At 38.7% G+C, this 72,089-nt stretch overlaps 2 protein-coding genes, 1 long non-coding RNA gene and 1 pseudogene across 6 annotated transcripts in view; 2 read left to right on the top strand and 2 right to left on the bottom strand.

Annotated features, from left to right (window-relative positions):
* Nucleotides 1–9,871, top strand: part of LOC143856697 (uncharacterized) — a 16,533-nt gene extending 6,662 nt beyond the window's left edge. For all 3 annotated transcript variants that reach the window (XM_077366964.1, XM_077366966.1, XM_077366965.1), the window contains 2 exons: nt 1,685–1,941; nt 9,059–9,871. In XM_077366964.1, coding sequence (XP_077223079.1) covers nt 1,685–1,941; nt 9,059–9,511 — 710 coding nt within the window. In that variant the 3' untranslated portion in view covers nt 9,512–9,871. The remainder of the gene's footprint in view (nt 1–1,684; nt 1,942–9,058) is intronic.
* Nucleotides 9,872–20,486: 10,615 nt separating this feature from the next.
* LOC143856303 (RING-H2 finger protein ATL43 pseudogene) lies at nt 20,487–22,312 on the top strand (annotated as a pseudogene).
* Nucleotides 22,313–31,893: 9,581 nt separating this feature from the next.
* On the bottom strand, nt 31,894–57,110 carry LOC143856509 (protein OSB2, chloroplastic-like). 2 transcript variants are annotated; one of them, XR_013238247.1, is made up of 8 exons: nt 56,576–57,110; nt 55,644–55,782; nt 45,335–45,431; nt 38,648–38,751; nt 38,407–38,563; nt 32,603–32,670; nt 32,293–32,494; nt 31,894–32,181 (listed from the first exon to the last, which is right to left on the bottom strand). XR_013238247.1 is itself a non-coding variant. In XM_077366749.1 (7 exons), the coding sequence occupies exons 1-7, from the start codon at nt 56,938–56,940 to the stop codon at nt 32,363–32,365; spliced, it is 1,062 nt and encodes a 353-aa protein (XP_077222864.1). In that variant the 5' UTR covers nt 56,941–57,110; the 3' UTR covers nt 31,894–32,362. The 2 variants fall into 2 exon arrangements, 1 of the variants encoding a protein (XP_077222864.1); XM_077366749.1 differs by having other exon boundaries at nt 31,894–32,494.
* Nucleotides 57,111–64,871: 7,761 nt separating this feature from the next.
* On the bottom strand, nt 64,872–68,885 carry LOC143856299 (uncharacterized). Its single transcript, XR_013238152.1, has 2 exons — nt 67,976–68,885; nt 64,872–65,185 (listed from the first exon to the last, which is right to left on the bottom strand). It is a non-coding gene; the product is annotated as an uncharacterized LOC143856299 (long non-coding RNA).
* Nucleotides 68,886–72,089: the final 3,204 nt, after the last annotated feature.

Raw genomic sequence — 72,089 nt, 5'->3', positions numbered from 1 at the left:
GAGAAGACAACAAAGAACTAAATGACAACACTCCCCCTCAAGTTGAAACCGAAGGCCTTCAACTTAAAACGAAAAGAACTCTCAAAGTACCCCACCTCTCTCGGACATTTCATCGAACACTTGGGGTGCACCTTGGAGATGAGAAGAAAGGCCATAGAAGCCAAAAAAATAGAAAAGAGAAAATAAATGGGTTTTGAATGGAGATTTGCGAGTGGGGGAGAACCCAAAAATGGGTTTGGAAGGAAAATATGGGATTCACGGCAAGCCATTTTTTTTCTTTTGTCTTGGATTTACAGCAAGGAAAGCTCCTGAGAGAGAGAGAGAGAGAGAGAGAGAGAGAGAGAGATTGTGCTGAAATTTTCCAAAATAGAAGATGTTACGGCACGCTAAAAAAACGAGAAAGAGAGAGAATCTTGGACATATATTAGGGTTTGGCTAGAGAGAAAAAAAGGATTTTCGCATGCAATAGAGAGGGAAAATCTAGGGTGATATGCGAGTGTGGGAGATCAAGGGCCAACGAGAGAGAGAGAGAGAGAGAGAGAGAGAGAGAAAGAGAGAGAGAGAGAGAGAGAGAGAGAGAGAGAGAGAGAGAGAGAGAGAGAGAGAGAGATGGCATGAGGTATGAAGACTTCTTCTTCTTTCCACCTTCCTTAGGATCTTTGCTATGATACGAGTTTAGAAATGGAGTTAGGGCTTAGAAGAGGAAGAATAAGAGGAGTAGAGAAGATGGGAAGTCTCCACTGGGGAGCTCCTCATGTAAATGATGTAAATATAAGCCCAAATAGGGCAACATGTGTACAATGACTGTAATACCCTCTATCCTACAAGTAATGACTAAACTACCCTTATACATTATTCAACCAACAATGAAATTGCTGTAAAAATCTTATAATTTCGGCTTAAATTTAAATAAATTTTTGTTTCTATTTTAAATTTCGGTCCCGGCCGAAAAGTGAAATTTAGGTATTTCGTCCGAAATTTAAAACCATGGTTCAAATTTGCGGACTTGGAATGCATAAGCATCATTTGAATCTATATTATGCTCACTCTGGCCTATATTCATGATGGGAAAAGAAAAGAGAAGGCTTTATAGTTCTCTCACTCTCCAGATATGAGTAAGATAAAAAAAAAATGTTCCTCCAGCAAAGATTAGCTAAGAAAAGAGAACGCAAAAATAGCATTGCGAACATGAATATATTTGTGTTTATGGTATGAATATAATTGCTTTTTGATCTTTTTGGTTGGAGAATTTGTTTCTCTGGGATTGTTGAGTATGAGTAGTTGAAGATTTGTCACCATGTATGCTTATTGTATTTGGTGAGACGACTGTCATTGATTTCCCAGCTCTTACCTGATTATTTTTTTACCATTCAAAAAAAAAAAAAAAAACTAGTTTGTTTTAATCTGATCAATTCTTATTTATTACACGCCTACCAAATTCATTCTTCATCATTATTTTTTAATTAATACAAGTTAATGTTGATCATTGACCATGTAGGAATCAGATAAAAGGTAAACCCAATATCCAGTGGCATAAAAATGCACTTTTAGTGTGTATTTTTTAATTGGTATTACTATTTTCTATTGTGACCAAATTGGAGCATTTTATTGCTATATTGTTTTCAGATTAAATTTCTCTGAACTTGCATCAAATTTCCTTATAAGTGTCATTTATTTCCGGTAGAAAACAGAGAAATGGGGCTCCTTTCCATATTGTTGAAATGGAATGAACTTGATCCTCCTTCGAGAGCAGAGCAGCTGAGAAATGACAGAGTATGCAGGCTCTACCAGCACAATAGAAATCCTTTCATTGATCATCCTGAATATGCCAATCTCATATGGAAACATTTTAGTCCAAGAAGTTCAATTGTATATGGTCCCTCCTTAAAGGCATGGATAAATGAATTTCATTATAACAACAAAGGAGAAGACAAGAATGAGGTGCGTATTTCTTGACCATTGAAATTCTCATATGCCCCATAACTTGTTTGAACATTGTCAAAAATCATCTTACTTCTAAATGAATCATGATGAACATCATGGTACTCAATACTTTCTTATTGAATCTCTCAAGAATATTATCCTTGATTAATCCAATTTGGAAGCTGACAAAGTGCCATGAGGCTGATTGATTAGGAATTCTTTTGACCATTAGGTAGTCTAATCTCTTAGAAGACTCAAGTTTTTCGTGGAATGTTAGAAATGCTGTTAACTGGAGGCATGGGTGGAAAGGGGGCATCTCTTTGTCTAATGAAGTGTTCCATGGAATAATTCTTCCACAAAAAAATTTTCCCTAGATCCAAAAATCTGCCATCCTTTCGCCACACTATCTAAATCTGAACCGTTATATAATGTGAGATGTAAATTGGCAAAACACTTTACCTTACCTTTTACTTGAGTGGCATTTTTTTTTTTGAATAGTATTGTTACTTTTAAACCATTTGAGTTAGTACACTATGGTCTATGAAACACGGATACAGTTACAGGGTGCGGGTACGAAATGATACTGGTATGTGGATACGTGATTTAAAAAAAAAAAAAAAAAAAGGATACGGGTACGTTGGGGGTATGGTAAATATAATATATATTTTATAGTTATTATATATTTATAAAATTAAAAAATTCAATATTTTGTTAAAGAATTCAAACAATTTAATTGGAGAACAATCAAATAATATTAACATCGCCAAAATCTAATATTACTTCTAACTTGAGGGCCCAAACACATGGGTCCCACATTTTTTGTGGTGATCCAAACCATTCATTTGCAAGGCCCCATCATAGATAGGGTGTGTACCAAAAATCAGCTCCATTGGATCATCCTAACCCCTCCAAAAGCGAAGGGCAAAAATGGGTAGATTTGTGGCAAACGGTGTCTGTCTATTTTGCCCTCCACTTTTGGATGGGTTAGGATGATCCTATGGAGCTGATTTTTTGTACACACCCTATCTATGTAAGGGCCTTTCAAATGAATGCTTCGGATCATCCTAACAATGTGGGCCCACATGTGTTTGGGCCATCAAGCTCATATATGCTTTATGAGCTTCAAGCTCACAATCATATTCCTCATATATATATATATATATATAGTTAAGTGAAGCTACACATACGTGTAGCTAACTTAGTTACACCAACGGCTTAAAATACAGTGGGCCCACATTGTTTGGGTGATCCAAACCATTCATTTGATAGACCCTCACATTGATAGGGTGTGCCCAAAAAATCAGCTCCATAGGATCATCTCCACCCTTCAAACTGTGGAGGCAAAAATGGACAGATTTGTGAAGGTTTTTACGCGTCCATTTTTGCCTCCACAAATCGTAGGGTTGGGATGATCCTATAGAACTGATTTTTTGGGCACACCCTATCTATATGAGAGCCCATCAAATGAATGGTTTGCATCACCCAAACATTGTGGGGCCCACTATATTTTAAGCCGTTGGTGTAGCTAAGTTAGCTACACGTATGTGTAGCTACACTTTTCTCATATATATATATATATATATATATATATATATATATATATATATATATATATATATATATATATAGAGGAAAGTGAAGCTACACCGCCCGTGTAGCTAACTTAGCTACACCGCCGGCTTAAAATACAATGGGCCCACATTGTTTTGGTGATCCAAACCATTCATTTGATAGGCCCTCACATAGATAGGGTGTCCACCAAAAATCAGCTCCATAGGATCATCCCAACCCTTCAAACTGTGGAGGCAAAAATGGACAAATTTGTGAAGGTTTTTACACATTCATTTTTGCCTCCACAAATCGTAGGGTTGGGATAATCCTATGGAGCTGATTTTTGGTGGACACCCTCTCTATGTGAGGGCCAATCAAATGAATGGTTTGGATCACCAAAACAATGTGGGCCCATTGTATTTTAAGCCGGCAGTGTAGCTAAGTTAGCTACACGGGCGGTGTAGCTTCACTTTCCTCATATATATATATATATATATATATATATATATATATATATATTTATTTATTTATTTTATTTTATTTTTTATTTTTTATTTTTGATATATTCATCCCCGCCCCCCCTTTTTGTTAATTGGGACAGCCCCTCTATTATAAATCTGTAATTTCCGATTTAATTCGAACCGGGTGTGCACCCAAGCGCACCCGATACATACTGGATTTTCGTTTTGTTTGTTGTTTGGGTGCGTACCCGGTATGCACCCAAAGAGTACCCAAGCACACCCGCTGCACTCGATACGGGTGCATGGGCCTCCGGAGAGTGCCTGTGCTTCTTAGATTATGGTAGTTGGGGACCTACCCTTTTGTTGAAAGGTGGTAGGTACTCTCTATTATTTTACTTTCATAGATGACTTTACTCGTTAGTAGTTACCATGGTTTTAAATTTCGACCGAATACCAAAATTTCAGTCTGAAATTTTGGATTTTGGTCAAGACCGAAACCGAAATTCCCGAAATTTGGTACAATAGAAATTTTGGAATGGAAATTTTGGAAATTTCTGCCGAAATTTCATTAAAATATTTTTATTATTTTACAGAATTTCGGTAATTTCGGCCTAAAAAATGAAATTTCGTAACTTTTTACCGCATTTCCGCCGAAATTTCGGTTTCATCCAAGGGCGAAATTTGTACCGAAACCGAAATTTAAATCCATGGTCGTTACACAAATATTTTTTTTTAAATGTTTGAGATCTAAATTGCTGAATATATTTACTACTTTTTGTTCATTGAATTCAAAAACAATTCTTCTCTAGTATTAAAATTCTTCCTTCTAATTTAAGAGGAGAGTATATATCTTACTCGGAGCCTTCCAGAATTTCCCATTGTTGTAAGGCATTGTGCTCCAAAGATCTTGTCCTCACACCACTGTGCAAATTCTATTGACAGAACGTAAACATAAACACCTTTTTTATTCCCCACATATTTTGGAAGATGATGTAAATCAGGTCAGTATATTTTATTAACTATATGGAATGGCTTCTCAATATTTGCAGGGATGTCACCTGCTGAACAATCTATTTGCATTGGTCCCAGTTATTCTCATATACATGTCTTTGGCTGCACTTCATTCTTCTGAAATATGAATGGGATAAATTCCCTCATGCTGCTTTTTGTGTTTTTATTGACTTTGTTGAGAACAAAAAAATGTTGAAATAATTTTAAAAAAAATAAAGATACCAATGTCATGATTCTTCCAAACATTGATTTCGAATTTCTAGACTTGTCATCTTTTGTTAGTCTTTTCCCCCTTTTTTTTCCTTACACCTCGACCCACTAGCTAGTCAAGTGAGTAATCATCTTCTCCTTTGACTTCTCTTCCCAATCATGTTGATGTTTTTTTTTTTAAATGATAACCTAATTATTAAAAGGGGAGAAAAATTACAAATTTACATCGATGCACAAAATGTACCCTATATACAACTCACTCATATACACCTCGGATTTAGCAAGTTATCGATCAAGTGTATTCTACTCCTGTTCCTTGCAGGGATTTTTCTTGTGAGGATTCTAACGAGCTTATGAACTAGTGCATGGCCTACATTTATGCTCTGGTGATACTAACCAGAGGCCACTGCTAATCCTCCTAGTCTTACATACCCACAGCATCGGTACATAGATTCTCTTGCCATTTTGTTCCAACATTTTGTTTGTTCCTCTTCATTGAACCTTTCTTGCTTCTTTTCATTCCCATCTTAAGCAGAGCTCTTCAGGGAGGTAGTTGAGATTGTTTGTTGGCAGCATGGTACCTGGAACCTTTTTCCTCTTCCCGAGGGTAACATAGCTATAGGGTGTCATTGGATGTCTGGAAATCCGTTTTGATGGAACAATCAGGAGATATAAATCCCTTTTAATTGATAAAGTCTATTCGTAGAAGTATGGTATTTATTATGTTGAAACGTGTACCATGGTTGCCAGGATGGCTACTGTGACACACTAACTATGGTTGCTGCAATTGGATAGTGATCACATTTTTAGCTTCCTGTCATTAGTTCATGACATTTAATTTATAAAGGTCTTTATTGAACATCTAGTTTCACAACTTTCTAAGGCTCTATGAGAAGTTAAATATTGTGGTTTTTGAAGCTGGATTTTCATGAAGTGATCTTGATGGACCAATGTTTGTTTCTTCTCCTTGCATGGTAACGTGATTTTGTTGCTTTGTGTTCTATAATATGATGAGTATATGAGATGATTCAATTGTCATTTCTTTCATGAAAAACATTTAGATTAACTTTGGGAAATGCTCTCTCTCTCTCTCTCTCTCTCTCTCTCTCTCTCTCTCTCTCTCTCTCTCTCTCTCTCTCTCTCTCAAACGGGTAAAATCCCCCCTGTAACGGTTTCTGTGAGAATGGTTCACTGCATGAGGATAAATTCACACCCTTTAACGTTTTTCTTTGCCTTTAGAACTTAATGGATAACATTAAGGGATTTTATCCGTCAGAAGGGGGGAAAATATCATTCCCCTTGAATTTTTGGGATGGACTTGATTCATTGCAAGTACTTTCTTGGTATTGAGGTTGCTTATTCTCCCTGAGATTATTCCCTCTCTCAATTGACGTATGCTCCTACTAACCTCTCTAATGTGAGAATGGCTGATACTTACATGTTGTTGGTTGGGACTTGGGAGTTTGATCTATCTTACTCTCTGGACTCTTGACATGTTTCATCTGATTCGTATTGTTAGTCAGTTCATGCCTATGTCAATCATTGTTCATTTGAAGTTGTTCATCGAATTATTTAGTATATTTGGGGTACCATCTTGGGTGCCTTCATCCCTTCGTCAATCCTTCCCTAGCTGTGAGCATATTGTGATGCAAATTGGGCTGGAGCTCCGACAGATTGATGCTCTTCCACTGGTTATTGTATTTTCGTAGGTGATGTTCCTATTTTACAACATTGAAATTAAAAAGGACACGGCTGCTCGGTCTTGGAAGGAGGCTGAGTATAGAGCGATGGCAGACTACCTGTAAGATAATTTGTCTTCATTAGTTTCTTGCGGATGATCTTGATCTGCAAGAACCAACTCCTCTCATAAGACAAAAAGAAGCCCTTTCCAAAATGCTAGAAATCCCTTATCTTATGACTGCGCGAAGCACTTAGAGGTTGAATACGATATTATCAGAAAACATAACCTAAATAGGAACTTCTCACATTTTCACAAAGTCTTGGACATTTGTATGACATAAGGTTTTTGTTAGTAGACTCAAGATGTTCTATCCGTTATGAGTTTGAGTATTACTGTCGAGGGCAGTTTAGCATTTAGTCATTTATTATTTTAATATTCTTTCTCAAATTTGTACTAGAAAACCTTTTGAATTCTTTAAATTTTTACTTTTTACATCAAGAGCGCTTCTCCTCTCCTTATTCTACTCTAGATCTTCTCACAAGCATCAGCAGCATATAAAACGAAGCTCTTTCCTTCCCACCTCTTAAAAGGGCGTGCAATCCACTTACTAACCGACTCAAGTGTAGCGGATGTTTTCCTTCTAATATCCGCGCATCACCAAGCACTTTCCCCTACTCATAACAAGTTGCTAGTTCCACAGTGTAATCACTAATTGACTAAAACCTCGAGATAATTTGGCTTCATTAGTTGCTGGCGGATCTTCTTGATATGCAAGAACCAACTCCTCTTCTATGAAAAAAGAGGCACTTTCCAAATTACTAGAAATCCTAAATCTCAAGAGTGCGTGAAGCACATGGAGGTTGAATGCGATATTATCAGAAAACATAACCTAAATAGGAACTTCTCACAAAGTCTTAGATGTCACGCCCTAACCCCACTATGTAAATATTGTCCGGTTTTGGGTTTTCCCACCCTCGGTTTTATTTTCCAGCAACACTAATCGTGCCTGACCCACTCCGCGGAGCCCGTCCCTTGGAGATGCTGAAAACGCGTCCACACAAGGAGAGGGAAAATCCACATATATAGTCCATGAACTTTCTCTCCCTTTCCAATGTGGAATCTTACAATCCACCCCCCTTAGGGCCTAGCGTCCTCGCTAGCACACCGTACTACTGGAGGTACGGTTTTGATACCATTCTATCACGCACATATTGTCCGGTTCTGGGCCACCCCTCCCCGGTTTTGTTTTCCAGCAGCACTAACCGTGCCCGACCCACTCCTCGGGGCCTGCCCCTTGGAGATGCTGAAAACACTTCTACATAGGTAGCGGGAGAATCCACATATATAGCCCTCACGCCCCGACCCCATTGTGTAAATATTGTCCAGTTCTAGGTTTTCCCACCCTTCCCCGGTTTTGTTTTCTAGCAGCACTAACTTTGCCCGACGCACTCCATGGGGCCCGCCCCTTGGAGATGCTGAAAACACTTCTACACAGGAAGCGGGAGAATCCACATATATAGCCCTGGAACTTTCTCTCCCTTTCCGATGTGGGATCTTGCATTGGACATTTGCATGACATTAGGTTTTTGTTAGCAGACGCAAGATGTTCTATCCATTATGAGTTTGAGTATTAGTCGTATGGAATAAAATTCGTTCCCTTTGAAAAAAAAAAAAGAGTTTGAGTATTACTGTCGAGCGTGGTTTAGCATTTAGTCATTTATAATCATTAAAAAAAGCATATAGTCATTTTAATACTCTTTCTCAAATTTGTACTAGAAAACCTTTTGAATTCTTTTAATTTTTACTTTTTTCATCAAGAGCTCTTCTCCTCTCCTTCATTCTACTCGTGTTCTCCTCACAAGCATCAGCAGCATATAAAATATTTCCGTTGATGAAATGAGCTCTGAACAAGTGTTTAAAGCTCTTTACGGAAGGGGGCGATATGATCTCAATTGCACATAGATGGAAGCTCAATCACAACAAGCTGACTGCAACCTAATAAAGTGAATTTGTAATAGTCAGTTATACACTACTTTGGTTCACTATGTACAGTTTTAGCTTAAGATTAACAATAAATAACACCTCTCTTTCAAGCTTGGGAGGGTCTCAGCCTCGCCAGATCATCAGTTATCCTCTATGAATAAGAATTCATGTTTCTTTCTAACTTTTCTGTGATTCCTTTGAATGTTAAAAATCTTGATTCATATCTCTTTTTTTGCAGTTTGTTGAAATTGTGTTCAGATCATCAAGAGATGTAGCTGGGCTTGAACTTGTACTGTACAATGGAGCCAATGGGAAAATGTACATGTCATTACCGCTGGCAGACAACAGGGTTTTTACTGTAACAAATGGTGGTTCTGGGTTCTTGATTTATACAGCATTCCTGCCTCTTCAAAATGGTCCTGGCGACGCTATTGCATTGGTTTCAGGCACAACTGTTGATCATCGTATACTAGTCCAGTTTCTTTCTTATGAGGGCATTGTGAAAGCCATTGATGGACCGGCCAAAGGTGCTGAATCTGTGGATATCAAGGTGAGAGAGACAGAGGGATCATCTGATCACGGTTCTGTGGGATTGACAGGAAGGAAAATTGGAGAGTTTAAATGGAGAAATTTCATAGATGGAGCATCCCCTGGTAAACCAAACATAGGACAGAGATTATCGGATTCATAATCCATGAGATCGAAAATCAATCTGTCATAATGCTCGAATTTAAATGATCTGATATTTTGGGGCTCAATGTGATGTGTCTATTTATCTATCTCTTGAATCAAAGTGGGAGTAGGTTTGAAACACGCCGCCTGGTTCCGAACTGAGATGCTCTAGCACTGCTTCCTAAAGAGCGAGGTTGAAGGGATCGAGTTATTGATGTGAGATGATCCAAAAAAGGGGGTTCAATTTGTGTATTTTTTTCATGGGGATCCCAAATGTATCTTCTTCCAAAAATTGAAAGTTCTAAACAACTGAAACATTTTCAGAGATTCCATGCTATAGAATGTAAATCTTGTTGGACTTGCATCATCTTTTTAAATATATTTGCAAGCTCTGGACTCAATCCTAGGATCCCTACAAAAGAAAAAATTGGGTTCGATCTCAAAACCCTACAGTTGAAACATGGAGCTTTATAAATTATATCAGGAGAACCAAGTGTTCAAGAACCATATTTCTTGCAAACCTACAGGCTCTGTTTGGATTGCAGGAATTTTCTGGAAAAGTTTGGAAAGGAAAAATATTTCTAAAATTTCCTAGTTTCCTTTATGATGATATCACTCTATTAACTACAATTATATTTTTTTTCTCTCTAAATTGAGGAAAGAATTTTCCCAAGGAGAAATTTCTGTCGGAAATGTTTTTTCTTGCAATCCAAACAGGATGATTTAGTAATCATGTGCAAATATTATGGAAGATTATAAGCAAATCCCATGAATTCCTCAAATCAATTTATTTTGTAATAAGTAAGACAATTTCATAATTTCAATTAGTACTTGGATCTCTTTCGGAAGCTCTTTTCTCTAGGAAAAACCATCATAACAAAATCACCGAGGCCAAACAGCTACGGTCCTATTTGTTTTTGGATTTTGAAAACAGATTGCGAGTCCAAAATGATTATTAGACTCAAATTTAAGTTTAGGCCCTGTTAGTTTTGGATTCTGATATGACGGACACAAGTCTGGCTCATTTGTTGTTGGCCTTGCCTTGTTTGAAAGAACCTAATCCCATGATCATCAAATCTCATTTAGGCTCCGTTTGGATACCTCATGTTTTTGTATTTGGATTTGGATTTGAGTTTTGGATACAAAATCCATCAATCATCTTCATGCTCATGTTGTACAAGAGAGAGATGTTGTACAAGAGAGAGGGAGGGAGGGAGGGACATCTTGTTGCTGCTTCAGCAAGGTCGAGGAGCAGAGAGGGTGAAGCTACTTGCCACAAATATGGATTTCCAAATAATGTCTTGCAGAACATATTTGAAAATCATATCTTTTTTCACTGTCGTAGCTGATTTGGAAATTTAAGGATTTGATCCAGATCCAAATCTCAATTGCCAAAATGTGTGAAATCCAAATCTAAATCTTGTGGGTATCCAAACGTGGCCTTAAGGTTTGATAATAAAAAAATACATTATTGATTTTTGTAGGCCTTAATCTAACACGTAGGATGATGTCCATTCATCATGGGACCAGGAGGTCCAGGAGTCAACAAGATCAACTGTCTTGATTACACAATTCCTAACGCATGACCCAAAGGTTCATCATTAGGAAACTAGAATGATCCTACCACAATTGGTTGTTAGAGTCCTTAGCGGGGGGCCACTCAAGGTATAAGACTAGGTGGGACCCAACCTGTTATGAGACATGTTTAAAGGGCCTGGTTACGGGTGAGCATTATTTGGTTAAAACTGAATAACCGAACCGAACCGAACCGAGTTGGTCGGTTCGGTTCGGTTCTTTTCTTTTCGGTTTGGTTTCGGTTTCTTTTTTTTTGGAAATTCGGTTATTCGGTTTCGGTTTCGGTTTTCTAACAAAAAATTTGGTTAACCGAAATTATGGTTGAAAACCATTTTTTTCCAAAAAAAAAAGTGTTATGTGTGCACTCCGTAGGATGATCAAAACCGTCCATTTGATTGATCACAACTTAATTTGGTTGTGCTCAAAAAATCATTTCGATCAGACGATCCTAGCCCTCCGATCCACAACCGAGATTTTGATTTTTTTTCCCTCTTTTTCTCCCACAATTCGGTTTCGGTTATCGAAATTTGGTTACCAAATTTCGATCTATTCGGTTCGGTTTAACTGAATAGCCACCCTAGGCCTGGCCTAATACGTTTCATCAACTACGTGTGGTGCTTTTGGCGAATTAGTTATGTAGCTAACAATTGATATCAGAGCAGCAGTCACGTCACTATTGGCGTTTTTAGTGTGGCCCACATTGGTGGGACCCACTTTAAGAGAAAACGTATAGCTTTTCTTAGGGATAAATCCCAAGTGTTTAAGAACTCTAAAACATATTAGTGTTAGAGATGTGGAAAGACACAAACTCTTGTGATCCAAAATCTATAAATATGGGTTGCGTTTGATGGGAACAACACTCATACGTTATAGCTAAAGTTCCATCATAAAGAGGGTCCCTAAAAGGAAAACTTGTGCATGTGATTCCATCCATCTAGCCCTAAGGTCTTCTTAAGATTAGAAGATCTCTCTTCTCTTGTTTGTGTGGCGCAGCGGAGAACGTGTTCGCGGTTCGCCAGAGCTCGAGAGATTCGTTTTCTTCGATTCTAATCGCCATGGCCGTAAGTAGGTTCCGCATTAATTTGGTTTAATAAAGTCTTTCAGTCACATGTTCGAGTGAAGACTACCAAGTAAAACCAGCAAGAGTGAAAGCTGTCAGAGTGCAATTAGTAAAGAGTGGGCCGCTGCAGAAGGAGCGATCTACAGAAAGGGCTACCTTAAAAAAGGTTAAAGTCAAAACGACATAGTGGGCCGCCTCGGACGACTAGTGCAGTGTGTTGTGGAATGTTACGGCCCCAAGTGCATGCCTCTCTAGACATGGAAGAGACGAGATTAAAGGGCCTTCCATCAGCTCCGGGGCTTTTTCGGCATATTGGTTAGGTAGCTCACACTAGGTGTTTTGTTGATATTAGAGCTGATACGAGAAGAATATTTTTCTAGTCATATCGACCATCAACTTTTCAGGTCCTCTAACGTTAAAACCATATAGAAAAGCCAGAAAACTGTTGGCCATTATGCATGGACGTTTGTAGGCAACGAAGAGCAGATAACCCTTTTATACCTTTAATTATTTTTTTGTGTTTGCCTCTCTCCAGATAATCTTTGGCGATTATGCATGGACGTTTGCAGTCAACGAAGACGAGATTACCCTTTTATTTGGCTCTCTTTCTCTCTCATGGAGTTGTTTTTAAGGTGGATTTGATTAACCCACAATCCTCTTTTTAAGTGTATTATTGTTGGTTAGTGAACTGTGACGAAATCATCTTTTTTTTATTTTCTTTTTCCTTTCACGACAAGAATTGAAGAAATCCAGAGGGTTTGGTTTTGATACGAAAACACTTTCGGCAAAAAAGTATACACAGCAGTCCAATTACTTCAACTCTTAGCTTTTGTACACAAATGTTTTGGTCCCCATGTGGCCCAAAACAATAAGGTTACCTAAAAATAAAGAAGAAGACATAAATATCCCATCATTCCATATTTTGACTATAGCTAAATATCCGAAATGAGAGCTCAATTCATCTTCCTTCCTGAAGCAATCCAAAATTTAGCAATCAATTTTGAGGATGGTTATTTTAGGAAGGTTCATAAGTGGAAGTTTCACAAGTGGAAAACACGGAAAGTTGTTGCGAATAAGGAGGTGTTTTGGTGGAATGGAAACTTGCTAAGCTTACATGATTTTGAGATATGGGAAACTTACATTCTCGGAAAGCTTGCAAGATTACAAGCTTTGAGATTTAGCAAGTTTTAAGATTTGGAAAATATGATTTCCTATTCCTCAAAGTTAATCATTTTCTAATTTTGCTATTTACTAGATTTGATAGGCTCTAGTTGCTTTTATTATTTGTAGCTAGTTTTTAGCTAAGGAAACTTTAATATTTTAGATAAATATGCCAATAACATTTTTATCTACTTTTTACATTTTGGAAATCTTTTAAAGATGTAATAAAAGGGATGGATGGTTGGAGTTGGGGGAGTTTTTGAGATTGAATAAAATTTTATCTTCATGACATATGTGAGATTTCGTACGAGTTCTTCTTGTTACTTGTTCTTTCTTGGTTTTGTTTGATCTTCGTATTTGGGCTACGCCAGATTGGTATCAGAGCTACTTCACTCCCTCGGTTGGTGGCGGATTGATCATGCCACCGAAAAGAAGAGGCGCTCATATCGTTGTGATGGTGGAGATTGAGACACGATACGAACTAGCCACGCTTCGAAGACAAGTCGAAGACTTGATGGCCCATATTCTTCACTTGGAAACTTCTGGCCAAGATGAAGAAACCGAAGAGGAAGATGAAACCCGCCTGAACCCTTCCCATGATAGGGTGCAAATGGAGGCTCCAGTGAACCCGCGTGAAAGAGACAACTGCAGTTGGGAATCCGGACTGAAAATAGAGATGCCCGAGTTTCATGATGGATTGTCCGCGGAACAGTTCTTGGATTGGGTATGCACGGTGGAAAGAATATTCGAGTTCAAAGGGGTTCCAAACCACAAGTAAGTCCAACTTATGGCATTGAAGCTGAGAGGACGAGCCTTGGCATGGTGGACACAATTGGAACTAACACAATCCCGTCGTGGAAAATCCAAAATCAATACTTGGGAAAAAATGAAGAAGAAAATGATGGAAGCCTTCCTCCCTTTTAGATGTCTTCAAGTTCTCTATCAAACTCTACAAAATCGAGACGGCAAGCAGTTGCTTATTGATATAGACATGGAAGGTCAAGATGAACCCGTCTATGATGAGTATGGGTATGAAAATGAAATAGTGGAACAGCAGCCCATTTATGATAAGTACGAGGATGAGGACAAGGATGAAGTTGTAGAACTACAAGGCGATGTTGGAGAAGCCTCGGTCATTCGAAAACAAATGATTTCACTTCAAGACAAATTTTTCGACTATTTTAGAAACAATATTTTTCATTCTACATGTACGGTGTCTAGGAAAATTTGCTCTTCTGTTATCGATAGTGGGAACTGTGAAAGCATCCTATCAGAGTCTCTCGCATCCAAGTTGCACATCGACTTAACAAACCATTCAAAGCCCTACAAGCTTGTATGGTTGAAATGAGGAAGCAAGGGTGATTCGTCGAAGGAAGATGTATCAAATTCGAGGGCGAATTCTTCTCAACAGGGGGTGACTGATGCAATCCAACAATTAGCAATAAATTTTGAGGATTGTTATTTTAGGAAGGTTCATAAGTGGAAGTTTCACAAGTGGAAAATACGGAAAGTTGTCGTGAATAATGAGGTGTTTTGGCGGAATGGAAACTTGTTAAGCTTACATGATTTTGAGATATGGGAAACTTACATTCTTGGAAAGCTTGCAAGATTACAAGCTTTGAGATTTAGCAAGTTTCAAGATTTAGAAAATATGATTCCCTGTTCCATTAAGTATTTTGTTTCCTCAAAGTTAATCATTTTCTAATTTAGCTATTTACTAGATTTGATAGGTTCTAGTTGCTTTTATTATTTGTAGCTAGTTTTTAGCTAAGGAAACTTTAATACTTTAGATAGATATGCCAATATCATTTTTAGTTACCTTTTAGATTTTGGAAATCTTTTAATAAAAGGGATGGACGATTGGAGTTGGGGGAGTTTTTTAGACTGAATAGAATTATCTTCACGGCATACATGAGATTTCGTATGAGTTCTTCTTGTTACTTGTTCTTTCTTGATTTTGTTTAATCTTGATATTTGGGCTGCGCCACTTCCCTACACTTTAGGACTATCAAAATCAAAATTACTAGGGAGAAATACTTCAATTTTATTAATTACAATAAATTAAAGTCAATTTTATACCCGTTCCTCAACAATACCTATTGGGTTTCACCTCTGTCTCATGTATGTGGTCAGTTCTGTTTTAGTCTGAAAGGCAACCATAGGGCCAGTCAAATTTTACATAGAACACCTTGATCAGATGAACATAATCCCTTGATCCATCAAGCCTCATTTATGATTACTCAAGAAAAATCTGAACCATTGATTTCTATAGTCTTTTATCTGACGTATACATCCATTAAGCCCGACAGCAATACAACAAAGGAAAGCTGAAAACAAAGATGATGCCGAAATCTGGTTCTAGGATGGACGGTTGGTAGCGCTCCAATCTGTGATAGACCTGCGCTCACAGAGAAAGTGTTACGGGCCCAGAGTTGTGGTTCTGGGGGACCACTTCGACGTTCAAGTCTGAAATCGGCACAACAGGTGAATAAAGCAACAGGATGAAGACAAACTATTACTCTTACTAGAAATTACTGGATGAATACTTTTGAACATGGGGGTCCCTTTCATAGAGGAGAAGTCCATAATTGTTCAGGGAACTTGCCTCAATAGGAGTTATTGGGCGATTTCCTCGAGGGATATGTACCAACTTTCCTTAATGGAACCAGTTTCTATCTTGGCGAATAACCACATTGGAGAGTTTCCGTCCTTTGGTAGGACTTTCCATCGGCGACACTCTCCTTTTTGGAGACGTTGTTAATTCCGAGGGATAGAGGATCTTTGTGGGATTCTATCTTTAACCGACGAGATTTATTTCTAATCTTATGATAGAGCCATGTGTCGATGATCAAGGGAGGTACCGATTTTACCCCTAACATACATATTTGGGAAAAACAAGTAAGGTGTGGTGAAAATTATATTAGGTGGTGGTAATGCAACGGAAAATAAGACACTAATCCTGGAGTCTTAGGCTCATGAAGCAACCTCTATGAAAAAGAAAATAGAAAAAAGAAATGTAACAATTTCTTTTGGAAAATGATTTCAGCACTCCATTACTTTGATAACATGCGCACAACATCTTGTTGTTTAGTATCTAAAGGGCTCATAAGAGCTTTTTTAGAACGGTAAAATCCCTTTGACAGCCCTTTAAATGCTAGAAGATAAGATGCTTCGCGCATCTTATCAAAACATTGGAGATTTGATATCATTTCCCGTTCTTTTTAGTGTATAAATGTGAATGTGACAATAATATGATATTTGTGTCATAATTGTAATATATTTTCTCAACTATATAACTCAAGTAATATAATATTTAATTGAACAATAAATGTTTAATTTACCAATTAATTGATTATGGAGTGTTTAAGCACAAATATTATGGATGGATTTCTAGATAGATTATATGACCACAAATAGAACATTGCGTGCAATGATTGCAATTATATCATGCTAGCATTTACAGAAAGGTTATTGATATTGGCACTGCCATGTTTTGATAATTACACTAACTCAAGTTGTTTTTTTCTTTTCTAATTGGCTTTTGAGTGCTTTTTGGGAATTGTAATAACCTTTGACAGCCGGTTAAACAATAAAAGACAAGGTAAGTTAGGGCAATTATTAAAACATGGCAGTGCCAATATCAGTAGCCTTACAAAAAATTTATAAGTCAACCAAGGCAAAGGTAGAGCTTGAAAGGCAAGCAAGCAGGAATATAATTACTTAATAACTAAAATAAATAAATATGATAAATAATGATTAAATTTTAATAAATACTAGACAAGATCGATGAATCTTTTGAGATTTAAGCATGTATGAAAATAAATTATGAAATAATAAAAGGAGATTAGATCTTTCCCAAATCCTTGCAATTCATCGCTCTGATCATTGATGTCGGATTCGTCTCCATTTTGAATATGATTTTCACAATGATTAACAGGAAAATTAATATTTCCAAACTTACAAAAATAAGAGAATTTTCTCTACAACAGCATTTTTAAGAAAACAGATGATTGGAAAAAAAAATGTGGATACGAACATGTAGAAGTGGTACGTTTAGGCTGTCGTTTGGGCCCTACTCTACCACCAAAAGTGCTTAAATAAGTTATTTTACTTGAGAAATTATATGACGTCCGACCGTCAAAATAAAGGGCGGAGAGAGACAAACCCTCCTGCCATTGATTTGCGATCCAGCAAAAAGTCAAAAAAAAGGCGGCTTTTGCTGGATTGCAAATCAATGGTGGAGGGGTTCTCTCTCTCCGCCCTTTATGTTTTGACGGTCGGCCACCATATAAGTTCTCATTTTACTAAGTAGTCAGACTTTAGCTTCTTTTGCACTAAGGGCTTGTTTGGCAATCAAGAAAAAAAATTCATGGAATCCTGTTTTACCTATTGTGAGAGAGTGGCAAGTGGTGAGAGAGAATAACAAATTGATGGGGATGGTGAAACATGAGAGCATGCGATGGGGTTGGAAATGGGAAAAATAAAAAACCTAGTCTAAAGAAGGATATGTTTTCTCTTATTTATATTTAGTCTCATCCCATGCTCTCCTCACTTATCCCCTCTTAAATCTCTCTCACCAGCCCTCTATCCTCTCTTGCGTGGGATGAGCAATTATTCCATGGATTTTTTTTATCAATGATTGTCAGAAATGCCTTAATTCTAACTCTAATTACAAAAAAATTGAACATAAAAAAGGTGGAAAGAGATGTGTTAGGCATGGTTTTAAATTTCAACCTAAATCCGAAATTTCGGGTTTCGGTCGAGACCGAAACCCAAATGGCACATACCCGAAACGTGGCTTTATTTCGTAGACCGAAATTTCGTTATTTCAATTTCGTGCGAAATTTTAGGGAGTTCGACCAATTTTTTGGATTTTTTTTACTATTTTATAGTTATGATTTCCATAACGAATAAAATATTCTTTTTATTAGTCCGTCGGATTTCAAGCGAAATTTCAAATTTTCGATTTTGCAGGGGTACCAAAATGCATGGTTTTAAATTTCGGATTTCAGTGGAGACCGACACCGAAATTGATGAAAACCGAAACGGTCATTTATTTCGACCGAAATTTCGGAATTTCGGTCAAAATTTCGGTTTGTCCGAAATTTGACGCAAAAAATCTTTTTTTTTAATATTAATTTAATATTTCACCGAAATTTCGGCCGAAATTTAATATTGAATAAAATAATAATTTCTGGTTTTGTACCAGATTTCGGTCGAAATTTCAAACTTTCAAGGTCCGAAACCGAAATTTTAAACCTTGGCCAAATGTATATGAAACCGAAATATAAAACCATGGTGTTACTGTTAGGTATGTTTTTTTACTTTGACATGATTTTCAGATGAAGAGATGCGTCCGACGAATATTATAACTGCATGATTGACATGATCTTTAGGTCATGGGATATCCAAACTCCAAAGTAATCGCTATCAAATGCACGGTTTATTCAAAGGAAACTCCAAAGTAATCGCTATCAAATGCACGGTTTATTCAAAGGTAGGACCCACTATGCTTGTACGGTTTATTAAGAGGTGGGACCCACTATCTGTAGTAGGGATCATGGTATAATCAAGTATTCCTTACTATTGAGTTACATTTGTGCCATCTGTCAAGGTTGGGCTCGCTACCATTTCTAATACTGTATAATAATAAAAAGGGGGAGTGATAAATCGACTCCCCAAATTGATAAATCGACTCCCCATGTGTCTCTCTCTCCTCTAGGTTAGAGAGAGAAAGAGGAGAGAGATAGACACATGGGGAGTCAATTTATCCATTTGGGGAGTCGATTTATCACTGCCCTAATAAAAATTGTCAGCTTATATCAGTGCTACCATTCTTTAATAATTGCACTACTAACATGATTGGTAGTTGTGCCATTATCATAATTTAAAAAATGTTGGGCTCGCAACCATAATTAAAAATTATTTAACAATGTCAGTTGTGCCATTATCATAATCCACAAATACCAATCCCTAAAAAAATATTGTTATTTTTCTTTTTTATAGACATAAAATAGAAAAATAAATAGTAATTACAAAACAAATTACACATTTAATGTTGTATTAGTGATATGAAATCGCTTGGGAATTACTTCTTTAAGTGAGGGCATTCTTGGAATGTGGTTTATAAGGCGACTAAAGAGGGGTTTATCTTTAGTTGGGCATTATTCAAAAGAAGTGAGGTGAAGGGCTTTTCTCTAGACAAGGGCTTTGATCCAATGTTATTGTTTTAGGAGTTGTGAAGACATTGGGAAGAAGGTATTGAGTTTTTGCTTGGGTTGTAAAATGAGGGTGTTGGTGGGGTTTTCACCATCGTTGGAGAGGTAAGGGCGTTAACCCTTGTTTGTAATTTCTCATCATTGATAGTAAGGTTTACTTGCCGGATTGCCCGTGGAGTAGGCCAAAGTGCCAAACCACGTAAATATCTTGTGTCTCTTGCTCTCTTGAGTTCTTTTTTTATTTCACTGCACTTTTGATTTGTTTCACACACTCGTTTGGGCTAATTCCATGGGTTGCATGAGGCTATTGGGTATTGCTTGGTTTGAGTAGTCTTCGATAACCAGATTTATAGCGGCGGGTTCTTGCCGCAACATTTAATACAACTCACTAAAAATCAAAGCCTTTATTTTTCAAATCATCATAAAGTATTATTTTTTTATGACCAAATTACCCTCTTGAATAACTGTAATACCTATTGGTGGACAGGTTCAGATGCTCATGAGGTGTTGCTCTCTCTCTCTCTCTCTCTCTCTCTCTCTCTCTCTCTCTCTCTCTCTCTCTCTCCCTCCCTTTGGAATAACTGTAATACCTATTGCAATGGAGGGCAGGTTCAGATGCTCATGAGGTGTTGCTCTCTCTCTCTATCTCTCTCTCTCGTGTGTAGTTATCGAGATAAGGGGGGGGTGCTAACAAAGTAACGAAAACCAATCATACGTTTTCAGGCTAAACAAAAAGCCATCATACCTATGCCCCATCTATGAGTCTATGACCATGATCCATTGGGTCACTAAAGGGCCATTTTTGTAATTTACTTTTTCTTTTCCCTACAAATTCCTATTCAAATATGCGGCATTACTCTTTGATCGGCGAAAAGGTGGGCAAAATAGCCGGTGGTTAAAAAAAAAGGAAAAAGCTTTCTTTTCTACAACAAATGGTGGTTGTTCAAATGACGAAATCACGACCCAAATTGATTAAAAAAGACCCCCCCTAATTCCTAATCCGCACCCTCTCTCACGTCATTTCCTTTCAATTATCACACACCAAAAATCAGTTACATGCCTTTGTCTTCTCTCTCTTGTTTCTTTTCCCTATCCCGGCCCAACAGAATCCTCCTCCCTCTCTCTATCCCTCCTCAAAGGCCTTTCCTCCCTCTTCTCCTGGCTCAGGAATTCCAAATTCCAGAACCAGAAATGTTCTTTTTCATACCTTCCAAAATCTGGGTCTTCATATTCCTCTCTCTTACCCTTATTTTCCAAGCTTTAATGGCAGAAAACGAGATAGAAATCCCCTCAAATTCAACCATAAATCCTTCTCTATCTTACCCACCTGAACTAAAATCAAACATCGCGCCTTTCAAACCCAGCATTGCAGTCATAGTTGGAGTCCTAACAACCATGTTCTCAATCACATTCCTCCTCCTCCTCTACGCAAAACACTGCAAAAGAAACGATTATAACACAAACCCTAACCCTTCTTCAGCCCATAGAAACTCCGGTATTGATAAAACCCTAATCCAATCCCTCCCAATTTTCAAATTCGGATCCCTTAGTGGACAAAAAGAGGGTCTCGAATGTTCTGTATGTTTGAACATTTTTGAGTCTTCAGAAGTTCTTCGTCTCCTTCCTAAATGTAAGCATGCATTCCATGTAGAATGTGTTGACACGTGGCTTGATACCCACTCGACTTGTCCTTTATGTAGGTACCGAGTCGACCCGGAAGATGTTCTTCTCATAGATGAGTCCGAACCCTTTCCTGGGTTTCCTTTAATAAAGCCTGAAGAACCCAATCAAGAGAAAAAACGTTATAGTGGGACCGAGATTCGGACCCAAAGTCCCAATGAAATTGGGTTTCGTCGGATTTCGGGCCGGCACTCTTCGGCTGGGGAAAAATCGAGTAAGTTTATATGTGTAGTTATACAGTCAGACGCGCCTGAGACGCGTTCTAGAAGATCTGATCCAACAGTGGAGAAGAAGGTGAGTCTTGGATGCTTTGATCGTGGCGGTCGAAAAGATGGGCTTCTTTTGACAGAATCATCTGACGTGGCAGATAATGAACGGAGATTTGAACACCGTATTATTGTGTCGGATTCTGTTTCGGATTTACCGCCACGGAGGTGGAGTGATTTTAAGCCGTCCGATCTTTTATATCTACGGTCAGAGATGATTATTACTGATAGTGGGCGGCACTCGCTATCGTGCGCTAGAGGGTCTTGTTCCTCTTCTTTGAAGCCCCAACGAAGGGTAGATGAGAACTGGGGAGAAGTTGAAGATGGGAGTGGCAAGATTGTAATAAACTCGAGATCTGTGTCCGAAATCACTGGCTTGAGTAGGTTTCGCAGAAACGAAGAGGAGAAGACAGTAAAGAGATGGTTGGGTTTTCGTACGCCACCTTGGCTATTGCATCATAAATAAGAAGGTGCGAAAGAAAAAGGCAGATATATCCTTCGTCTTTTGATAATATTTCGATTATACCACCCACACGGAAAGAGGAAAAGTACATGCAAGAAATTTTACGCTACGACACATTCGTATCGGTTTCCGGTACGTCCGTGTCGGGCGGTTCGGGCGGAGCGAAACTGAAACAGATAAAGAGAGAGAAGACACTAAACGACAAAAAGTGGAGTTTGTTTTTATTTTAAATACGCAGCCATATATGCCCCTCTCTTTATTTTATATTTCTTTTAATAGACAACGGAACGTGTCGGGTGGTGCGTGTCGGCTTTTTTAGGTGTTTCGTGTTTGTTCTGTGTAAAGGAAAGTGTTTGGGGCCGTAGCTTTTTGTAACGGCGTTTTTTTTTTGACTTTTTGTTACGGTGTCGGTTTAAAAGAGGGGGGAGATTTTAGCCAACCCCCCCCCCCCCCCCCCCCCCCCACCCCCACCTTTTTTTTTTTTCTTCCTCTCATTAGAAAAAGGATTTTGATATATTTATGGTGACATGACTTGACCCCATTCAAGGTTGCAATATGTAAAACTTTTGATAAAGATTTGTCCTCTTTTTGCCACTTTTCATGTTTTTCTCTGTTGAGTTTTGGATTCTGATTCAAAAAATTCAGAGTCCCACGTGAATTGCCCATAGCTACTTTTGCTAATCCAAGTTTTTAAAGCAACTTTACACTGGGATACCTCCCATTTTGTATTTGGATTTGGAATTGAGTTTTGAATACAAAATCAAGAGTAAAGAGGGTGAAGGGGAGAGGTTGAAGAGTAAAGAGGGTGAAGGGGAGAGGTTGAAGAGTAAAGAGGGTGAAGGGGACTAGACCTGGCAAAATGGGACCTGTACCCGCGGGTACACCCGGCCCACAAGGGTACGGGTACCAATTTCATTACCCGCGGAAAAAAAAATACCCGTACCCATGACCCGCGAGTGGGTCTGGGTCGGGCTGTAGTGCCCGCGGGTTACCCGCCATTCGGTTTTCAACTTTTTATACTTAAGGCCTAAACACTAAATGATCAAAAGGACCAAAATTAATCTACTTGTAGATGCTTCTTAAAGTTGGTTGCATTGCATGGTCTTGGGATCCATCAAACTATGAGCATGGTTAGGTGCTGTATAATGGTACTTTACTTCTAATTAAGTCTTGTATGCATCTTAAAGCTTGCTCTTGGGCTATAGTTTGATCAGATGAAGGCTTGAAGTAAAAAATCTAATCGTGGAAAACTTCAGAAGCTTCAGATCAAATACAAAAAGAGGAGGTAAATGGCTAAGAGAACAATCATTGACTGGCTAATGAAAAGCATGGTTGTATCTCTGATCAACACAATATTCAGAGGGTAGCTATTAGGCCTTCTCCCTCTCTCTCGTGAAGAAATCTGAAAGGTCCAGCCATTTCCAAAGTGGTTTTTATCTCATTATCAAGTAGCTAGAAATCACTCAAGTTTTACTATCAAGTTCTGTATTAGGTGCTGAATCTTGTACTTGGAGTTTATTAGTTCAAATCAATGTGCCTTTATTTAATTTCCCTGAAACTGAACTTCCATGACCACTGGCTGCATATACACTAATTTTCATATATGAGCCAAACAAGCTCAAGAATCACATGCACTTGTAGAAGTACAAAATTACACTACACAAATATAATACTTGTTTCTGTTGTCGGGTTACCCGCGGGTATACCCGTGCCCGCCCGAGTGGGATCTGGGTACATAAAAGGGCTACCTGTAGAATCACGGTAAAACCTACTCGTACCCGCCCGGGTTACCCGTTTGCCGGGTCTAAAGGAAACTGCAAGATCTGTGGATTTCCAATTTCTTATTTCCACATCAAATTTAGAAATCTATTTTTTTTCATTGTCAGCTGTTGGATTAGAAACCTAAGAATTTGATCCGATCCAAATTACAATGCAAAAAGGGCTGCAAATGTGAGGAATCCAAATCAAAATCTTCTCGGCATCGAAATGAGCCCTAAATGGATGTTTAATTTTGAGTCCAATTATCAGTTTTTGACTAAAAATCTATTCTCAAAATCCAGAAAAACAGGGTTGATGTGTTACGCACTTAGGCCCCATTCTCTATTGTGATTGTGTACTTCTTCTACCTCAAATCTCCTCACCTGTAAGATATTTTGCATCCTTGTACTGCTACACTTTTCCATTTTTTCCAATGAGGGAAATGATATATTTTCCCCCAAATTAGTCGACAATTATATGTTTCAATGCAACAACAAGATATTATTTGTCACATTTTATTCGTAAAATAGGTTGGGTTGGACTCTTTGTGTAGGTGCATGTAGTCCTTATCTCCACATACATCTATATTTCACCAAGCTTATATCTAAGACAGTGCCCAGATCATCACGCTTTTCATATTGCTCAAAACTTAACCGACAAGGAATTTCTCTCCCTTAGGATCTTTATGTTATAGTTACAACTACTGTTCACTGGGAATATCGGTCACTGGCTCCCCTGTCATCAGGTCGCCAACTTCCTTGACCTTTCGACAAAAGGTAAGAATCAGCCCCCATATCTAGTCTTTACAACTTTGAGGAGACCTATGTTTTTGGAAAACATTTGCTCGGGCCTAGTCATAAAAACCCCCTTTGTGTAGAGGAACCTGTTCTCCAGAAGTGACGCGGGGCTATTCTGCCGAGTTTCTTGGAGAGGGTTGTGTAGGGGTGCAACTCGGGTCGGGTTGGCCTCAACCCGAACCCCCCGACCTGAGTTCCAACCCAATGAGGTTCAACCCGACCTAAGGAGCCCTTTTTGCCAACCCGAACCCGACCCGAACCCAACCCGGGTTGAGAAAACTGAACCTGAACCCAACCCGAACTCAACCCAACCCGACTTTTTCCTGGGTTGAACCCGACGGGTTCGGGTTAAGCCCGCCCAAGTTGCACCCCTAGGGTTGTGTCATGCCTCAGGTATTCTCTACCTACGCACCTATGATGGTTTTAGATACATTTACTCATTTGATGAAGGTCATTCGAGCTTAATCAAATTTGCCGCCTAATACACTTTCTACTTGCCGTTATAAATGGAGAAAGTGAGTCTGGGATGCTTTGATCGTGTACCGCCACGGAGGTGGAGTGATTTTAAGCCGTCCGATCTTTTATATCTACGGTCAGAGATGATTATTACTGATAGTGGGCGGCACTCGCTATCGCTCCTCCTTTTCTTCGAAGCAACCGCAGAGCGTAGATGAGAATGTGGGAGTAGTTGATGATGGGAGTGGCAAGATTGTAATAAACTTGAGATCTGTGTCGGAAATCACAGGCTTGAGTAGGTTCCGTAGTAATGAAGAGGAGAAGACAGTAAAGAGATGGTTGGGTTTCCGTACGCCCGCCTTGGCTATCGGATCATAATTCATAAAGGATCAATTACCAATGGGGGACAAAAATTAGGTGAAATTATCAACGCCCGCCTTGGCTATGGGATCATAATTCATAAAGGATCAATTACCAATGGGGGACAAAATTAGGTGAAATTATCAACAGGACCTAGGCTGCAACTCGAGCCGGGTTTTACCCGACCCACATCGACCCGACCCGAAAATAGCCTGGGTCGGGTTCAGGTTTCATGGGTTTCAGGTCGAGCAGGGTTCAGCATTCAAAAGCCCGCATGAATCTCGGGTCGAGCCGGGTTTGAAGGGGCCCGACCCGACCCGACCCGAGTTACATAAGTTATAGTATATACATTTTTTTCTATTGTTAGTTAAAAGTTAAAGGGATAATTACATTTACACCCCCTCTAGTTTCTGACACATCCACTTCCACCCCTATAGTTTAAAACGTGACAAATACACCCTTGTAGTTTCAATTTGTTTAAGGTAGGCCCCCTCAGCTGAAGGTTCGTCCATAGATTGAAGGGTTAGGATGATCCGATGGAGCTGATTTTTTGGGCACACCCTATCTATGTCAGGACCCATCAAATGAACGCTTTGGATCATCCAAACAATGTGAGCCCACATTATTTGGATGATTTTTTGGTAGTGTTTGGATTCGGGTAGGGACCCACATTATTTGGATGATCCAAAGCGTTCATTTGACGGGTCCTGACATAGACATGGTGTGCATAAAAAATCAACTCCATCGGATAATCCTAACCCTTCAATCTATGGACGAACCTTCAGCTGAGGGGGCAAACCTTAAACAAATTGAAACTACAGGGGTGTATTTGTCACGTTTTAAACTATAGGGGTGGAAGTGGATGTGTCAGAAACTAGAGGGGGTGTAAATGTAATTATCCCAAAGTTAAAAGTGAAAACCCACGCACCCATTGTTACTGTATGTGAGTGTAATTTCTGCTTCTATGAGTTGAGTTGCCTTGTCAAACAAGAATTTTCCTTAAAAATTTGCGTCAACGTGAAAAAACCCGACCCGACCCGAACCGACCCGAGATTTATCATGGGTAGGGCCGGGTTTGGGAATCGTGGGTTTTCCAAAAAAAACCCGACCCGACCCGACCCGAGATATTTCTCGGGTAGGGTTGGGTTCTCCAAAACCCGACCCGCCCGACCCGAGTTGCAGCCCTAACAGGACCCATGCTTTTCAGAAATTATCAACGGGGGACAAAATATGTCTTGTCATTAAAAGCTGGACGAAAATGCCCTTTTCTGAAGCAACACGTTTTGCTTTTCCACTTTTCCCTTTTCTCTCTTCTTTCTCTCTTTTTTTTTTTCACTTTTTCATTTTCAATTTTGTTTTTTTCTACATTACCAGTCATCTTCTTCATCATTTAGCCACCATTGGAGGTGGGAAAACTCAAAATTTTGAAACGTGAGTTCATTCCCATCTATCTTTCAATATCTAGGTTTTATTTTTCATTTGTTTTAGGGTTTTGCATTTCTTCTTCTCCCTTTCAATGGATGATGAGGAAGATGAATCGTACGGCAGAAAGAAAAAAAAATGTGAAAATGAACGAGTGAAAAAAACAGGAAGTAAAAACGTGTTCATAAGGGACTTGATAAGCCCATTCGAAATTTGGTAACCCCATTTTGATACTGGATAACCCCAACCCCAGAGGCTTGAAAACCCCCTTCCAAAACTCCAGTACCCTTGGGCAATTTTAAGGGACTTGATAAGCCCATTCGTAAATTGGTAACCCCATTTTGATACTAGATAACCCCAATCCCAAATACTTGAAAACCCCCTTCCAAACTCTAGTACCCTCAGCCAATTTTCAGGGACTTGATAAGCCCATTCTGAAATTGGTAACCCCATTTTGATACCTGATAACCCCAATCCTAGAGACTTGAAAACCCCCTTCCAAAACTCCAGTACCCTCAGCCAATTTTCAAGGACTTGATAAGCCCATTCAGAAATTGGTAACCCCATTTTTATGCTAGATAACCCCAATCCCAGAGACTTGAAAACTCCCTTCCAAAACTCTAGTACGCTTGGCCAATTTTTAGAGACTTGATCACCCCATTCGGCAATTGGTGACCCCATTTTTTATACTAGATAACTCCAATCCTAGAAACTTGAAAACCCTCTTCCAAAACTTTAGTACCCTCTGCCAATTTTCAAGCACTTGATAAGCCCATTTTGATACTAGATAATCCCAATCCCAAATACTTGAAAATCCCCTTCTAAAACTCTAGTACCCTCGGCCAATTTTCAGGGACTTGATAAGCCCATTCTGAAATTGGTAACCGTATTTTGATACCTGATAACCCCAATCCTAGAGACTTGAAAACCTCCTTCCAAAGTCAAAACTTGTTGTATATGCCAAAGGGTATTTTCGTCCAGCTTTTACTGACAAAACCTCTTTTGTCCCCTGTTGATAATTTTTGAAAAACATGGGTCCTGTTGATAATTTTGCCTAATGTTTGTCCCCCATTGGTAATTGGTCCATTCATAAATAAGAAGGTGCGAAAGAAAAAGACAGATATCTCCTTTGTCTTTTGTTACTATTTCGATCATGGCACCTACACGGAAAGAGGGAAAGTAAATACGAGAGTTTTGACTTAGAGATCTCGAAACGCATGATTTCACTATTCACGCGACGTAGCATTCGTATCGGTTTCCGGTACGTTCGTGTCGGCCGGTTCGGGAGGAGCGAAACTGAAACAGAGAAAGAGAGAAAGACACTAAACGACAAAAAGTGCCGTTTATTTTGATCTTAAATACGCAGCGATATGCCCCTCTCTTTATTTTATATTTCTTTTAATAGACAACGGAACGTGTCGGGTGGTGCGTGTCGGCTTTTTTTAGGTGTAGCGTGTCGGCTTTTTTAGCCGAACACCTTTGTCCTGTGTAAAGGAAAGTGTTTTGGACCGTCGCTTTTTTGTAACGGCGTTTTTGACTTTTTTGTTAGTGTGTCGGTTTAAAAGGTAAGAAGGGGGAGATTTTAGCCAACCCTCTTTCTTTCGTTTTTTTTCTATCATTATTTATGGTGACATGACGTGACTCCATGTAAGGTTGCATTATGTAAACTTTTGATAAAGATTTGTCCTCTTTTTGCCACTTTCATGTTGTTCTCTTTTGGGTTTTGGATTCTGATTCACAAAATTCAGTCCCCCACGTGAATTGTCCATTTTGTTAGACAGTGTCCATATCGTCACCCTTTATGTTATAGTGACAACTGCCGTTCACCGGAGTATCGGTCGCAAGCTCTCCTGTCATTAGGTCGCCAGCTTCCTTGACCTTTCGACAAAGGGTAAGAATCAGGCCCCCATATCTAGTCTTTACAACTTTGAGGAGACCTATGTTTTTGGTAAACATTTGCCCAGGCCGAGTGACAACAATCCTCTTTGTGTGGAGGCACCCCTTCTCCCAAAGCGACGAGGCTATTCTTCCGAGTTTCTTAGAGAGGGTTGTTTAATGCCCCTAGGTATTCTCTACCTATGCAGCTATGACGGTTATATATATATATATGAGGAAATTGTTGGTGAGCTTAAGCGCCCCAATCACATGGGGGCCCACTTTGTTAGGTGATCGAAAGCATTCATTTTAAAGTCCCTTCCATGGATAGGGGGTGTACCAAAAATCAGCTCCATAGGATCATCCTAACCCCTTCATTTGTGGAGGACAAAAATGGGCAAACCCTATATAAGGCCTTTAAAATGAATGCTTTGGATCACCTAACAAAGTGGGCCCCCATGTGATTGGGGAGCTTAAGCGCACCATAGAGTTGGTGCGCTTAAGCTCACCAACAGTTTTCTCTCTCTCTCTCTCTCTCTCTCTCTCTCTATATATATATATATATATATATATATATATAGAGAGAGAGAGAGAGAGAGAACATTTCCTACACACTTGTGTAGGTAAGTTACCTACGCACTAGCTTAAAATACAGTGGGGGCCCACATTGTTTGGGTGATCCAAACAATTCATTTGAATGGTCCTCACATAGATAGGGTGTCCACAAAAAATCAGATCCATAGGATCATCCTAACCATTCAAACTATGGAGGCAAAAAATGGACTAATTTGTGAAGGTTTATACACGTCCATTTTACCTCCACAAATCGTAGGGTTGGGATGATCCTATGGATCTGATTTTTTGTGGACCATTCAAATGAATTGTTTGGATCACCCAAACAATGTGGGCCCCCACTGTATTTTAAGCTAGTGCGTAGGTAACTTACCTACACAAGTGTGTAGGAAATGTTCTCTCATATATATATATATATATATATATATATATATATATATATAGGTACTCATTTGATGAAGGTCATTCGAGCTTAATCAAATTTGCCTAATGTAGAAACAATTAACCTAACTGAATATGTAACCTACAGAATCCACTCAGTGTTTGATTTTGCAAGGGCACCTCTCAAGAGAAGCAATCTCAAAATAAAGCTGTCTTTTTTAATAATAGGACAAACTCACATTGTCTTTCATTTTTTAAACAAATGTCGAAGGCCATTCCACTTTCCTAAAAGCTCTCACGAGCGGATCAAAGAAATGAAACAAAGTGACTCATCTCATTATCAAAACATGATTAGTAAAATAGAAGTGCCCTATTCACCAGGGAATAAGGTTTATGCCCGAAACATAGTGGAGGGTGATTCCCTAAATGTCATTAGATAGTTGAAAGGCTGATCACCTCGCCTTTGAGATTTTCAGAGTTTTGATGAGATCTTGGATCGAATTGAGGGGTCATTTGGTTCGATTTTATCACATTAGAAGATCAATGATTGGAGATGTAGATCACCTTGCTCGAGCAGGAGTAACTAGATCGGACTTAGAGTTCTTTATTATTATTATTTTCTTCCTCCTTGAGGAGTCTCTATTGTTGTTTCGTTGTTCTTTATGCTTTATATTTGCAGCTCCATGACTGCCTTGGTCATATGGCATATAAGATTTTATATGCCATATGCGAGTGAAGTCCGATTTTTTTTTTTCCAAAACAGTATAATAGGGCCCAATTCTTTTTTCAAAAAAAGTATAGTAGGGCCTACTTCAATCGAATGATCCAAACCATTCAGTTATTGGGCAACAATGTAAATAGATCGTACTCCGTAAATCATCTCCATAGGATGTTCCTAATCCTCGGATCTGTAGATGTTTCTATCTTGTATAGCCCCTCTATAGATGGGAGGGATAGGAACGTCCTATGGAGATGATTTTCAGGATACAACCTAATTAAGTGGTGGCCCAACAATCGAACGGTTTGGATAATCCGTTGAAATGGGCCCCACTGTACTTTTTTGAAAAATACTAGACTTCACAGTCACAAAACATATAAAATCTCGGGCGATTTGACACATCCTCTAATAGGACTGATTGGAGAATTTATATGATGGGTGGCCGTGAAAACACGTGAAGTCTGAAAAAAACAGGTACGGCCCACTTTTTTCGATGATCCAAACCGTTCATCTGTTTGGGCACAACGTAAATAGGTTGTGCCCCAAAAATCATTTTCATAGGATGATCCTAACCCTCCGATCTGTAGAAGATTCCATAAATGATTTTTGGAAATCTCCATTTTCACTGCCACCCATCATATAATTTCTCCCTATGGATATTGTAAGTATTTAACTCTGGCCCACATGTAGGGCAGCGTCCTTGGAACCGACATGGACAAATAAACTCTTCCAAAAGTTTAGGGCATGAATATGCCATAAAATATTTCAAGGTATCATTTAAGTAATTAAATAGGAGTGTGAAGTGATCTAATTCTAGTGAGATCCAGCTATGACTTGTAACGATCTATTTGGATTTCTAATTTGGATTCAGCTATTATCCAAATCTAGTATAGATGTTAATGCTCAACCTTTGGTTCCATAGGGTTCATTTACACCCCTCTTAAATAGGTAGTGTTTATTGAGAACCGATTGAATCCAAAACTGATTATTGGACTCTATTTTACCTATAATAGGTTTGGTACTGACAATTGGTTGTCATAATCTCAAACGATCAGGGACTAAATTTGAGGGTATGAATTGATGCGAAAAGCTCTCTCTCTCTACCCTTGGTGGCGCCCAACAGCACTCTCTCTCCTTCATACCCTTGGTGGGGCCCAACAAAACTCTCTCTCCTTCATACCCTTGGTGGGCCCAACAACACTCTTTCCACTCCCTTGGTGGGGTCCAACAGCACTCTCTCTACAATTATTTATGTAAAGTGTACTTTAAAACAAAAGCACATTTGGGCTACTTTGTTAGAAGATCCAAACCTTTCATTTGTTGGCTTTAACATAAATAAGATGATCCTATCCCTCTGATCTGTAGACGGACAACACTACATACAAACCTCTAAGAACGAGGAGTCAGATCATCCTATGGAGATTTTTTTTTATTTTTTTATTTTTTGTTGGAAATGCTTATTTACATTAGGGCTCAACAAATGAACGGTTTGGATCTTAAAAAAGGTGGGCCCCAATGAATTTTCTAATAAATAAGTGTTATGTGAGGCTTGTAAGTAGGTGCATGTTTTTTTTAAAATAAAGTGAGGCCCATGTTGTTCAAACATCTAAATAATCAGTTGTTGAGGGCCAACGTAAATAGGCAATACCAATAAAATCATCTCCATAGAATAATCAACCTACTTGCGGATGCAAATTCTAGTATTATCCGAGGGCTAGGATCATCCCACAGTCAGATTGCATGTTTACAACTCTTTATAACAACTATTTTTATACCAATCATTCATAAGTTCTATTAACCATTAATGCAGATTTCCCCTGCTCTGAAGCCTTACAGAAGCGTCTCATTTCTGTTAAGACTTGTTTGTGCACCACTCTGTAACTTGTAAACTATTGGGAAGTAACAATGACCCCCCATGAACAATGCCTGTAAAACATGCAGATGTGAAAATGATGCACCAGCAGTTTTACTTAGAGCTTTTCACTTTATCCCATCTTCACAAATCAAATGGAAGGAAATGTAAACTGAGGAACTAACCTGAATAAGAATTAAAAGATGAGTTGAAGACCTCTCAGGAAAATAGGGTCTCCCCCTTCTCAACAGCCCCCTATTGTTTAGATTTTACTGGAGGCAATTTAGGCAGTACCCAAGCTGGTGTAGTATTACAATCGATCCACAATGCCGTGTTGGTCTCTTTGTTTTTAAAATCGGGGGACTTGGGATTGAACGAGCCACATTCCTACGAAAAACAGAGGCAAGCAAGAACCAACTAAGAGGGAACATCATAATCTGAAGAGTAAAATGGGAGTTACATCATAAAGCAATTAATTTGTTACTACAAATGTACCTTCCCGGGTCGATTGTCCCACCATTTACTTGGGTTTTCCACCAAGTCCTTCCACAGTTCCTCGGATTCTAGGCAGAGTAATAAATTGTTAAAAAGAGAAAGAAACATCTTGATGCTATGTATGAATGTGAAAATTACTAATATGGGCTTCAGGAAGAAAAGATGGGAAAGATGAGTATTCCCTGTAAAAGTAGGTTTGCGATTGGAAGTTTATGCTATGTTATCTACAGGTATTCAGTATAATTCTTGAGCAGCTCTAGTGCATCCTTTCGATCTGGTTAAGCTCAAAACAGGTTTTTTTTTTTTTTGAATGGTCTTAAAACAGATTCTTAATTCACCAAGTGGGTATTCCTACAGTGATACTTCATTCTAGTTGTGTTGTCCACTCTAGTGCATCCTCTCATAAGCATAAGAATACATGCAAACTGAAAACACGTTAGACTGCTCATAGCATGCACCCCATTGCACTAAAAGATTTAATAGACATCAAGAATTAACAAGACACACTGATAGAGATATTGTTTCAAATTCCAATCAATTAGTCTCACTGCTGCTCCATATTAGAAATAATAGAGGAAATCAAATCACAAAGGAATAGGAGGCCTGAGGAGAGGTAAGCCAAAGAATGGCATATGTAGTGCAGAAGCACAATTACTTTTTTTAGAACTATAATAAATTTTATTAAAAGAGGAAAAACGAAGCATTGACAGAGGCGGCCAAGATAAAATAAGAAAAAACACAAAGCGACATAAACGAAGAAAAGGAAAACAAAAAAATCGAGGGAGAAAATCGAAAATAGCCATAGACTCCCTACTAGCCTACTAGCCTCTGCTCTATCCAACCGATCTGCATCACTATTAGCCGATCTTCTAACGTGGCGATAGGAAATGTCATGGTTCTCAGCTCGATCCATGATTTCTTCAATAATGTGCAAGAATCTCCATGGAGGAGGGTGACTGCCATCCAACCATCTAATGACGTTGATGGAATCACCTTCCACTATAAGGCAATCTAACGCTTCACTTTCCATCAACCTGAAGCCTTGAAGAACCGCTCACACTTCCGCCTAATTTCAATGTGTAATTCCTATTGGGCCCGAATAGGCCCATAAGGTAGCACCTGATTCATCCCTTAAAAGACAACATACCCCATCCAAACCAGGGTTGGCGAGGCTGGTTCTGTCGAAGTTAAGCTTCACCTTCCCTCGGGAGGGAGGGGACCATCCAGAGGTATGAGACTACCATCTCCCGTCTCTCTCTCTCTCTCTCTCTCTCTCTCTCTCTCTCTCTCTCTCTCTCTCTCTCTCTCTCTCTCTCTCTCTCTCTCTCTCTCTCTCTCCCCACAAAGATGGTAAAGGAAGTGGATCTGAAACATGGGATAATTTTTACCCACGATATAGTTAGCGAGATCACCTTAGATAATAGAAAAAAGGGGACTTTTACATGCACCTTTTCCAAAACACCAATATGGCCATAAACCTGCCCTTTCTCCTTCAAAGGAGAGAAGAGCCAACTTTTAAGTAAATCTGCCTTGTCGACGGAAATACCCATGACAATCCAAACCTCATCAATATACAGCTCCAAATGGATCTCGTTAAGCTGCACTGACTGAAGATATGAGATGGCGAAAGGGCCCAGAGGTCTAATATAATCATTTTGCGCCTCCGAAGACTGTCCACCATGAGAATCTTTTCTTGGAAAGCCGTCCATGCGAATGCACAAACCCTTGAAGGAGCCTGGATGCTCCACACCCTAGCTACATTAGAGACACTAAGACAAGGAACAATATGATTATAAAATGACTTGACGCTAAACACCCCAGAAGAACACCATATCCAAACTCTTTTGTCCCTCCCACTTCTTCTGATGTAGCAAGCATCCAAAACATCTAGCAATCGAGCAACCATATCTAACTTCGGTCAAAGAAATTCCGTCTGAACAGTTTGGTCCAAATCACCCACCCCTTCACCAGTACAAAGCAGTCCTTCACAAATGCCTCCTTTGAGACCACGGCAAATAGGTCAGGTAACTATCTCATGACACCACCAATCTTTCCAAAATTTGACCATGTCTCCTTTATAAACTCCAAACTTGATCCCTGCCTTGAACATGATTAATTGATTCTGAATATTCCCCCAAAGAGTCACTCCAGCCTGGGTGTATCTGTCATCTAAATACCAACTACCTGGAAGAGCACCGTATTTACTTTCAATCACTTTTACCCATAAATGATCCCTCTCACGGCCAAATCTCCATAACCATTTACCAAGCAGAGCCACATTTACTCCTTTCAACCTTCTAATGCCTGAGCCCGTTGCTTTTATCGGCTTGCGAACTTCTTTCTATCTTACTAATGACATCTTTCGTTTTTCATCTGAGCCAACCCCATAAAAACCTCCTCTGAATTTGCTCGATCTGATTAGTCGCACTACATGGGCATTTGCATACAGACAGATTGAAATAGGTATGTTGGCCAAAACTGCTTTTATTAAAGTAATTCTTCCAACTAAAGAAATCATGTTTTGATTCCACGTATCCAGTCTTTTCTCCACTCTCAACTATTGTATCCAACAACAACTTCCTAGGTCTTCGCTTGCATAAAGGAAGCCCTAAATATGAGGCTGGGAGATGGTCAAGCACCCAAGAAGATTTGCCAATCAGCTATTCTCCTCATCTAGCGCATTGATGCAATAATCTTGGATCTATGAAAATTTGACCTTTGACCCGTTACCATCTCGTAGCATTGGAGAATCGCCTTCAATTTAAGGACTTTTTTCCTCTTTCGGCTTGCAGAACATAAGAGTATCAATCCACAAATTGAAGGTGAGCAACTATTACTTCCTACTCCCAAATCTTAAATCCCTCAATAAGCCCATGTTTTCGACCTTTATCTGTCATTCTACAGAGTCTCGGCTATGATCAGAATGATGAAGGGGGATAAAGGGTCCCCTTGTCTAAGGCCTCCTGAAGATTTAATAAAGTCTTTAGGTGATCCATTAATAAGAAAGGAAAACCATGCAGCTGATTCACAACTCGTAATCCATGTTTTCCACCTTTCGCCAAACCCCATACGGCCACTAAGATACTCCAGACAAGCCCATTCAACCCTATCATATGCCTTTTCCATATCAAGTTTGCATACAATACCTTTCCTCCCCTTCTAAAGATCCACCCACTTCATTGGCAATGAGGACATTATCAAGGATTTGCCGATCATGAATGAAGGCCGACTGGTTGGATGAAATAATCTTGGGCAGCACCTTTTTATCCTATCCACTACGACTTTCGACAAGATTTTATATACGCTCCCAACAAGTCTAATTGAGCAGAAATCTGAAATCTTCACAGCTCCTTTTACTTTTGGGATAAGTGCTATAAAAGTGGCTCCTGGACTCCGATTAAGATGTAACCCCTCATAAAATTGCTTGAAAAACTCCTTCATCACATCCTTAACACAATCCCAACAACGCTGAAAAAAGGCCATGCAGAAACAGTCAGGGCCTGGGGCTCGTCCCTACTCAAGGCAAAAAGGATGACTCTGATCTCCTCTTCCGTAAAAGGCTTCTCTAAGAACTATCTATCCTGATCCAATAGAGAATCAAATTCTACGCCATCAGGAGTAAGACGGCTTCCTCCTTCCGATGAGTACATATTTTTGTAAAAGCCCAAGATTTCCCCAGTAATCTCCAACTAATCCTCAGAGATTTCATTTCCCACCTGCAAAGCCGAGATCATGTTTCCTCTTCTTCTAGAACTGACTATATTCCATGAAAATAAGCGGTGTTTTTATTGCCTTCCCTTAACCACCTTGATCTCAACCTCTGTCTCTAATAAATTTCCTCTTGAAGGAGAATCCTATTGTATTCATGTTTGGCCCTCCCCAATTCCTCTACATTCTCTACGAAGATTCACCCTTATTCCTCAGCCCGATTTGCTTCCTATATCCGATCCAACAAAAGAGCCTTTCTGCCTTCCTTGTCTCATTGAACCTTTCTACTCTAATCTTTTACCTTACCCTTCACATGGTGCAATTTCCTTGACATTATCACATCAAGCAGACCCATTACTGATAATTCCTTCACATCAGCCAGACCCATTACTGATAATTCCTTCAACCATACCCCCAACTTATCCTTCAACTTAGGATCGTCTAATCATACCAATTCAAACCGGAATGGGATTGGACCCCATGACTGCAATCTGGGATCCAAGATAATAGGGCAATGGTCCGAGACTGCCAGCCTGGGAGGGGCAAAGCTTTCTGGAATATCTCCGGATAGGCAGACAGCCACTAAGGGCATATTACGAATCGATCAATCTTACTCCTATTAGAATTCCTGGCCCATGAAAATTGGGCTCCACTCAACGGCAAATCCACCAGTTCATGAGAATGAAATCAGAAAAGGCCGACATGCTAGGAGTAATCATGCTACTTCCAGCTCTCTCCTCCACAAATCTAGTGACGTTGAAATCTCCACCTATGCACCAAGGATATGCCCACTTTTCCTTAACTACTTCAAGTTCTTCCCAAAGGATCCTTCTATCCGCCACTTGGTTCAGGCCATACACCCCAGTGAAGGCCCACCATGAGTTGTCACCCTTTTGCAGAACCACAGATATTGAGAATCTACCTCTATAAACCTCCACCAGATCATAATTCGCTCCCTCCCACCAAATTAGAATACCATCAGATAAACCCACCAAATCCAAAGTCACAACTCACAATTCCCAAGTCCCAACTACTACGGCCCCCAATGCTTCTGATCACTATTCTACTCAGGCAATCTTTTTTTGTTTCCTGAATACATATCAGATCAGGTTTATGATTTTTCATGAGCTGTTTAACTTCTAGCATCTTCTCTTGAGAGCCCATTCCATTAATATTCCATGACAGCAGCCATTTCTAATCAAATTTGACATGAGCCCCATAGAGAATGGTTTTCTCCAACCCTTCCTCTGCCTCTTCCCCTAGGTTTTGATGATGATGAGCCTGAATAATTGACGGTTGATCAAAGTCGGCCTAACTCTCTTTTTGTCTTTTGAAAAGTCTCTAACCTGCAGACATCAGTTACACTGAGCACCACAACCTCTCTCTGGATCATAATTCAAAGCCCACTTTCTAAGTCCGGGAGGGTCATACCGAACACCCTGCTCATTTCTCCCACGTATCTCACAAACACCTCGTGTAATTCTAAATCAGGATTCTGCCAAGAGATCGGTCGAACTTGTCCCATTTCAGACTCCACTACCACCAAACTGTTATCTTCCTCTGCTACAGGATTCGCTGCCATATTTTGTTTCGTTTCTTTCTTCCAGGTTTCCCTTTGGTACCCAGAAGCACAATTGCCAAGAGTCTTGAGTGTGCCAATGAATGCAAATATGTGGGGAACATAAGTTTTACACAACCATAGACAAACAAATACATGCAAACCAACAAACATAGGGACTTTTTAAATTTTATAAGTCCACCTTCATAGTGACATTTGCACGTCAGGAGAGAAGAAAAGAGATGAATGACATACGGGGAAGAAAATAGAATGATTTTTTAAATAGCGTAATGAATCCAAATAGCATATCCCAGGATGAAGAAGATCAATTGAATTAGAGAGAAAAAAGTGTAAATCATGCTCAGTGTCATCTGTTCTGTTTGTGACATTTGCACATCAGGAGAGAAGAAAAGAGATGAATGACATAACGGGAAGAAAATAGAATGATTTTTTAAATAGCGTAATGAATCCAAATAGCACATTCCATGATGAAGAAGATCGATTTAATTACAGAGAAAAAAGTGTAAATCATGCTCACTGTCATCCTTTCTGTTTATCGCTGATGCATGCTCCTTGCGAATTTTCACGTCAAATTCAAGTCCTTTAAATTCTGAAACGAACCATTGTGGTGCACGGTCAATCCATACTGCCTCTTTAGTTTCCTTATGTTTAAAATCTGGGTGCCTTGGATTTACCTGGATAACAGAATAAGACAAACTATAAATTGTACAGATATGAAGTCAAACGGAAAAACATCAATTAATGAGAGAATGGATCACCAATCCATTGAGCTTATCCATCCTGTAATCCCACCACTGCTTTGGATTGTCTACAAGATCTCTCCAACAGCTCTGTGCAGATTCCCCAGCTTTCATCATATTTTCTGCAAACCATTGTACACTAGTGTCAGCAACATAAAAAGTGTAAAAGACTTGCCCCAAATTTTATATTGTCACATTAAATTCAGTAAGAACATGATAAAATAAAATAAAAGGAAAAATTGGCTATAGGAATTCTGTAGCCAGGCAAGCAAATATTTTCCATATGAACTCATAGTTTAACTCTCAGGGATAATATAGCATCCATGATTAATTCTGATAACATTAATACGTAAGTAAACATACTAGTTTCCGTCATTTATGCGTACAAATCGTCATACTAGCCTTTGCCCTGAAAATCTCAAGGCAATCATCCCTTCTATAGTAGGAAGGTCCACTGAAGCCCATAAAAAAAAAGGTCCACAGATCCTCACACAAAGATCAACTGGGATAAAGGTTACCAAGGAGAGATTGCAGCTCCTTTCCAAGTGAATTTGAAAGTGATGCTGTCCATGGGCCCACACAACCCCACAGTCCACAAAGAAGACATGGAAGGGAAAAGGGAAAAACAGGGCTGCATATACTGAGGAATAAGATCTCTTTCGGTTTATCAATATTCAAGAATATTGGTGGTGGTTGCAAGAAATAGGGATGGCGTTCGGGTCAATTTAAAAAATGAGCAAGAAATTCATGAAATTGCGCTTTTAATATTTTTTTTATAAACATTGTGGGTTTACAATTTTACCAAGTGAAAAATGTCCAAGCATGAGAAAATCTTTTTTTTTTTTGGGGTAAAGGTGACTTTATTGATTATGAACCATACATACAATAGGATGGAGGGGACAAGGTGTGTCCCCCCCCCCTTCCCCCACACACACCCACACCCACACCCACATCCCACTGTATAGCATACATATCAGTAACTTTAAGAAATGCAAGAGTACTCTAAACCCCAGCAAGGAGGGCCTGGGAAGCCGTAGAATAAATCTCTTCCGTGCATCGGAAGTCCACTCTGGCCTTAGCAAGCCCATCAGCTAGTGGATCTGAAAATATGTGAAAATCTTGCAATTCTGGATCTTCTTTAATTAGAAGGCTATAAAGCCAAATACGGTATTTAAGGTGAGTTTCCAAAAAGTGTAAGTAGTTTTTAGTCGAGATTTTAGAAAGTGACTTTTGTATAAGTTAGGAATTTTGCGAAGAAGTTTCGACCTTATTTGTTACTAATTCTGAATTTCTGATTAGGAAATATAAGTTTAGTCAAATTAGATTCTGACAGATCAAGAGTTGTGATTGTTAACTTACCAACTTCTCCAAAAGCTTAAGCTATTGGAGAAAGGCGTTATTTATCTTTTATACTTTAACACTCCCCCGCACGTGTGGCCCACTTGGCAAACACGTGGCACATGTGGTCCCACTTTGGGCCGACCATCGCATGTGGATTTTTGCTATCCGGGAAGTTTGAACTTGAGACCTTTGGCTCTGATACCATGTTAACTAACCAACTTTCTCCAAAAGCTTAAGCTATTGGAGAAAGGCTTATTTATCTTTTATACTTTAACAGTGATCTGTGATTAATGATAAGTTCATGTTAGTGTTTAAATCATTTATATACTGTTATACGCTGGAAAATTACAGATTTTCATGTAATGATTTTTTACTACTTAATGACATTAGAGCTAATGTATCACACTTTCTCCTTTCTTTTTTATCTTAGCTTCATCTTGATCTAGCCCCAAAAATCTGCTGCACCAATATGTTTTACCCAGAGAAGAGAGGGGGGGGGTTGGTTGACTAAAATACCCTCAAATGATTTTTTTTTCTAACACTCCCTCTCAAGCTGAAAAATTCCTTAACATTTTCAGGTTGCCAATCAGTTTATGATGTTGATCTATGTTGAGTACCTCGGTGAATAGATCAGCAAGCTGGTCTTGATTGGGCACACATACAGAAAGAACCCCACAATTCTCCACCCCTCTCGAGCGAATTGGCAATTGATCTCAAACCCCAACCATACCACTGTTCCCCAGAACCTCATTTTCGACTTTAAAACTAATTTCACAGTTCATATGATGCTTGAGCTTGTTCCCTTCCTCCTTATCCCCAAAAAAATCCCTTTGAAGTCTCTTTATCTGCTTGGCCACCTCCTTATGAATCTTAAATAGACATGAAATTGGTGGATGAAAATTAGATAAAAAGGCCTTGATTAACATTATCCTTCTGTCAAAAGAAAGATACATATTCTTCCCCCACAAGAGCTTCCTCTGCATTCTCTCCACAATAGGGCATCCATAAAGCATACGCTCGAATACCAATCCCAATAAGAAAGCTAAGTACAAAATTGGCAATGCAACCCCCAACCTATGTGACAAATATCGTTCTCGGGAATTTCTCGGCAAGGGAAGATCTTAGGATATATTAAATTTTTTTATTTTTCGGGTATATATCAGGAAAAAACAATAAAATAAAAATATATCATATCGGGATTTTGTTGTTTTATCAAAATATCGTGATAAAATCATTATATTCTGAAAATATTGGAGATATTTGTGACATAGCCCCCAACCCCCATCCTCTTACAACCAAAAGCCTCTACAAGAAATGAAACCCTTCCCTTAGCATTTTTTTTTTTTTTTTGGATGGTCCCTTCCCATAGGAATATTAAAACTCACCATCTCAATACCACCTCAATATAATTTTCACACTCACAATGCACTCTTCAAAATACCCGCCAAAAGATCAAAGTGTCCACAAACAATAGTTGGGAAATTGTAAGGGATGAATCGCCCCCATTCATCCTCAATCCTTAAACCATACTCCTCTCCTCTGCATTACTAATCATCGAGCTAAGCGGCTCACCCACAATAGTAAGGAGGGAAAGCGATAAAGAATCTTCCTGCCCCACCACCTCTCCCCAAATCCCATATTCTTCTAAGCAAATACTCCACAAACCCCAGTCAACATGAAAGTAAGCCTTCTCCATATCAATTTTGTAAATCAACCCCAATCTTCACTCCCACTTCCAAGATTTTAAATACTCATTAGCAATCAGAATGGTGTACAATATTTGAGAAGCCTCCACAAAAGCTCCCCCCCCCCCCCCCCAAAAAAAAATAATAATAATAATAATAATAAAAAAAAATAATGTTACCATTCGAAAAAAAAAATTAAATAAAAATAATAAAATAATGTTCCTCGTTCAAATCACAAGGGTCTTAATCCATGTATAGGTGCCCACCAAACTAACCAATCTGAAATCCTTAATCTCCTTTGCCAATGCAATCCTCCTCTACATCATTCTTGTTAATTATTAAGTAATATAATCATAATAAAAACCTCATTTAAAGGAATGAGCCATGTGTGGATAATGCAAACTATCTATATACTAAGGGAAACGATGACATGAACACTCACGTGACATTCATGACATTTATCATCGTTTATGATTAATTGATTACTGAAAACCGCAATGGGACCAAGAGTAATAAGATAACATAGCTAGGGATATAATCTAGCAACATTTTTGAACTAAGTAATAGCTAGATAGACAATGGATGGATTAGTTGAGAGCGGCTAGAGGTCTAGAACAGCCCATTAAAACCCCATAAAATCAAATATTCTTTTCTCCCCCTACGCCTCCTTGCTGGCTTCTACTTGGATATTTTGTAGCTTAAGCCTTCATAAAATTGCTTTGTTTTTTTAGTGTACCAAAAACCCATAAAATCAAATATCCTTTTCTCCCCCTACCCCTCCTTGCTGACTTCTACTAGGATATTTTGTACCTTAAGCCTTCATAAATTTGCTTTGTTTTTTATTGAACAAATGAAATTTTATTAAAAATAAAAAATAAAGCACAACAACCCGAAGCCTTCATAAAATTGCTTTGTTTTTTATTGAACAAGTGAAATTTTATTAAAAATAAAAAATAAAGCACAACAACCGAAAGGCAGTCGAGACTCGAGACATACAAATGCCAAAAGAAACAATAACGCTACAAGTCATACATCTCCTCCCAGATCAACAATTCTGACCATGATAGACCAATTTTTTCTAACCTTCAAAAGATTGTTGTATCACGAGATAGGACAGGAGATCAAGTTCCCAATTGACAACAAATGGCATTATAAGAATAAGTCTAGATAAGAAATGTCGTCAATTAAAATTCCATGAAAATATCCAAGGAGATTGTTAGAACGGCCAAAATAATAAATCAACAAAAAAGGAAGAACAAAAGAACAATTAGTAGCTCAAAAGAAACAGAAGTTACAAAGTAGAAACATTACTGTGATATTGACTCTAAGTAACAAACTTTAATACATATAAGTCTTGCCACTTTTGTAGACTTTAAAATACGCCATTCCTGACAAGTTCTAATATACAAGTCAAACTCAAATGTCTCAATTCCCACATATTCCTAGATGCACTAAGTGTGATTCAAGCATGAGTCCTCCCAACAGATGCTTTGTAATTTTCTGATTATTAGTCAAAGTTAATTAAAGAGCTTCTCTTCAGAAAGAAATGCATCCCAAGAAGAATTCATGGACCACAAACACACACACACACACAGATATATATATATATATATATATATAGAGAGAGAGAGAGAGAGAGAAAATTGTAGCTACACGTACGGGTAGCTAACTTAGCTACTCCGTCGGCTTAAAATACAGTGGGGCCCACATTGTTTCAGTGATGAAAACCATTCATTTGATGGGCCCCCACATAGATAGGGTGTGCCCAAAAAATCAGCTCCATAGGATCATCCCAACCCTACGATTTGTGGAGGCAAAAATGGACGTGTAAAAACCTTCACAAATCTGTCCATTTTTGCCTCCACAGTTTGAAGGGTTGGGATGATCCAATGGAGCTGATTCTTTGGGCACACCCTATCAATGTGAGGGCCTATCAAATGAATGGTTTGGATCACCCAAACAATGTGGGCCCGCTGTATTTTAAGCCGATGGAGTAGCTAAGTTAGCTACCCGTACGTGTAGCTACACTTTTCTCATATATATATATTGGTCTGGATTGTATAAAAACAACAGAATAGTATAGTAATCAAACATATTATAATGTTTGCTCATCATAAAACATGAAGGTCCCACATAAGTCAAGCACTTCCCCTCCAGTTCAATTCAAAAGATCTATAATACATAACATCCAATCAGTTAGGCCTCCAAGAAGATAATTCTATAAAAATAAAGAACTATATGTCTCATCCATCAACAGATGTCCTTAATCTGTTAATGTAACACATAACTATAAGACACAAGAGGTTACCCAAAGAACTAGTCAAAGGGTGTGTGGAGTGTGGACCACTAGGGGGCTCCATATAAGGTAGTAAGCAACAACAATTGTGATGCTTTCATAAGGTAGATGGAATAAGAAACAATGCTGGCTCAAGAACCAGTAACAGGTACGCCTCTTACTCCAGCACCTTGAATAAATAAATTACATCCAAAATTGGTATGGCTTTAGATGCATATCAGAAATCTTTCCAGCTAGGATGCAAAATCTATCATTTGAAGGAGAATCATTTAACAGAACGACCTTCACTCTCTAGGGCATTGCCGCAGGGCTACATTAGACAGAAGTGAAGAAATGCCACGAAGTTCGCAAGGGAATGAATGAGTTGCAACAACTTCACTTCAAAGGCATGAAAGAAAAAACAAAAAAGCCGTAAATAGAACCAACTTCCAAAACACTAAAAAGGGTGACAGAAAAAATAAATACAAGACCATGAGAAAAAGGTTGAGCTTACATGGATGAAGTTGGCAACCAATTCCCCATTTGAAAGAGATCAAAAATATTTTTTTTTATCTTGAAAGGCATCAAACGAAATTTTATTCAAGAAAAACCATCACAAGACAAACAATTACTCATGACTGTAAAAAAAATTATCTTGAAAGGTAGCAAACAGAACTTTATTCAACAAAAACCATCACAAGAGATACAATGACTAGTGAAGGTAAACAAATTTTATCTTGAAAGGTAACAAATGAAATTTTATTCAACAAAAACCATTACAAGACATACAATGACTCATGACTGAAAACAAATGAAGAAGGGGCTGTGCAGAGCTGCAAATATATTGCACACATAAAAGAACAATAAATCAATAATGAATACAAAAAAACAACTACTCAGTAGAAAAGGTGGCCAAGATGGTTAAATTTAGAAAGTTCAACTAGGTGCTTGTTAACAATCAATGACCCACTCTTACTCTGATATTGATGTCCATCTGCTTCTTTTACATCCATGTCACACCACTACATGGCAAAACTTAAGTCCAGAAAAAAGTAAGTAAAGAAGCATGGTTGTATTTAATTATGCTTAAAATTGCCTTAAAACTCACTGACATTTGCAATGTGTATTAACTCGAGGACGAAAACAACTACAAGTAACAAGAAATAACACAAATTTAAGCATCCAAAATATGATTTCCAAAGCTAGAATGGTAAAGTGCAAAAGCAATAGAACAGTTAAAATGGAATGTACCTATGCGAAAGAAATGCATCACCAATGTTTGTGGAAACACTTTACTTTCGCAGACAAATACAGTATCAGCAATAAGACATGTTTTCAAATGCCTACTCATTCCTAAAGTGATAAGAGACATATGGTACTGACAGCAAAAGATTTGGCATTTACCTGAAGAATTAGAAACCGGCTTGTTATGTCCATTAGGTACTTGCAATTCCATGTCTGAACTACTTTTCTTGACAAAATTCATGCTATGCACAATAACCTAAGATTCTCACAAGACATAACATAAATGTCAAATTCATACAAAAATGACATACACACATAATATATATATATATATAGAGAGAGAGAGAGAGAGTATAGACACACACACACACACACACACACACACACACACACACACACATATACATACATACATAGACATAGATAAGGTTTAGATATAGATAATTATGAATTAGATATGATTTAGATATAGATATGTATGAATGCAAATAACTTTCATAATAGAAAAGTATAACATTTGATATTTCATTGACATAGCTGAAGTAAAGGAATAAAGCAGAGAAAATTGTCAAATCTCATCAACGATGCATTTAAAATCAAAGATGTCATTGGAAAGAAACTAGATAAGCATTCGATGTAAAGCATATTGTGCTAACAAGGCTTGGCATCAACTATGGCAATTAAAGGGAAAACTAGAAATGATTGCAGTGGTGGGAATCTTCTGACCTAGGTGTCACTCTAGTTCCCACTTCAATAACCTACCTCACTTCAACCATGAGCTAGTGCCTACCACTACCAAGACGCCACCAAGTCCACCTTTAGACAAACAATATTGGGCACTATGACTGTATGAGGTGAAATTTCAACAATCAGTCCACCTTTCGACATACAATCTAGTGGCAGTATGACTAAGAGGTGAAGTTACATTTGACAAGTATTAGTCATTTCAATATTTCGTAATTCATTTCCATCTTTATCTTTTACAATTTGAAGGAGAGATATAGGAGGATCAAAAGGGAAATGCAAGGATAAGTTCACATTAACATCATTCCTTGATAACCAATCTAAATCTGAACTTGCTTCCCTCCAAAGACATTCAACTCTCTTATTGCCCAATGTATGCAAACAATTTCACAGGGCCTAGATCAAAGACAATGCCAACGACTCAGAACTCATTAAAAGGGGAAAGAAAAGCTCCAAATCTGGGTCGCCCCATGGCAATGAATAAACAAGTGATTGGGGTTCTTTGGGGGAAGCTATAATGCACACGATCTCGAGACTCACAAATATGTCTCTTCGCTAGCTGCTTCTCAGTGAAAATTTTACCATGAAGCACACTGCAAGAAAGGTGTGGCTCTGGGGATGCTAGGGACTTCCAAGCATTGGGAAACCTTGGATCAGGGGAAGGACAATTAGCCAGTGCATAAAAGTACTTAACAGAGAAAATCCCATTTTGCTCAGGAGTTCGGACCAACTCATCATCATGGTCCTCAAGACAGAAATACTAATTGAAATCATCATGAAGAGAAGCAAATCTGTCAGAGATCATAGGGGATCCACATGCAGTTGAGTTGTAATAATCTTCTTATCCCAATTCTTCCAGTATAGTCCATAATTAAGGACTTAAGTTGAGGGCACAAGAAAAAAGATTAGGTAATGAGTATTGATTGATGTTGAGGCCCTGGTAATAATCTTCTTATCCACAACCCTACCAAGGATTCAATGGTGTTAATTGTTAAAGAAAAAAAGTTAAATAATGCCTTTCTCCAACAACTTAAGCTTTTGGAGAAGTTGGTAAGTTAACATGGTATCAGAGCCAAAGGTCTCGAGTTCAAACCTCCCAGATAGCAAAAATCCACATGCGATGGTCGGCCCAAAGTGGGACCACATGTGCCACATGTTTGCCAAGTGGGCCACACGCACGGGGGAGTGTTAAAGTATAAAAGATAAATAATGCCTTTCTCCAACAGCTTAAGCTTTTGGAGAAGTTGGTAAGTTAACAAATGGAATATACTACTTATGGGGCTCCGAGACTCTAGTGAAGACCAATCTGACCTTTCACTCAACAAGTAGTCCCAAAGCATGTCTTGACGTGGGACCCATGAGGACAACTCACACAATATTGGTGCAAAGCAAATAATGAAGTAGGTGGTGCGGAGCATTTCTACCATTTATACTGGTTTGTCTTTGGTCAAACGGTCATGAATGACTTACGATTCCACCTTGACTTACAATTCCACCTTGAGCTGCTGCACCACCTTGGGCCAACATGGAGGAAATCTTCTCTATTTTAGTTAGCTTTTAGTTTCTAATTTGAGTTTAGAGTCTTTAGGATACAAGCTAGGAAAGTTATTTGTTTCTAAAAGTTTGTTTCTATTTTGGGACTACTGCTTTTTTGTTGTTTGATTTAATATAGTTTCCATTTTGAGACTATTTTACAGAAGGGTGCCATTATCAATAGGGTTCTATTATCATTAGGGGGTCAATATCAAATATGGGCTTATCACTTGATAGCATAATACCGATCGGGTGTCATTATCATTATTGAAACCAAACCTTTTGACACTTGTGACATAAGCTACCATCATTTTATTTTATTTTTTGAAATTGACATATGTCATTGATATTAGAATAACATTGGGACCAGTAGTCCCATCCTGTGTTACAAAATATCAACAAGTGCTGGATCGGGCATACCCGGGACCAGGAGAAAGTAAAACAAGCAAAACAAAGCAAACTACATCAACATTTCTTCTCTTTTCCTTCATCCTGCCATTGGCAAAATATGATTTGAGGCTCCAAGTGCATCTCTCTATATCATCAGTCCAGCTAAACCCCATTAGTCCTATTAGCACCGATATTAACCTATGCTGCATAGATTCTTTGCCCCCCTATGCCAAATCCGAATCGACACGTCTCCACATGCAAATCAGACATGGATTCACGTGGGGCACACCCTGATTCTTGTCGTAGCCGTGTGTCAACCCATACTTTTTTAATAAAAACCCTAGTACCTCGACCCTCGAACAACTTCCCCCTTCCTCCTTCGACTCTCTTAATACAAAACTCGCAACAACCCTCCCCCCTCAAAATTTTCATGAATATACACACACACATGCGTATACATACATACATACATACATACATACATATATATATATATATACATATTAAAAAATTTCACTATGAAAATTTTATTTTATTTAAAACTTAGCGAATCTGAATCCTACATTTGGGGGCTTGCCGAATCCAAGACCTCGAATCTGTGTCGGATCCCGACACACGAATCCGAATCCATGCAACATAGAAATTAACAAACACTCGGTGTTCAAACCTTTGATAAAATCGCCACACCTCGAAGAGATAGAATAGCAAAGCAGGAAGATGCAGACAAAAATCCAGTCTAAGCGAAAGACATAATCTCTCAAGCCAAAACTGGTTGAAATTGTTGCCTATCTGAATATAGACAAATTATAGTATCCTTGCTACGTAACAGTGGCAGCTTTACCCTAGATGATCACAAAATGTTATAAACAGTCTCCCAAAAACTTCCCCAATCTTATACTTCTAACAGCTTCCAGATACACCCTAAAAAGTTGTCTTCTCAGCCTTCTGAGGACAAGAAAAACCTCTATGGAAGGATTACACCCTAAGAGAATGACCCTAAAGTCTATCAAGCCCAGCGGAATCAACTTCCCAGCAGATGTTCACGGCTTCCATTTAGCTCAAAGCCTCAAGTGGCCATATAACGAAGCATAGTGAAGTCTTTCAACGAAATTTCCGCTAACTTGCAACTTTCATAACACTAAGATCCATCTTCCCCCTTCCTTTTTTTTTCTATTTTTTTAGAGATTGACTACGCTATGAAATTTCTAAACATCTTCTGCAAAAACTAGAAAATTTAGCTAACCATCTACATGGGGCCGGAAGGCACTTCCTTTAGGGTTTACGACTCTTGGCCCCCAAAACATCATCCTGCTTCCCTGATTCCTATTCAGTACAGATCTCCCTTTTTTCCTTCAAATCTCTTATCGCTATTGACAGAAACTTTTTTTTTTTTTTGTAGCTTCAAGGTCATCATCAAAACCTATCCCAAAAACATCTCCTACAGCCAGCATCTCTTCAAACCAAGGTTGCCAAGGCAGGAATCGAAAGCGGGATTCGATTCGGGATTCGAAAGCAGAATCGAAGGCTCCTGGGATGGTTGGAAGCGGAAATCGTGGGTTTGCCAGAGAGTCGACGGGGATTCGTCGGGGAATCGTCGGGGATTCGCCGGGGAATCGCTGAGAGTCGTGGGGAGTTGGGATTCGCTGGGGATTCGCAGGGAATCGCCTGGGAATCGGGGTTCCTATAAAGTGGGAATCGGGGTTTTCATAAATTGGGAATCGGGGTTCCCCAGAATCGGGGATTCGAATCGAATCACGGTTCGGATTCGCGATTCGGGGATTCGAGAATCCCCAACTCCATGTACGAATCCTGCTTCTCTGCTTCAAACTCCTCAGAAGGAAAGACATCATTTTCTGCTTCCCCCGACCTTTCCCCAATCATTTTGCCCTTCCTATATCTCCATCCACCATTCTCATCCGTTCCCGAATCTCCATACTGAGTTCCCTGTCAAACATGTCTCGAGAATCTTGAGATTCCTCTAAAGAGACCCCTACCTGTTTTTTTTACCTCTATATTTCTGTTGCTTTCTCCTCCTCCATCGCTGACGACGAGCCATTCTCTCCGCTTCTAAAGCTTCCTGAAAAAAGGAAGCTTATAGATCCGGACATATAAATCTTTCGGTTCCGTTGACCCAAAGATTTTTTTGAGTTCCTCCTTATTTTCCTTAGCATCCTTTTTGAATTGCTTACACTGCTTCTTCCAAATCCCCAAAAAGATTTCTCTCGGAGTGGGGCATTCCTCCGAGGCCAACTTCTATTCATACTCCAGCTCCTTAAGAAGTTTAAGATCTTCTACATCAAAGGAGGTGGCCTTCCTCTTCCTGATCATGGGACCGACTGCATCCGACATTTTAGGGGAAAGAGGTTTGTCAAAATCCTTCAAGAGAAGTTTAACTTTGGAGGCTAAGAATTTCTTACTGGTTTCTTGTTTTTTTAGGCAACCCAAAAGCCTCCTTTTAAAGAGGGAAAGACCTCCCCTAGTGGCTAATAAATGAGGTTCGATACGCGCACCTCTGCTAGATTGACCGACTCTTTCGACCCGGTTTAAGTTACTTCTCCTAGGGTTGTTGACACGAATCCCACTAACCTGACATTCGTGATTTTTCAGAACTCTTGACCATACTTTGTTTTTTTTTTTTGTTAATATTAAAAAAACGATTTTTTAGTTTAACCGCCTTTTCTTCAGCCACCGACTGCAGATTGAGACTATGAGTGAAATCTTTTCGGATAGCTTTTTCCAAAATGGTACATGCTTCCCTTTCAATGAAGATTTCTTTCTTTATAATTTTTCTGACGCCTCTTCCATTCCCAAGATAGAAGATAATTCAAAAACTGATACAGGCCCATCCAACGGCTCCCTAGCAATGGAAATGACAGATTTACCTTCAAGAATTTCTGGGAGAGGTCCTTCCACGGAGAAGTCTTTCTCCGGCGACTTTACATCGGCGGCATTGAATTTAGGGTCCTTATGGGAAGAGGAAAACTCATGGGCCGAGGAGTCCCCAACCGCCGACAAATCCCTTAAGGGAGTTAACTCCTCAGCTACTAACTTTACTCCCAATGGGTAGATAATGGAATCTACTATAAGATTTCTGAGTGATGGTAGGCATTTCCACATTGATGTAAAAACTTTGGCAGCTGCAAATTCCAGACAATGATCATGTACCAAACATCTGAGTTTCCAAGCCTTGTTTGAAATGATGACCTAAGGTCTCCACAGTGGAAAGTGACCAGGCACGAAGTGGTATATCATAAAATCTAAGTCTCGCCGTTCTCGCACCAATATTAAGAGCAGGAAACCATGGTTGAAGGGAGACAAGGTATCCTCCCAACTCATCACCACCTCACCTTAGGATAGACGTGGCTTGAGCTTGCGACTCAAAGCAGAATAGCACCATTGAAGGACTGATACAAAACGGCTTATTAAGAAAGGAAAGAGCCCAATGTCTTTTAGCCTAGCTCCAAACCTCTTCCAACAGGGAATTATTTCTTAAAGTGCCCACCAAGCAGCTTTTGAGGGTCCTCTTCCTATCAGATATTAGATTTATTGGGATAGTAATCAATGGAGCTCCATCCTTCATTTTAGATGGAAGAACTTCCATGGGAGTTACCTTAGGAACCCAAGATTTTGCTGCCTCAATTTTATTTTATTTTTGGTCCAGAGCATTTTCTGCAGACACTACGAGAACCAAAATTTTTATAATTGCATTTCAAACACATCCAATCACTTCCACTTTGGTTTGTATTTCTTCTTCCACAAGATTTCCCAGTTCTGAACTCAAATCATCTCACCATCGTGTCCATATCCTCATAGCTTCCCAAGGAACGGGGGAGGGATCTTGGGGGGGGGGGGGGGGGGGGGCAAATGATCCCACGCAGCTCCCCCCTTGACTCAGCATGATCAACGATCTACGAAAACAACTGTTGAACGCTCCTACAGAATGGAATACTTCCTGAGCTGAGTAAATTTCGATGGTTCTAGTATGGGTAACCCAAGTCCAGCAGGCAGCAGGTATAGGAGGAGTTCTTAGAAATTCAAAGGGGGGAGTATGTGGGTGTTTTCAGGGCCCATTGGGATCGAGGATGCTAGTGAAGTGGAGGTTCGAGCTGTGCACCAAGGGATAAAAAGCTTGCAAGGGAGGACCTAAATAGGGCTTTGGTAGAGGGTGATTCTCTTAATACCATTCATGGCTTAGGGGTTCTCTTGTACCCCCTTGGAGATTCGCCCACTTCTTCGACGAGATTTAGGATAAAATAGAAGGCTCGACCATCATTTTCTTGCTTGTTCAGCTAATGGCGTTACAGCTCGCCTGGTTAGGGAAGGAGTAGAGAAGCAATGCTTGGTGTTGTTTGATTTCCTGCCCCTGTGATATTTGTCTCTCTCTGTATTTTCTGTTTTTTTTTTGCATTCGTATTTATGTTTTCCTATACTTTTGGGGATGACTCCCTTAGTCATCTTTTTGGAATGAAATTTGCCACCATTCAAAAAGAAGAAGAAGTCATTAGACACTGGTTTTGTTCCTATTGGTAAGCTTTAGTAAGTTTGGTTTTAATGTCTAGAGTGTGAGAAGTCCTAGGTCTAGGATGGTTTGAAAATGTCTTTGGACATGTGGCAAGTTCCTATTGGAACTTCCATATGTTCCTCAATATTTGCAACCTACAAACACACTATCAACCCTCTTAACCCTTTCCCCCAATCGTACTTCTCATTAAAACCTATGATTTAGCCGACACACTGAATTTATTGCTGACACACGTGTCGACATGAATTGACACTCCTTTCGACCCTTCTAAACATACTACCAGCAGGGTCAAACTTAATGTGGGTTTGTTGACATGCTTTAGTATTGTGTCAAGTGTGAAATATTGTTTTAATATTGAAAATTGTGTTTTCCTACTTGTTTAGAATTAACTCTTGTTTAACTAACCCACCTCCCCCTCCCCTAAACCTAAAACCCTAAACAAACTCTTCTTCCAATATTATATTCATTGTATCCTAATGGTCTCTCATTCTCATTGCAAATTGGAGTCTCATTATCCCATGTTTGTTTTAGACTAATAGTTGCTTACCCTTAAGATTTATTAGCTTGTTAAATGAATATCATTTATCTTGTTAAAAATTATTAGTATCCAATAATTTTATATATACATAAGTCTACCGGTATGTCTCCGCTTCTAGATTTTTTTTGGTTTCCATGTAGGGCACCTCGTATCCGTGTCAACACTCGACACGCAGTTCCGTGTACACAGATCATAGATTAAAACCATTACCAGGACTGCCCAAGCAAGAAACAATCAAAATCCTATTTCACTCTTAACCCACAACCAGAAGGCCCACGATCCACCTTCCCCTTACTTAAGCCTCTCTCACAACTTGAATCCCAACACTCTTCCCAATGGGAATCTTTCAGGTTCATAAGCCAACCTGAACCCACATCTATGAATGCTTCTCAGCTGAAACATAATTTTTCCCATCATAAACAACCACGAACAAACCATTCATTACTCCACCTGTAACCAACATAAAAATGCGTCATCCATAGTTGTGAACTGTCCATACCATTGTAGCATTGTTGCAGGAAACGTCACAGCAAGGTGGGAAACACGTTTCCACGGAAATGTGTTTCCGAGACGAAAACGAAACGCATGTTAAAAATAGGGGAAACGTTTCTGAAATGTTCCAGAAACATGCGGGAAGCATTATTAAAATCTTCAGGAAAAATGTTTCTAAAACGCGGAAATACGTTTCCTTCCACTGGTAGAAAAGACAGATTAAAAGTAGATTTTCAAACAAAAAAAAGCCAGAAAAGTATGAAGAAAAAATAAAAAAGGAGACGAATCTTACCTTGAACTAATAGCTCGCTAGATCAAAAAAAAAAAAAAATTAATAGCTGGATTTCACAAGGAGGATTTACACCGTAACATTGGTGTATGCACTTAGTTGTATATATCTTTTTTTCTGTTGAATGGTGCACTTAGTTGTATATATCATAGATTCATAGTAGTGGTGTATAGATGTTAATTAATTGGATTAATTAATTTGGATGAAAGAGGAAATTTGGAATTTCTATTTTGAGAATTAGGAGGGAGAGATAAAAGAGAAATGAAGTTTTTTTACAAAAGTTTACTTTGGAAGTAATTTAATAAAAGGAATTAAAAAGGGGAAATTTGAAAATATAATAGAGGATTTAAGGGAGAAAACGTCCAAGTTTCCTTAGACGTCCATCTCTCCCAAAATCCTATATAAGTGAAGGGAGAGAGAGAGAGAGAGAGAGTAGGTTGGACATTTTTCACCATCTCTCCTTCCTACTTACAGATTTCTCCATCTCTCTCCGGCTTTCCATAATTCCTTATTCCTTTAAAAGAAAAGTTCTTCTATCTTCCATGTATGTGTAATTAGGGCGTGTTCGGCAACCATCATAAAAATGGTTTCTGCCAATTTTGTAGGTGCAGGAATGAGAAAAAATAGGAAAATCCCAAAAATATTGTTCAGCAACTAATGCCCGGAGAGTCCATTTCACCTTTTTCTTAGGCTTAACAATGAGATTTCGCGGATCGACTCCAAGTTGCTTCCGCAGATTCTCATCAATCCGTTTCTACGCCATTTTTTCTATGAGAATGAGAAGTTGGAGCAGCAAGGGAAGGATTAGAGGTTTTTTTTCCTCCCACCTTGAGGGTTTCAATGTACCGTCTCCCTTTGTATTTTATATTTGTTTTCTTTTATTTGTGTATTGCCCATATTGGTCGCTGGGATTTTTTCCCTTGTTTTTCTACTAATAAAATTCATGATCATTAAAAATACGATACTGATAACTTCAAACGAGAGAAAACAATGCATTACTCAAGAACAGATCGGTACTATCATCCTTTTCTCTCACCATGTTCTCCATACTATCCAAACAAAAATACCATGTTAAAAACCCAAAGTGTATTCAATTCCCATCCGTCAAGATGCATAAAATAAGTTCCAATAAAAATTTAGGAGCAAGAGAAAGTTGGCATGCAAAATCTCCATCATATTGTTTTATATGATTATTCAAATTTCCAACCATTTTGAAACCCAAATGGAGGTCTAAGACTCTAAATCTCGATAATACTCCTAATCAGTGCTCTAAGGATCATGTATAGGATATATTAAATTCTTACATGAATGTAGAAACTTTGGAGTAAGTTTCAGTCAGTAAAGCCAAATCCTGAGCCAAGACAAACTTGAGAGTTGAGACCTTTTGGAATCCATGTCAGGTTAATTTCAACCAATGTTACTAGAAACATGGGTCACTCCGGTATGTTGTTCTCGAATGGTAACAAAGTAAGTCACCTCCTTGGTACATGGTACAATAGTGCCTATTCGAGTCGCCATTTCGGTATGTGGTGCATTAGGAAAGCATTGCTTGGGTTGCTCTGTTACATATTACTAAGTATCTTGGGTTGCTCCATTATATATTACTAAGTATGTGTAATTATAGATCTCTACTTTTTTCTTTAAGATTGCTATAGAATAGTGGATTTTGCGGACTATAGTTCTTTTATTTCTTCCCATGTCCCAACTCCTAACCCTAAAAGGCCTAGAATATGATTAAAATTAGGCATTGATTAACATATTTTCGGAATGCCATTTTTTGGCAATTATGAAGGAAAATGATCTGCAAGTGGGATCGTGCGATCTGGGTCTCGGAACATGAGGGTTTGTTGTTTTCTAGTAACCCTGACTTCAACTGCGATGCTCCATGTATGCAACATTAACATAAAATCATAGCATGTGAAAGTGATAGGAATCCCATTTAAACTTCAATAAATCATACCTGCAGACCAGTTTGCCCCTCTGATATAGTGGAGGGCAGTGGATCTCCACTTAGTTGTCCAGTTACATAAATAAGATCGTTTTCCTTCAGATGGCACACAGCAATTTGAGCCAAATCACCTTCAAAAATTATTGGAATCCTGAATTATATATAAAAAAAAGAGTGAGGCTCAGCCCGAAAAAGAAGAGAGATTCTACAATCAAATATCGGGTTTTGCTCACTAATGCCCATATGGAGCATTGAAAACATCAATTTACACATTTTTGGATTAAAAAAAAAGTCTCAAAACATGTGTCAATTGATGTTTCCAAGAGGATTTAAATGCTACTGAATGAGTCCACAGAAAAAACCTAAAGTATACGACGGAAAGCAATTCACGAATTAGAATTTGGTTCAGCTAAGGGCACTCGTTAAGGTGCATTGGAAAAGAAATTTTACACATGATATCATAAAAAAAATCTCAAAACATAAGTAAGATGATTGTAAACTTTCTTTTCCAATGCACCTTAACGAGTTCCCTTAGGCCCTGTCTGGATTGCAGGAATTTTATGGAAAAGTTTGGAAAAGAAAAAAACAATCTAAAACTTCCTACCTTTTTTAATGGTGAAATTTCCTACTTTTTTACACACCAAAAAATATAAACCTCAACCTATCCTATACAAAATTTACTTAGTGATCTTCAATTTATGATAATATCCCTCTAAATTAACCATAATCATACCATTTTTCTCTAAATTGTGAATAGTAAAAAAATTCCCCAAGAAAAAAGTTCCATTACAAATGTTTTTCTTGCAATCCAAACAGGCCCTTAGGGCACTTGTTAGCAAAAACCCATTAGAATTAGGGCTAGAATTAGCAAAACCCATTAGAGTTAGGGCACTTGTTAGCAAAAACCCATTAAAATTTGGGCTAGAATGGGTGAAATTACAAACCATAGTTGCGGAAAATCTGCGGATTTCGCCTGAACGACGACACCCGAGGCCAAATACTTGCCATCAGGAGAGACCTCAAATTGGAGGGAGGATTGAAGGGATCCGATAAGGTGAACCGAATTGGAGACCTTAGTCTGCCATGGGATTTCACTGGGCCTTGGCCAATTCAAGGGTTCCTTTGTAGGGTTTTGTGTGGCCTTGGAAAATGAGAATGGTTCGGAGCTTGGTGATGTGGGTTTGGATTTTCGGGTGGATTTGGAGGTTGTGGTGGAGTAAGGGGAGGATTGGAGAAGGATGAGACATTTCTTGGTAGAAGAGGAGGAATGGGAAGATAGGATTGCTGTTAATCTTCGAGAAATATTCATAGATATCTGAAGTTGGGTTTGATTTGTTATTTGGATAGACAAAAATGAGAAGAACAAATAGAGATTATGAACAGAACCAAGAGCAAACAACAGATTTACATACGAGAGAGAGAGAGAGAGAGAGAGCTAAAACCCTAGTAAGGTCTCTGTTCAAGATGAAAGTAGGGCTGCAACTCGGGTCGGGCGTGTCGGGTTTTGAAGAACCCAACCCTACCCGAGAAATATCTCGGGTCGGGTCGGGTCGGGTTTTTCCTAGAAAACCCACTGTTCCCAAACCCGGCCCTACCCATGATAAATCTCAGGTCGGGTCAAGGTTTTTTTTTACGTTGACGCAATTTTTTAAGAAAAACTCTTGTTTGTCAAGCAACTCAACTCATAGAAGTAGAAAAACTCAAGCATGGCAAACTCTTTAGGGCATTAACTAATAACTAGTCCAAAGAGAATAAATTGATGCATTACCAAATGAAAATGAATATACTCATATGAGATAAAGAACAAACTATTTAGTGCATTAACTATTTACTTGAAACCCTAGAGCTAAAGGGGGGAAACGAACAAGATGAAAAGAGTCCATGTGATTGCGTGCGTGCGTGAGTTTTCACTTTTAAAGTAACAAAGTTTTAGAAAAAAAAATACATACTATAACTTAAGTAACTATGGTCGGGTTGGGTCGGGCCCCTTCAAACCCGGCTCGACCCGAGATTCATGCAGGCTTTTGCATTGTAGACCCGGCTCGACCCAAAACCCGAGAAACATGAACCCGACCCAAGTTGCAGCCCTAGATGAAAGCATGTTTCAAGGAAGAAATGGGATTAAATTTGTTGAGTTTTTATAGGATGTCATGACTACCATAAAAAATGGAAATGATATATTCACCCCCTTTTCTTCTCTGGCCCGCCCACTTTTATTAGTGTAAAAGATGAGGTTGCAACTTGGATCTTGTTTTATAGAGATTAATAACTTATAGAGGTTGGGCTTTGTAGCTCATTGGTTAAGGCTTTCTATGTCAACCTTGAGGTTGTAGGTTCGACTCCAACTGTAGCTCAATGGTTGAGGCTCTGTTTCTCAGCCTTGAGGTCACATGCATCTTGGGTTGGGTCGGGTTTCCAATTGAAAAACCCAACCCAATCTTGGAACTAGGGGTGCAACTCAGGTTGATTTTTTGGAATTCGGGTAGAGCTTTTACCTTAAAATCAGGTCGGGTTCGGGTTGATTCCAATTCATTTTTTAGCAAAAGCTCGACCTGACCCGACCCAAGTTGCCCATATTTGGAACAGGTTGGGTTTAAAGGGCAAAAAAAAACCAAAAAACGAAACCCGACCCGACTTTAATAGGCATGCTATGATTTTCTTAAATAATGTATCTCTTAAATAACACGCCCTTACTTTAAAGTATATTGAAATAATTGTTTTCGCTAACGTGATTAAGTTTGTGATGTGAGAAAGTACTTGCTAAATTTATGCACTTGACAACTTACATTTAGGGTCCGTTTGGATACCCCTTGGATTTGGATTTGGATTTGGAGGTGAATTTGGATTTCCAAAATCCATGGATTTGAAATCAAGAAATTTAAAATTCACAAATTTAAAAATAATGTCGTTTGGATGACCACGTATAGATTTGGATTTCAAATCTAAATTAATTAATTTCTTGTTTGGATGCTCTTTGGATTTGAATTTGAAATCTAACAAAACCAAAAAGCCCTAAAATACTTGATATAGGGGCATTTAAACCATTTTCCATGATACAATGGTATTCTAGTCATTTTACCCTATATGGGGGTATTTTGATTATTTTTTATGTTATAAGAGTGTTTTAGTCATTTTCCATGACTCAGGGTATTTTGTCATTTTCACCTGGTATATGTGTATTCTGGTCATTTTGCATGACCCGGGGGTATTCTAGTCATTTTACCTAATATGGCGTATTTTTATCTCATGAGGGTATTTTTAGTCATTTTAGTCATTTTTCATGAGCCATAGGTCATTTTTACTTGATTTAGGGTATTTCGATAATTTTCCATGATCTTGGGGTATTTTAGTCATTTTACCCTATATGAGGTTATTTTGATCATTTTTATGTCATAGGGGTATTTTAGTCATTTTGCACGACTCGAGGTATTTTGTCATTTTTACCTAGTATAGGGGTATTTCTAGTCATTTTACCTAATATGGCGTTTTTTTATTTTTTATTTATCTCATGATGGTATTTTTAGTCATTTTTATGAGCCATTGGTCATTTTTACTTAATCTAGGGGTATTTTAGTAATTTTCCATTATATTGGGGTATTCTAGTCATTTTACCATGTATGAGGTTATTTTGATCATTTTTATGTCATAAGGGTATTTTAGTCATTTTGCATAACTCGAGGGTATTTTGTCATTTTTACCTGGCATAGGGGTATTTCGGTCACTTCGCCTAACTCAGGGTTTTCTAGTCATTTTACCTAATACGATGTATTTTGATCAATTTTAAATGTCATGTGGGTACTCAAGTCATTTAACACTTTTTTGGTATATCTTGGTCATTTTAATCCCTTACGGGTCAGATTTAGATTTATAAATAACTTCTCGCAGAAAGGATTTATAAATCCAAAAAATTACACTAACATGAGGAATTTGTAAATCTTGTGGATTTCACTCAAATCCAAATCTAGATGTCATAAAGGCTTGCCAAATGCTGAATTTGGATTTAAAAATTCAAATTCACCTCCAAATCCAAATCCAAGGGGTATCCAAACGGGCCCTTAGTGATTTTTGGTGTGAAGATTTGTTGTTTTTACTATCTTTGAAATTAGGCACTAAAGTAAGCTAAACATTAATAACCCGACCTAGCCCATCCCGGGAAACTACATCAGATAAGGTCGTGTTTATGAATCTCGGGTTTACTCATAGAGATTTGGCCCGAGATAATTTCTCAGGGAGGGTAGGGTTATGGAAAACCTGACGCAGTTGACCCGAGTTGCAACCCTAGTAAAAGAGTAGTCATATTACTAGGTACGATCGCAGAAGGCATTTCGTGCCTAGGATGTTGCACGGGAGAGCAGCCACACAGGCTCAGATTTTGTCTTTTTCATTTAATTCATCTGAGGTGGCTGCTCTCACATGCAATAACCTAGGCGCAAAATACCTTCTGCAATGGTCCCTAGCAAATCCCTAATGGGGATGGCCCAAGAAAGAAAAGTGGGTGAATATATCACTTCCATAGGAAAATATAGTTGGGTATGCTGTATTGTTCTATGATCTAAAATATAGATGGCGAGCCTTGGCGCAACGGTAAGGCTGCTCCATTGTGACCTGGGGTCACACACGGGTTCAAGTCACGAAAACAGCCTCTTTGCAAAGCAGGGGGTAAGGTTGTGTACATCTAGCCCTCCCAAGACCCCGCAATGGTGGGAGCCTCATGCACTGGGCCGTCCTTTTTATATTGTATTGTTCTTGTCATTGTATAGTTGAAGGCCTATTTGTGGTCTAAAATGTTGGATATTGTGGCTATTGGCCCTCAATCAATAACTTCGATTTAATATGCACATAATCAAACATAATTAGACAATTATTCTCATATATATTTTGCGGAAAGTCATTTAACAGCTCACTTTTGCCAAGTGAGGACAGCCATTTCGCAGCTCACTTATGTCTGAGTCTCCAAATCTGCTTCCAAGTAAGCAATTTCCCTCCAATTCTTAGTCATCGGTGTGTCTACAAGTCTTGGAAGTCTATCCTTGATTGCATTTCGTATATTTTTTTTCTTTCATCCAAGTCATGTATCCTTTGTGTTGTAGCCAGGGGCATTTATCTCCTCTCAAGGAGCCATGGTTTGCCTATCTGAGATGGAAGCAATGGCATTAGTGATCTTGAATGAAAGTGGCTCGCGAAGGAATGACTTCTCAACAATAGCCAGCACATATTGTTGAGCTCTATATTGCTGAATAACTAAGTGACTGACAGAAAAAATGGGTAAATCCTATGATTCTGACATTAATATACATGGGATTGTAGAGTGACTTGCATAGTCTCCAACTAGATGCATGCAGGGGCGGATCCAGGAATATACTTTTAGGGGGGCAGAAAATGGTTGTTATAGCATGTTGGGGCCCACCATTTTGGACTACAAGTTTTGATAGATGGGGTCCAACATCTCCCTCTAACCCATGCATAAGGTGGAACCCACATTTTACACCTCATATTTTGATGTAGTGGGCCCAGTAATTACACCTCATGTTCTAATGGGTGGGACCCACTACATCTCATGTTCTTGCACAACTTATTTATTTAATGTCAGTCTAACGGGCGATCTCATTATAGATCAAAGAGTTAGGATCATCCTATGGAGATGATTTAGATGGAGCAACCTATTTTTGTTGTGGCCAAACAAATGAACACTTTTGGATTATCCTATGAATTGGGCCCGCAGTATTTTTTGAGAAAAAAAACTTATGTGCACTAACATATAAAATCTCATAATTGCTTAGCTAAGGTCAGTTCGCATAGTGTTTTTAGCCATGCGCAGAGAGAGAGGGAGAGATTTAGGTTGCCAATGAGAGAGTCACTAAAAAAGCATATCTACATAAAGAAATACAATTTTATAAGCCTCAGGTGAGCAATAAAATTAAATTTTAGAGAAGCAGACACATATAAGCCTTTGAGATAATGAAAGAATCTTTCATTGCTAATGTAAAACTTCAATTAGAAAAATCAAATGCTTGCACAGATCCACATAATGATGTTTATGCATGTATAACTACAAACATCATGCGATGTATAACTACACAAATCCACATAATGATGTTTCTGATTTTAACTACACGCATAATATGACTTCAGTCAATTCATACTTCGGTTAAAACCGAACAAACCGACCGAACCGATTTAATTCGATTTTTTTTGTTCGGTGAAATTGTTTTTCGATTCCGTTTCGGTTTGAATTATTATCAATTTCGGTTTTCCTTAAAAAATTCGGTTTGAACCGAAAAAACCGAATGGGGAGGGTAGAGTAAAAGCTCTAGCTCTTCTGCAGATGAATAATTTAGATGATACAAAGTAGAGTTCGGGAATGACGTTCTGGGGTCAGCTAGCTCTAACAGACAGCGGTTCTCTCCACTTTTGTGCATTGGCTCCCGCGATTTTCACAACCCCAAGGCAAAGGGATAACAAAGATTCAAATAAAATAAAATAGCCACCTCGATACTTGATCCGACGGCAGCTCTCGAAAAAGTAGGTAGCTGTTGGACCAAAATGCAGCAATATCAACGTACCCATCATCCTATTTATTTTGATGGGTCTCATCCTGTGATATTTGATCCCACAACAACTTCCTTTTTGTTGAGAACAAGGGTTACTATTCGGCTTAAACCCAAAAATCGAATTACCAAATCGGTTTCGATTCGGTTCAGTTGATCACTAAATCAGTTCGGTTTCGGTTTGAAAATTCAAATAACCGAAAAAATTTGGTTTGCTCACTTCGGTTTATTCGGTTCGGTTTTAACCGAATGCTCACCCCTAAATGAGTACTCACAAGATATTGTTGAATTGGTTTTCAAGATACAATTTGGCTCTTTGGCAATGAAAAGTAAGATTTAGATTTTTTTTTTGAAAGGTAACCGATTTCATTCAAAAGAAAAATGAAAGTACAAGGGGGCGGTCCCAAGTACAAGAGGGCAAACATACATTTCCCTAAAAAAATTACTAACGTACTTGGAAAAAATCCCTATTTTAAGGGGCATCCCTAATTTCAAGGGGGCAAGTTTTAAGAAAATTTGATATCTAAACCTACTAATTTAGGAAAATCTAGATTTTTAGGGGGGCAATTGACCCCCTTGACCTTCCTTGATCCGCCCTTGGATGCATGCCTGTTGAATTGTCTTCTCGCGTCTAAACACGCATTCAAATCACCCATTACAAGCATCATCAACTGCAAAAGTGGTGTATCGGGAACATAATTGTTTGATGAAAAACATGTTTGTGTAGAAGGGTTCAACGATCTTCAATTTCTCGATCAAACACATCTACGTACAAAGAAAAGAAATAACAATTTCATATTTCATGTGATTTACAATCTCAAACACTAGTGATCGCAGCTGCCTCCATGATCGCAATTCACATTGAATAATATGGAAAAAAGAAATTTGGTCAATAAAAAGGCAGATATCCTAAGAATTCAAAGGAGAAATTATTACATAGAGCAAGAAAGGACCTCCACATAATGAAGATCCACATGACTCATAATGACAAAACGCCCAACGAATGTCTTCACTAGGATTGTACATGGTACGATCGGTCTACGTAAAAAACCGAGTATCTGAGCTTAGTTTACGTAAGAGATGCTTATGCATAACGAATACCCACATTAAGTTTATCATCTATAGAAAGAGGAGCATCTAAGCCACAAGAGCAAAGATATAGTAAGAGAGCTTAGCTGGGTATAGAAGAGCATTCCAGCAATCAATTTCATAAAAGCTCAAGGATAAAGAAATACAATTTTATAAGCCTTAGGCGAGCAATAAAATAAAATTTTAGAGAAGCAGTCACATATAAGCCTTTGAGATAATGAAAGAACCTTTCATTGCTAATGTAAAACTTCAATTAGAAAAATCAAATGCTTGCACAGATCCACATAATGATGTTTATGCATGTATAACTACAAACATCATGTGATGTATAACTACACAAATCCACATAATGATGTTTCTGATTTTAACTACACACATAATATGACATCAGTCAATATAGAATATATTATGATTCTGAGACATGAGCGATCATTACTACTAGATCAATATGGTCTCTAATACCATGCCATATTTACTACCACAATTCATCTTGTTGATTTAAAATAAGAAACAAACCTATACCACATCACAGGATATTGTGGTGTCTAATACCATGCCATATGTACTACCCCAATTCATCTTGTTGATTTAAAATCAGCAACATACCTATATCACATCACTACGGGTGCAACTCAGGTCGGGTTGGGTTGGGTTGAGGCCAACCCGACCCAACCCAATTTCCAACCCGACTGGACCCAATCCGACCCGACCCGATCCGACCCGATTTGTAATTTTCTCAACCCGATCCAACCCGATTTCACCATTTGTTTGATTTCTCCATTTTATTTTTGTATTTCCATCTCATCCTAGTCCCCAACAAGAGGGTTAATTAGGACAACTTTCACCAAATTTTTTATTTCTTTCTAGATTTGAGTTATATAATGACAAAACAAACATAGAAGTAAAGATTTTATACATATTGGATTTGGAAATCGGGTTTCGGGTCGGGTCGGGTTGCCCGACACCCCAACTAGACCCAACCCGGTTTCTAATTCGGGTTGGTTTTTCCCAACCCAAATTCGGGTTCAACCCGTCGGATTCGGGATCAACCCGACCCAAGTTGCACCCCTAATCAAAAGATATTGTTGAATTGGGTTTTCAAGATACAACTTGGCTCCTTGGAATTGAAAAGTAAGATTAAGAATTTTTTTTAAAGGTAACATATTTCATTGAAAAGGAAAATGAAAGTACGAGGGGGATGTCCTAAGTAAAAAAGGAGGGCAAACATACATTTTCCTAAAAAAATTGCTAACGTACTTGGAAAAAATCCCTAATTTTAAGGGGCAGCCCTAATTCCAAGGGGGCAATTTTAAGAAAATTTGATATCTAAACCTACTAATTTGGGAAAATCCAGATTTTTAGTGGGGCAATTGCCACCCATTGACCCCCCTTGATCCGCCCTTAGATGCATGCCCATTGAATTGTCTTCTCGGGTCCAGACGCGCATTCAAATCACCCATTCTCTAGCATCATCAACTACAAAAGTGGTGTATCGGGAACATAATTGTTTGATGGAAAACACGTTTGTCTCGAAGGGTGCAACGATTTTAAATTTCTCGATCAACCGCATCTACGTACAAAGAAAAGAAATAAGCCCATCAAAAAAAAAGAAAAGAAATAACAATTTCATATTTCATGGGATTTGCAATTTCAAACACTAGTGATCGCAGCTGCTTCCATGATATTCACATTCAATAGTATGGAAAAAAGAAATTTGGTCAATAAAATGGCAGATATCCCAGGAACTCAAAGGAGAAATTATTACGTAGAGCAATAAAGGACTTCCTCATAATGAAGATCCACATGACTCAGAATGACACAACGCCCGACGAATGTCTTCACTAGGATCCGAATATCTGTGGTCGGTTTATGTAATAGATGCTTATGCATCACGAATACCCACATTGAGTGCATCATCTATCGAAAGAGGAGCATATAAGCCACAAGAGCAAAGCTATAATAATAGAAGCTTAGCTGGGTAAAGAATAACATTCTAGCCAAAAATAACGTTCCCAGCAATCAATTTCATAAAAGCTCAAGGATAAAGAAATACAATTTTAGAAGCCTTGGGTGAGCAATAAAATTAAATTTTAGAGAAGCAGTCACATATAAGCCTTTGAGATAATGAAAGAACATTTCATTGCTAATATAAAACTTCAATTAGAAAAATCAACTGCTTGCAAAGATCCACATAATGATGTTTATACATGTATAACTACAAACATCATATGATGTATAACTACACAAATCCACATAATGATGTTTCTTTATTTAACTACACACATAATATGACATCAGTTGATACAGAATATATTATGATTCTGAGACAAGAGGGATCATTACTACTAGATCAATATGGTCTCTAATATCATGCAAATTTTACTACCACAATTCATCTTGTTGATTTAAAATCAGAAACAAACCTTTATCACATCACAGGATATTGTGGTGTCTAATACCATGCCATATGGACTACCACAACTCATCTTGTTGATTTAAAATCAGCAGCATACCTATATCACATCACAAGATATTGTTGAATTGGGTTTTCAATATACAACTTGGCTCGTTGGCAATGAAAAGTAAGATTCAGATTTTTTTTGAAAAGTAACAGATTTCATTTAGAATTTTTTTATGTTTCTTCTGTTCATTTTCATCACACAAGCCTTAGGAAAGATCCTCATATTGAACTTCTTCAAACATGGGGGCTCTTCTATTTCCATGCCAAGCGAGAGTGCCATCTTGTTGAACTTCACATTCATGGAAGCTAGGTGCCTTTTGATCTCTCTTATCTTCTTATTCCACGGATCCGTTGCTCCTTAGATTTTCTGCTCCACGGTCCAGATCGTGCTTTGATACCAATTGTTACGAACCAGGATCATTTCGTAACGTGATTGATCTTCTTGGAGGGAATATCATCCTCTTGATCCACTTTGAGGGAAGGATCAGTCCTCCTCTGTGTACAAAGACACGTCTTGGAGCAAGTTTCTTCATTGATTTGAAAACAGCCGATTACAAATTATTTATACCACTAACTAGCAAGAGGCCTAATCCTATAAAATTCTTAAAGATATAACCACTAATCCTTATCCAAAGAGTCCTACTAAATCTAAAAAAAAACATAAAAATCAAATCCTAGGTACTTAATAACAGTCAAAAAGACAAAATGAAAGGAGGTGGAGAGAGATGGGAAGAGAGTGTGGGGACAGAATGTGGGACCGGGGCAAATAATAAGACTCCTTACATAGACGTTGTCAAGACGCCGTTGTCTTAAACACCATCAAGATTTCACCCGCTACTGACAGTAAACTCCGTCTCATTTGGAGTGCAGTTTGTTAATATTCACCTTCCAGCAATGCACTAAATAGGAGCAATCTATAGCATAAAATGTCTAAAGATTAGGTAAACTTACTGGTAGAAATACTCATCTCATTAGTCATTACATTGATAGAGAAATATATGGGCAGATCACTGCCAACCTTCCTTAGCCGCCTGGTTGCACCTTTTGAGTAGGTGGTCTCACCATGCAACCACATCTAGTCGCATGGTGCGACCAACTGGGCGCAATGTGCGACCATTATCTAGTTTTTAACTAATTAAAGGGCATTCCACCCTTTGGTGCGGAGGAGGAGAAAAATGCCAACCATTTTCCTCAGAAAAAAGTCTGGAAAAGATTTTTTTTTTGAAAAAAGACTTTAAAAAGGCATTTCCACTTCAAGGCCTTGAACTAGGGCCTTGCCTGAGAGCATTAAGGCTTTAAGCCTACCTTGGTGGGCCCTAGTTTAAGTCCTTGTGGGGCCTCTCAGAAGAGGAGCGGGCTCCCTCGAAATTTCCGCAGAGAGGGTAGAAAACATGGAATTTGCTTTCCAAGGTTTTTTTCTTTTTTATTTTATTTAATTTCTTAGATTAGGATAGTAATTAGGTGTGGGAAGCAATGGGGATTAGGGCTAATCAAGCCCTAAATCCCTAAGGCCTCCCCCACTAACTAATCTCTTAATAGTGATTAATTGAGAGTTAATTAAGGTTAATTAATTTCAATTCCGTTTCTTTCTTTAAAAACTATACTTCGAAATGTAAGATTGGGTCCAAATTTCACTGAATTCCGAGTTAAATTGAGTGAGTTATGGTTGTTCAATCAGTGAGCACGCCGAAAACAGACGAGTTTCACCATTTATGTCTTACTCTCAAAATACTTGGAATTTTTCAGTTAAGTTTCTTTCCTTAGAAACTATGACTTCGAATGATTGGAGATCTTCAAATTGCCCTTCAACAAAAAAAAAACATCATCAAAAAATTCAATGATGTCAGAGTTATAGTCTTTTTACCCTAAACAGCATGAAACCGTAGTTTTGGGATAAAAATGGAGATATAAAGTAAAACATCCATAACTCTCATTTTAAGTCCAAATCAAGTGAAATAAGTCTCTATAGAGAGTTTTAGTCTTTTTCTAAAACCTGCGAAACGTCACCCAAAATTAAAAACCGTTGGATTTGATCACAAACTAATAAGTAATAACCCATAAAAAATCACAAACTAAAACTCAATCCAAATCCATTAACCAAAGACTGGAAACATGGCCGTTGATCAGTTTAACAGCTGCAACCCAAGAAAAACAAAGAATAGCCAAGTACTGTTATGAAAAAAGGCTAGGCAGAGAGAGACTCAACTCAACTCAACCAAGCCATTGTTGTTTCTTGAGAGGTTTACCTAGCACGGTGGATAACGGGTGTCTTGACAGTGTAGAAGTCCATTGTACACCGTCCTCCCAGGGGCTGATCGGTTCTCTCCATCATTAAGACTCAATTTCCCCTGTCTCTCCATCTTTTTTGTTCACCACCAGTTGGAAATTCAAAACCCCTCTTCTTTCTCGTTGTTGTTTCTGCAAGCTTTCCCATTCACAGCCCCTTGCCTTTCCCAGATGATTTATTTCCTTCATTTAGGCATAGTTCCAACTTTCCTTCCTCCCATTGATTCTCTCATATTGTTAGCTTCCCCTTCTTTGCTACTGTTTGAGGAGTTTCTTGAAATTCTGGTATATCGACATTAAAGGCAACCCGTTTCTTGGTAGCGGGATTGAACCGAGCATGAAATCCGATGGGCCGACCGTCGGCGAACGTTTTCCCATGGAGGAAGATGTAGTCGCCGGGACGCCGCCTCCGGGGGAAGATGTGGTAGCCGAGAAGCTTCCTCCGGGGGCAAGTGTAGATGTGGTCGCCCGGAAGCCGCCGCCGGGGGCAGATGTGTTCGCCGGGAAGCCCCCTCCAGGCGCAGATGTGGTCTCCAGGAAGCCGCCTACGGGCGCAGATGTGTTCACCGGGAAGCTGCCGCATCCAGGGGAAGATGCGGTCTCCGGGAAGCTGCCGCATTGTCCTAAACGCTACTGACAGTAAATTCCTTCTCATTTGGATGCCCCAACGTAAAAGTTGAACTGTTAAAATAGACGGATTCAAGAAGCCATTATCTTCAACATTCTCAGTAAACTCAAGATTCCAACGATTTAATTAGCCGTTGTCTTCAAAGGCTTTCCAACAAATCCCAATCGCCCCCTTTCAAGATTTTAAGAAGTGGCTTACATTCAAGGTGCCGTGCCAGCCCAGCACGGCACGATGTGCCGTGCCGTTTCTTGTCGCGTGCCTAAACCCATGGCTTGGAACGGCCTACGTCTTCATGGCGTGCCGGCCCTGCCAATGTCACTGTGGCACAAAAACTATGCCCATAGTTCAAGTCTAACATCTAACAATGTGAACTTTTTATGGAAAAGGACTAATTACCAATGGGGGACAAACATTAGGCAAAATTATCAACAGGGCCATGCTTTTCGAAAATTATCAATGGAGGACAAAAGAGGTCTTGTCAGTAAAAGCTAGACGAAAATGCCCTTCGGCATTTACAACACGTTTTGACCTTGGTTTTTCCTTCTTCCCTCTTCTTTTACTTTTCCATTATCACATTTTTTATTTTTTACCCTACCAGTCATTTTCCTCCTTGTTCAGCCATCATTGTTGTTGGCAAATCTTGAAAACTTAAATGTTGAGTTCTTACCATCTATCTCTTTGTATTTAGGTTTTGTTTTTTTTTTTCTTTTTTTAAGGTTTTGCACTATTTTTCATTCCTCTGTTTCCGATTTATCTTGTTTAGGGTTTAAGCTTTTTTTTAGGGTGAGTTCTGGAGATAATGCATGGATGGCTTCACTCACTTTTTTGGAACACATGTGGTTGTATAAGAAAAAGTTGATGTAATACATGAATGGATGGCTACACATTTTTTTGATTTTCTTAATTTTTTTTTTTTGTAATACACAAATTGGGATGTAATACATGAAGCACATTTAATGAAAACATCATCCATTTTTTTTGTTATTTCTATCATGAGCAGAATTGTAATGCCATTAGAAGAGTTGCTATAAGCAGGAGGTTTTGTAGCAGAAGGGGTTTATCAACTCTCTGGAAGGGGGTTAGTAACTCTCAAAAGTAGGGTTACCAATTTCTGAATGGGCTTATCAAGTGCTTGAAAATTGGCCGAGAGTACTGGAGTTTTGGAAGAGGGTTTTCAAGTCTCTAAGAATGGGGTTATCTAGTATAAAAAATGGGGTTACTAATTTCCGAATGGGGTGATCAAGTCCCTGAAAATTGGCTAAGGGTACTAGAGTTTTGGAAGGGGGTTTTCAAGTCTCTGGGATTGGAGTTATCTAGTATAAAAAATGGCGTTACCAATTTCTGAATGGGCTTATCAAGTCCTTGAAAATTGGCCTAGGGTACTGGAGTTTTGGAAGGGGGTTTTCAAGTCTCTAGGATTGGGGTTATCAAGTATCAAAATGGGGTTACCAATTTCCGAATGGGCTTATCAAGTTCCTGAAAATTAGCCGAGGGCACTAGAGTTTTGTAAAGGGGTTTTCAAATATTTGGGATTGGGGTTATCTAGTATCAAAATTGGGTTACCAATTTACGAATGGGCTTATCAAGTCCCTTAAAATTGCCCTAAGGGTACTGGAGTTTTGGAAGGGGGTTTTCAAGTCTCTAGAGTTGGGGTTATCCAGTATCAAAATGAGGTTACCAAATTCCGAATGGGCTTATCAAGTCCCTTATGAACACGTTTTTACTTCCTGTTTTTTTTCACTCGTTCATTTTCACGTTTTTTTCTTTCTACCGTACGATTCATCCTCCTCATCCTCCATTGAAAGGGAGAAGGAGAAATGCAAAACCCTAAAACAAATGAAAAACAAAACCTATATATTGAGAGATAGATGGGAATGAACTCACGTTTCAAATTTTCGAGTTTTCCTACCTCCAATGGTGGCTAAATGATGAAGAAGATGACTGGTAACGTAAAAAAACAAAGTTGAGAATGAAAAAGTAAAAAAAAAAAGAGGGAAAGAAGAGAGAAGAGGGAAAAGTGGAAAAGGAAAACGTGTTTTTTAAGAAAGGGCATTTTTGTCCAGCTTTTAATGACAAGACCTCTTTTGTCCCTCGTTGATAATTTCTGAAAAGCAAGGGTCCTATTGATAATTCCACCTAATTTGTGTCCCCCATTGGTAATTGATCCTTACGAAATGATATATTTACCCCTTTTTATTCCCAAAGGCCACACCTCCTTGTGGCGTAGAAAGAGTAGCCATAAATACACTAGAGGGTGGCCCTGGGAAGAAAAAGGGGTGAATATATCACTTCCCTTTTCTTATTGAACATAAAGCGCTAAAAGCTACATAAGACAAATGGTTCACATTCAGTGACAAAAAAGACATTATTTGATGCGAAGATTGCATGATTGGCTTCATTCTGGGCCATTGGAGATCCTAAGCAGGGCCTCTCAGTCCAACGGTATCAAATGTGAGACCCACTATTATGTTCCCATACTGTAACATTCCTTCTGTAGTATCAACACAAAAACACAATGCATTTCCTAACTCTTTATAGGAAAAAATGAAAAATGGAAGAGAAAATGAAAAAGGCAATTGTATTGTATCAAAATGGCCGGAATCACAAGCCTTTTGGACCCAAAACTTAGTCAGGCTAGGCCAAATTTGGGCCTATTTAGTGCAGGCAACTTGATAGTCAAGGTTATGTTACTAGCACTCGGGCGCAAATATCATTAATTGTGCTAAATTTGGTATGGAAGCTATGCATGAACGTAACGTATAAATGTTTAAGTCAGGACCCTGATGGTCATGAGGTGTGTGATCTAAGCAAAGTGAATCAAAACTATGATGAAGTAAATGCTTCCAATGTTAAAATTCTGTGTTCCTTTCGTCACAGTGAATTTTACATTAGTTCTAGTCGGGTCTCCAGGATGAGCTGCGAATTCTGCAGTGCCAACAAAGTTGCCCACTACCTTGCGAAGAGGGTTGTTTCTTGATCTTCTTTGTATGTTGGTAATCTCTGCCCCCCTGATTGTGTTTTGTTCTTTCTGCCTTCTGTTTTTAATTAAATTTTTGTACTTACAAAAAATCCGACCTTTGACATTCTTGATTGAACACCCACGCACAACCGATCTTCGTCTGGTTCCTCGTACATTTTGAGTTCTACTGTCATTCTTGGCAATTGGGATCGCCCTTTCTCATCTTCTCTGTCTTTGAAATAAAGTGGAATAGCCACCATGGAACCTGTTTTTATGCCAGAAACTATTTAACAGATGCATATCTAAGACTGAATACAATAAAAGTAGTTCAAGATGAAAAATTAGCATGTTTTATAAACAATATATCTAGAGGAAAGTGTTCATGCACTGCAGCTCCCTGCGCTTTAGTGGCTTATAAAGCCTCCCATTCGTCACTTTTTGTGGACCCGCAAAGGTGGACCCTCTATACAAACCAATGGGAGGCTTT

This window comes from Tasmannia lanceolata, unplaced genomic scaffold (genome assembly GCF_043159265.1).
Source record: "Tasmannia lanceolata isolate RefF3 unplaced genomic scaffold, GAP_Taslan_0.1 ptg000023l, whole genome shotgun sequence".
Classification (NCBI taxonomy): domain Eukaryota; kingdom Viridiplantae; phylum Streptophyta; class Magnoliopsida; order Canellales; family Winteraceae; genus Tasmannia; species Tasmannia lanceolata.
The sequence above is the reverse complement of the archived record's forward strand: the minus strand, read 5'-3'. Positions and strand labels throughout refer to the sequence as shown.

Bases quoted from the DNA above. Each gene is read 5' to 3' on its own strand.
- LOC143856509 (XM_077366749.1), bottom strand. From the start codon at position 56,940: ATGAATATTTCTCGAAGATTAACAGCAATCCTATCTTCCCATTCCTCC. The intron at 38,752-45,334 runs GTAAATGCCAAA...AATGGTTTGCAG, and splicing joins GCCGGTTTCTAATTCTTCAG to AAAATATGATGAAAGCTGGG. The intron at 32,495-32,602 runs GTACATTTGTAG...TGTTTTTCGTAG, and splicing joins GGGACAATCGACCCGGGAAG to GAATGTGGCTCGTTCAATCC.